Source organism: Gossypium arboreum, chromosome 2 (genome assembly GCF_025698485.1).
Source record: "Gossypium arboreum isolate Shixiya-1 chromosome 2, ASM2569848v2, whole genome shotgun sequence".
NCBI classification, from domain to species: domain Eukaryota; kingdom Viridiplantae; phylum Streptophyta; class Magnoliopsida; order Malvales; family Malvaceae; genus Gossypium; species Gossypium arboreum.
Window position 1 is genome coordinate 79988228 of NC_069071.1, and position 72089 is coordinate 80060316.

Genomic DNA, 72089 nt, shown 5'->3' on the forward strand with positions numbered 1-72089 from the left:
AGAGGGTTTGTATATTAAAGTTTGGGTAGAAACCTTAAGGGAATTTGTAAGGTTAAACCTTATCATTAAAGGTTATCAAATTAGTGAATTTGGAAAAAATCCTTAGTTGTAGAAAGTTCAGGTAGTGAAGTAGATAGTTGGGGCCAAACTACTATAAATTGAAGTGTTCATTGTCTCTATCATTTTCTTAGCAACAAATTTTTTTTTAAGAGGCCAATTCACTCCTCCTCTTGGTGATTTTAAGTTGAACTATCGAGCTAACAGATGCCAAAATAACCTTTTTTTTACTAAGTTGCTGTAATAACTAAATTTAAAATTCATATTGAATAATTTATTTTAAATAAAAAATTAGTTATTATAATAAATATTTAATATTTAAGAATATTTGATTTTCCAAATAGCCATTCACATATTGAAATTAAAAAATAATTAAATGGTAAATTGAATGCAGTAATTAAAGTAAGATTAATTAGTATTAATAACAATTTGAAATTTGAAATAAATTGAATAACATAATTTAATAGATATTTCAAAATAATTATTATTAAAAGGTCAAACACAACCATCTCACATTCGATCATTTATTCAAATAGACTTCCTTTTATCTTTAATTAGAAGCAAACAATCCAATTTCATATTTAAAAATTTAACACTAGGTTAATAGTAATTACTCTTCATATTTAGCTTTAAAATAAAAATCATTCACATCCATCTTAAGTTTTTATGTATCACATTAAAATGTTAAAAGAAATATAGTCAACATGACATTGACATAAAATAGTAAAGAGTTTTTACTGAAATATACAACAGCTATCATTGCACAAAAATATAATTATTTTACAAAAATTAAAATATAGAAATAATATTTCAAAAATGAGAAAACTTAATTAAAAGCAAGGCAAAGAACAATTATAAAAAAAAAAATGAATACACTTTCTCTAACTTAATATCTTTTGAAGCACATAATCTAATTCAAATATGAAGTAGAAAAAACCGTATATATATATATATATTTACCTTAGATCATAATCATAATAACACAATAACATATACTATTTGTAACCTCAACTTTGCCAATTGGTTTTATATTCTCATTGTACCATAATAATTTTTAAAGCTTTAATTAATTTATATTAGATAAAAAAGTTAGGTTTTAATTTATATCAAAAATAAGTTTTCAAGTCAGTTTCTCATAAGTAAATTCTAATCACAAGAATTTTAGAGAATTATATGTCACTTATTGATTGATGACACTTGGCAATAACCTAACTTAGTTAGAATTATGTTTTCCATGTTTGAATCATATATATATATATATATATATATATATATATATGATTAATTTGTATTCTTCTTGCGATACACAAGTTAATTATATGTATTTATAAAAATGCATTATCAAGGGAAACAAAATTAGTGTGAAACATAGTACAGAATTCCTAGCAATAAAATGTAGTAAGGAGCAAAGTAAAAAGGTTAAAAATGTGCAACCCCCAAGTCCATAAGTGATTTTAGATCCCCTTTTTGAAAGAAATACAATCTTTTAGACTTTTAAAATATATTAACCAAATTTCATAGAAAAATAATTAAAAACAATCAAAGCTTATGAAATTTTAATAAATAAAATAAAATAAAAAGTAAGGAAAATGGAGCACGTATCCCTAATGTGCCTACATGGGAGAAGAAACAAACCAATTCATTTAATATTAAATATAGAAACGTAACAGATCTTCCCCTAGGTTGGGCCTGCTGCATACATCTTTACATTGTCTTTCAATCATAATACAACTATTGCTACCCAAAGACATTTCCTTCTTCAACTAGTCAGAATGAAAATGACCCTGACACATGCCAGTTTGAGAGAGAGAGAGAGACAGAGTTGACTATGCATCACCTGGTTGACTCTCAAATCTACAAATTCATGGGCTCATTAAATAATAATTTTTAAAAAGAAGAAGAGTAATTTAAACATCATTTAGTCTATGATAATAACACATCTTTCTCGAAATCAAAATTGATTGAGGTATTAATCACCAACACAATTATTCATTTTTATTTCATGGTGAGTTTTGCCATTTAATAATTTGTATTTTCATATATATGTTTTCTTTTTAATTGTTATTAAGTTTATTATATGTAATGCGAGATTAACAAGTATTTTTTAATGTCAAATAAATATTTTAAAAAAAAAGACACATGTCAATTTTTTAATGTTGTTTGTGAAATAAAAAATATGCTACCAATATATCAAATTCTAATATTGTTATATTAGATTATGATTATATATGATTTCTAAAATGTTATATTTTTAATTTTTAATTTTTTATAATATTAATAATTCCTATTATATAAAATTTAAAAATACTGGTATATTCATAAGAAGAATTCATTAAGGAAAGAGAAATACAAAACCACCTAATAACAAAGGTGTAGGCGTCAAAGATAAGGTTGGGGATACCAGCCCAAAGGGCCCCATCAAGCTGTTTGGCTGTGCTTTCCTTGCAATTCTGAATTTATCTATTTACTACTTTATAAATTTTGTGCAAATGTAAGAATAAAAATTAAACTATTGTTTTGAAGCTTTAATTTTTTCAACTAAAAAAATTTCTCAAACCAAGAATAGCCTTTTGTTTTTCAAACAGGTTGAGAAATTTTCTAGTTCAACAGTTAAAAGTTTCACACTTCCCGAGCTGATCCGTCGTCGTTTTTCAAACAAATTTCCACTGGAAGTGTTTATTTTTTGGTGTATATTGATGATATTATAGTAACAGGTGATAATGGTGTTGAGTTAGATGATGTGATTTGTTGTCTTAATCAACAGTTCTCACTTGAAGACTTAGGCGAGCTGAATTATTTTCTTGGGCTTGAAAATTTGAGACATAAGGGTCGTATGCATATTTCTCAACAAAAATATGCTCAAGAGTTGTTGGAGCATGCCAATATGTCAAATGCTAAACCAGTAGACACTCCTATGGTGAATTCTCCCACTCTTACATCCTTAATCGGGTCTCCTCTTTCCGATGGAACTCTCTATCAACAAGTTGTGGGGAGTATGCAATATTTGTGTTTGACTAGGCCTGACTTGTCATTTGCTGTCAATAAAGTCAACCAATACATGCATCAACCACATGATGTGCACTGCGCAGCAGTAAAGCGTATTCTTCGGTATGTTAGGGGAACAATTGATTATGGGTTGTTGTTTCAAGAGTCGAGTTTGAGCTTAATTGGGTTTTGTGATGCTAAATGGGATAGCTTTCTAGAATATCGCAAGTCTACCTCCATGTTTTGTTTGTACCTTGGAGATAATCTTATTGGTTGGGTGTCGAAGAAACAAAGTGTTGTCTCCCGGCCTACTTTTGAGGCAGAATATCGGAGTTTAGCAAATGCCATATCTGAGTTGATGTGGTTTCGCTCGTTCATGGATGAGATCAGTGTCAAGCTGAGTGGTACCCAAGTCATTTGGTGTGATAATGCTAGCACTGTTTCCTTGGCTGCAAATCCGGTTCTACATGCTAAAGTCAAGCATGTTGAATTAGATTTGCATTTTGTTCGTGAAAAGGTTCTTGGTGATCAGCTTCATGTGTGTTTTGTACCTAGTTGTGATCAAGTTGCTTATATCTTAACTAAACCGTTAATGGTGGGTGCTTTTTCTCATTGTCGCCGACCCATGCGTGTTGTTGCTGCAGATGTTCTTTATCAACATGCTGAAGGGGGAATCTTAGAATAACAATCTAACTATCTTAGTTAGCTTCTGTATAATGCAATTACTAAGTTGTTGTAATTAGTTGCTGTATAAATATGTATAGTATGTATGAACAAGGTATGAATAAATTTCTCAATTCTTGAGATTCCTAACTAAAAATCAGTTAAATAGGATTTTATAAAATTTTAAAATTTTAAATATTTTTAAAATTTTAAATTTTTAATAATTTATTGCTCATAACCACTAACAGGATAAGAAATTATATCAATGGTCATTCGAAGGTGAATTTACCTAACATATCCCTTTATAATAAGATTCAATTCAAAATAGTTTTATTATTAAATAAATTAATTTAATCTTTGTGATATTAAAATAATCAAACTCATTTAAGTCTTCTTCCGCACACTACACCAACACCAGCATACTTATAAAAAAAATACCAAGTTGACTTACATATTTCAAGTTTAGATACCGATTTAGATACTAAGTAAGTGAAGTTGCCAACTTTAGGTTTCATGATATATATGAATCCTTTTAAAAATTGTTATTTACTATTTAACAGAGTCACATTTAAATTTTTTTTTATGATTTTGCAAATTTAAATTGATCCATTTAATAATAAATAATTAATTTAATCCAACCTTTCTTTTTTAGTATTTCACCTAAATACCAACATGCAAACACAATACATAAAAGAGAATTATTACAAGTTATTTTGGATTCTCATTCTTATTCATGAAGATCTAACATGAATAGTAACAATTTTTATTAACATATTTTGACAATCACAAACATACATAACTTGAAATTCAATTGGCAAGCCGTACAATCAGCCAATTATGGAAAGCAAATGAATTAAGTGATATATAAAGATGATATTAATACAACGATCTCATCATCATCATCATCTATTATTTTATTAAAAAATATAAAAAGACAAAAATATTTTATTGGGAGTAAATATGTGTAAGCAACGAGCAAGAAAAATAACAAAATAATTGAAAAGATCGAACACAAATTTTATGTGGAAAAATCCCTCCGAAAAGGATAAAAAACCACGGACAAAGATAATTTCACTAAATCAAAAAAAATGAAGAGTATAAAGATGGAGATAAAAACTAAACCCCGAACCCAAAAATAAGAACCCACAAAACTTTAACACAAAATTCCCTGAAAGCTTGTAAAAGCTAATTCTTAAATGTGTTATGAGTTAATCTTTCTAGTGTAGAAAAGGGCCTATTTATAGGATAAATTTGTAGGTAAAATAATATTAAAATAATCTACACTAATCATAGGTCAACTGAGACAAATAATCAGAATTTAATTGAAATAAAAAATCGAAAAAATTGCATCACACATTGCCATGCTGCCACATCGCGATGTCCCCTATCATGTTGCTGTGACATCGTTTTTGCTTTTCCTGATTTGCAACAATTCGTTGCAGCAGATTAAAATAGTTTCTATACTTAACAAGCTCGTAGGAAAGCAATTTTGTTATGCTTCCGTTTAGTTTTCACTTTTAGTACTTAGGCAATAAAATGAGAAAATTCAGTGATTTATATGACCTTGTGGGCCAAGGTAGGCCTAAAGGTAGACTAATATGTTTGGTGGTTGTGCAAGACATTATTCGAAGGCACAAAGACAGTGGATTGCCCACGATGTTGCAATATAGCAAGTAGAGTACCTAAGGAGCAATGTACCATCAGTGTTGCGACACAAACTTGAAAATACACCCTAACTAGTAAACTTCCATCAGTGTCACGACATAGGCCAAAGGGTGTCGCCACCCGACATGATGAGGTTACTTAATGGACCAAGGGTGTTTCCATCTACACAATGAAATTTAACGAGAAATAGTCAACAATTTTAGGTCAAGGATCAATTGCTGAACCTAGACTTATAAGTAAAATTGTTTTGAACAGTTTAGAGGATAATTTTTAATTAGTTTTAATTTTACTTTTAATTGTAATTTAGATTTCTTTCAACTGTAACTTTTACTTTAGTTTATTTTGTTCTTCACGAGATTTGGATTGTAGATCGATCAACTCTTCACGGATTACTAATTACGTTGTTATATTTAAATCAAGATTCTTATAATCTTTATTCTTGATCTGTTCATAATGTTTATCTTTCAAATAAATTATATTGCATGTGGTTGATCCATAGGGAACTAATCTTATAAGGGAGATTAATGAGTGGATCTGGATTAGTTAATACTTTTGTAGGATTTCTTAGTGGATCAATTGGTTGGGAAAGGAAGAACTTAAAACCCTAGGCTTGTCGACACTAGGAAGTTATGCAAGTAGGAATAAACTCGAAATCGGTATTACCTACCATGAAAACCTTACCTCAATCCGGTTTGATCTATGGCAGCGACAGATAAGTAGTTCTTGCCGACTCATTAGTTTAGCAGAAGGCCGAGAGGCCTTGCCAAGTTAATGACTAGTTGATTGAATAAAACCGGAGTAGGAGTTAATTATGAACATTGAAGCGAGATAGCCTTCTATCATTTAATTCGATAAATTCTAGAATCTATTTCTGCAATTATTTTTATTACTTTTATAAAATATATTTTATCACCACCTTAGGAATAGTCATAATATAATTTAATTTAAGTACTAGCTTGACCTATTACTGTAAAAGTTAATATTGGTTTAGTCTAGCCTCCTTTGGGTATGATCCTTGGAGTACTTCCAGTACTTCGTTGTACAAATCTATATTACAAGTCTAGCCTCCCTTGGGTAGGTCGAGAGGCGGTCAAGTTGTTAGTGTAGTTGTCGGGGAGGCTTCTCCATTTGATTAATTTTAATTTTTCCATTTAATAGGTTATTTAGGAAAATTTTCAAATTATAGATATGATTTTTAATTTTTACCAACTTATTTAACTTATTAACTTCTTTCTTTTTCTTTGTATATCTCAGTGTACGCCTCAGAGGAGAGAAACACTTGTCTAGCTAGTTAATGATCCATAGAGACTAATTTGGCAAAATCATTTAATCATGGATGAAATTGATTACATGTGGTTTAACAATGAGATGATTTTTGATGATAAAGTATATGATGAAGGAGTATATGAAGAATGGGAGATTATAGAGAATAAAAAAGTATTCATGATAGAGGTGAGTGAAAAATGATAAAACTAACATATTTTAATCCCATTCTTAATGTGTTTTTGGATGATTATTTATGTAAATTGGTGAATTTGATGCTTCTAATCCTTTCAATTCATGTTCTTATACTTAGGTGGGCATTTGGGAGCAGAATGAGCCAAAAACGAGTGAAAATTGGAGAAAAAGAGCAAATTTCAAGAGCCATACAGGTTGGGCACACACTCATATGAGCCACACAGGCTGGACATACGCCCATGTGCTAGCTCGTGTCAATTTTGCACCTTGCTTCCCAAACACACGAAAAAACATAATTTTTAGGCTTTCTAAGCATTCTGAAGTCTATAAATACCAAATAGAAGAAGAGATATGGGGACCATTAGAGAAGATCGAAGAAAACACTCAAAGAACACCATTGGAGCCACTTCCGAAGTAGATTTCCATCAAGATCGAATACCTCCTTTTAATTTCTTCTGAAGTTTTATGAGTTTTTTTGTTTCTTGTTCTCAATTATGTGTGCTTATTTCTTGTTTTAATATTTTCAAGATAATAATTTATATTTAATTTGCTTAATTCAGTGGAGCAAAAGTCTCTGTTTAAGAGTAGATCTAGCATTATTGAGTGGACTTGCATGCAATCCTAGAAATAGAATGACATAAATCTACCGGATTAAAGTCAAATCTAATAAGGAAATCCATAGATCGAGTTAATGCAACAATAGGGGTTTTAATTAGAAAGAGATTTTAATTAATCAACCTAAAGTCAGTTGCTTCTACTCTCGAAAGAGATATTAGCATAATTTAAGGATTTCTACAGATCAAGACACCAAGTGAATAAATCGTTTAAATCAAATTAATAATAATAGACGGATTCTAGGTGGATTCTTTCCTAAATATTGTCTCTCTCATTGGTTAACTTTCGATTATTTTCCTGATTCATTCTCTGTTGCGTTCTTAGTTAATTTAGTTTAGTAATTTTAGATTAAAACTCATCACTCCAAATTGTCGGCTAAATAATAAGAAAAGGGTAATTACTAATATTTTTAGTCCTCGTAGATACGATATCTCTACTCACCTTAGATATACTATTGTTCGATAGGTGAGCTTGCCTTTGTCATAAATTTTAGTTAGTACGGAAAACACACATCAAGTTTTTGGCGCCGTTGCCGGGGACTAAAATATTAGGAACACTCTATTTTTATTAATTTAGCCATTTTTATTTTTATTATATATATTTTGGTTTAATTTTTTACATTCTAATTTTTTACGATATGCCCAAACACTCTAATGACCTTATTGTGATTTTCATAAGGTACCTTTATATGAAACTATTTAGCTGTCCAACTTTGAAATATTATTGAACATGTTAGATATGATGGAATAGATTAGGAAAATGCTACAAGAAATATTTGAGGTATTACCTCAAAGGGAAAAGGTTGTATCTAGAGGACCCCCGTATTATCGTTGACTACCCTGAATTAAACATTAGTAGTCAACAAGAGTTTGGAACCAGAGATCATGGGGATGAATTAAATATGGTTGAAGCGATCTCTGATCTAATGGACGTATAGTCAAACATAATAGTTAATGTAGTCGCTGACGTAAAAGTAGAAGTAACCACTAACATAGAGCTTAAACCAATTCTGAATGAAACTGTAGAAGAGCCAATACACTTTCTAGCCATAGTAGAGAAGGTACCAACCGAAGAAATCAATAAGTTCTATTCATTCTCATCCAATAAGGGCAACAAAGCTCAAGTGACCTATACTTCATGCGACATAGAAGGGAGGAAGCTTAAGGTAATAATACCCTAGAAAATGATATAGGGTTGGCTCGAATTTGATACCAAATGGCTTGTAATGTGAATATCGTGATGGTCAAAAATTAGGAAACATCATTGGAATCAACCGAATGGGCTAATTCATATATCTCGATAGCGAAACAAATGTCAAATCAAAGTGTCAAGAACTAGCTGGAAGTTCTTCTATGGTGGTGACACGGGTCGTCCGAGTTTTTAAAGAACTTCTATTTCCTACTTTAAATTTTTTTTAGTTATTTTATTTTATTTTTATTCTTTTTTTATTAATTTTAGTTGTTTTTAGTTTTTTTTTCCAAATCAAGTGTAGATATCATGGAATGGCAAAATTGAAAAAAAAAAAATAAAGAAGCCAGAAATTGGGCTTGATGTAATGACATTGCACCCTAATCTTGCGACACCTAAGATAGAACCTCGTCTTGCAACATTGAAGAGCTAAGTTCATCCGAATATTTTTAGACGCTCTATTCTCCATTATCGACGCTTCTTTTTTTTTCTTTATATTATATTTCATACTTCTTGTTGTAGTATTTTTTAGGTGCCTTTTTGTCCGCTTGGAGCACACAAATCCCGAGATTATCATAACAACAAGGATACGACCTACTGAGGAAAGTTTTCTTGTTTACACTTTAATTATTTTTCGTTAAGGGCAATGTATGTTCAAAATTGTGTTGGAGAGTACATAAGATTGGTTTTTGTATGCTTTCACTTGTGTGTTTACTTTGATTTAGTTGATAATTATTTACCAAAAAAATATATTATTTTTTTGTTGCATGGTGCTTGGTGTATATTAATACTCTGAATAGTGGTTGAAAATAATAAAGCATGCATGTAATGATTTTTTTCAAGCATGAATTTTTTGATTGGTATGAGATACTTTTATTATTTTTAAGGGGAATTGATTAAGTTACTTAACTAAATTGCATAAGTTAAATTGCATAATAGATTAGAAGTATCTAAGTAAGAATATTTTATGATGCCATATGAGATATAAGTCTTATAGATAGTTGTAGAGACATGAATGCTTGAATTGATTATTATTCATTCAGTTTAATTCGAAGCACGAAAGAAATTGTGTATGGTGGGATCTTAAGGATGACCTAAGGAATTGTTTGAATAACCATTTCTTAAATGACCAAACCTTGATGCTATGAATCCCTAGTCTTCTTATTTGAGCTTGATAACTCTCTTTTTTATAAACCAAAAAAATTGAAACCTAAAGACCACACATAAAACTTGAACTCTTCCATGTCCTTCGTCCTTTAATACATTATGAAATAGACGTTGGGCCATAAACATTGAGGGCTTAGGTAGATACATCAAGGTGGTTTCAAAATAAAATAGGGAGAAAAAGGAAGAAACAATGTGATACAATAATTACAAGTCGGGCAAAAACGTGCAAAAAAGAAAAATCCAAAAAAAGTCAAAAGTAAAAATGAGAAGAAAAAGTATAGAACGGAAACAAAAGCATTGTGAGTGAGAAAAAAGTAAAAAGTCAAAGTGACGAAACGAAAAAGTCATGAAATTGAGAGAAAACTCAGTTATAAGTGCACCAAAACTCGTTAAGTCGACCATAGTTGCTAGTATTATATTGTATCTTCCTACATGCAGAGATAAGGAAGGTTATAGAGGGAGACAAAAGGTGGTGAGCTTGGAAGGGATGCTTAGGGGGAAGAGAGGGAATAATGTCATGTGCCTAAATATTTCTATTGTTTGAACCATTTTGAGCCATATCTTTCTTTAAAACCGTACCATTATACACCTCAGAACTTTACAAGCCTAGAAGACCAATGTGACTTAAGCATTCCTTATGCAAAATCTTTCGAGATTGCTAACAATTATATTTAATGAATATTTTTGATTCACATGATTGATTCTGCTATATATCTATTTGATTTATGTTAATGGTGATATTGTTAAAATTTTGGTCATGGGAATTGCTTCTAATTTTTTAATAATGTAACTTTGAAAACTAGTCCTAATTTACTTTAAAAAAATTTCAAGGCATCGAACTATCAAGATTAAGTTACATGTGTGATAATAATTTTTATACCTTCAATATTTGACAATCATGTTCGTAGTAGTAATAATATCCAAGGGACATCTTCTTATTACATGCTAAGTGTCTAGACTTGGTTTGCTTGAAGCAAGCAAAAAGTTAAGTGTGTGGGAGTTTAGATGTAAGGTTATTTAAAGAAAGAAAGCAAGTCATTTTCATATTATTTCTTTTCTTTTTTCCCATATACATGTTTTGGTTACTTGAGGACAAGCAACAAGTGTAAGGAGTGATCTACCATGAAATACACTATTATGTACATCCTTTTTACACTTAAATTTAGCTTGTTTAATAGTTAAATTAAAGCATCTTAGTATATATTTTGGTTTTCATGCATAAAGTAGTAATTTATGCTTTTTAGTAGTTTTTAGTACATTTTATATATCTAAATAAGGTTACATGGTATTGTAGGACAAATCGTGAGCTAAAGATGCATATTTGGGCCGAAACTGATGCATATGTCGTGACACAAAAACACCGTTGTCACAACATTGAAGACATAAGCAAAAATAAAATAAAATTCTAGAACGAAACTGCTTGCTATGTCACGGCATGCCCCCTGCTGTGTCACGACACATCCCTTATAGTTGCGTTTTGAGGAAATTGGATGTATTTGTCCTAGTCAAACTGTAAGGACTTCAAAGATAGTTTAGGCACTTTAATATTTCGAGTTTAGCCTATATAAAGGCCATTGTAATCAGTTTAAAAACACAATTTTAGGGACGCAACAATTGTTATTAGGGTTTTTATTTCATTCTTAGTTTTTACTTAGGTTATTTTATATACTTATAATCGAAAGATCCTATTCCGAAGTGAGACTTTCATGAGTGGAGATTTTTTCAGAACCACGCTTTTATCGATAAATCCATAAGGATCTTTTTTCCTTATTCTATTCTTTATATCTCTTTTTTTAACATTTTTAATTGAATGTTTGTGTAAAGATTAGAATCAATTTAGGCTTTATACATATTTCACATGTTTCAACTATTTTAATCTAATTAATTGATTGATAGATAGAGTTTAATTTAGATTGGTTAGATCTGATTGAGTGCAATTAAACCCTAGGATTGATGACCTTAGGAAGTCATTTATGTAATGGCCTAAATTCAAAGTTATCGAAACAGTGGTTTCGTAACCACAAATCCGATTTAAAGAGAAATTATTTTAAAAAATTATTACATGAATATTAATATAATAGGAAAATCGTATGAAAATATCGATAGAAAAATTTTACCGATTTAGTGGTTAGTTAGAAAAAGAAATTATTGAAGAAATTGGGTAAAAACAATGTATCGAGATATCGATCTCATAAAATCGAGTCAAAAATATTTTTTTAAATATTTATGAAATGTTAGTGGTGTGGTATTAAAATTTCGTTAAGAAATTTTAATGTTTGGGTAGTCAATTAAATGAAAAGGACTAAATTGGAAAAGGTGTAAAAGTTGCTAGAATGATTAAATAGCTTAAGTGTCTGATGAGAAAGGATTTAAAAGGCAATTAGATCCAAAATTTATTTGGGCTCGACGACAAGGGCATGAAATCAACAGGAAAATTGATGATTTAAGGGAAAAATTGGAATATTGCATAATTAACTAAATAAAAATAGAACTAAATAGGAAATATCTAGATTTCTCTTCATTTTCTTCATTCTCATCAACCAAAACGCCATAGGAGAGGTTCTTTAAGCTGGTATTCCATAATTTTTGCACCAAGTGAGTTATTCCTTACCTATTTCTTATAATTTTTGTGTTTCTAAGACTTTTACAACTAGGTCCTACTATTAAATTCATTAGTTTTTGATTTCATGGATGAAATTGAAAGTCACCATGGTTGAGTTCTATAAGTTTATGATGAAATAGAATGAAATTGAAGCTTTAATTTTTTTATGAGATGATTTTATTAGGTAATTTCAATAGAAATTGATTTTTAGGACCTAATTGTGAAAATGTTTGGAATTAAAGTCTAGTGCTGAAATTCTAATTCCCAAAGGTTATAAAGTAGTTTAAAGTGATAGAATAAAGTGTTAATTGAGAAAAATCAACTCAATTGAGAGGCTAATTGAGTAGGGATGAAATTATTATTTATTAAAAGCTTAGGGGAAAAATGGTAATAAACATCTTACACTAAAACAGTTTTAGATAGCAGTAGTAGGCTAATTTTGAAAAATCACCATAAATTTTAGAAATCGAACTAGAAGATGAAAAAAATACGTAATTAAAGCTCATTGAGTCTAGTTTCTTATAGGAGAAACTGTGTAAGCAATGAAATTGTAAATCATGAGATATAATAAATTTTGTGAGACAAGTTCAGAATGAATTCGGGTTCCCCTGTTCTGACTTTAAAAAATCATAAAAAATTTAATAAAAATAATTATGGATTAAATTTATTTTTTTAGAATCCTAAATGAGTCTATTTTCAATAAAAACAAACAGGAACATCATCCGAATCCTGTATGAAGAGATAATTAATTTTTAGTGAAGAACGGTTAGAACTATCAGACAGCAGAACAGGGGTGACTTTAAAGAATAAACTGTACTTATTGGATAAACTAAAAGTTTTGAAATTTTTATGGAAAGAATATATGTGAGTCTAGTTTTAGGGAAAATTAGCAGATTCTAATTTGGAGTTCTTTAGCTCAAGATAAAAATAATTTAGCGACTATGACTTAAGTAGGAAACTTTGAATGAACTATAAATAATAGTGGAATTATAGAGAATGTTGCATATGAACATGAAATGTATTAAATTGATAATTAAATTTATTTATTTAGATCCAGAAAATTCAAATACGAAGCTAGATTGAGGAAAGGAAAAAGTTCGACATTAGTAGATTTTTGTATACGAACAAGTATCCAGGTAAGTTCGTGTAACTTGAATTATATTCTTAAATGCTTGAAATGTATGTTATTGATGTGAATATAATTTGAATGTTCATTGTATGAAAATTGATAAAACATTGATATATTTGATAAAAAGGGGAAGAAATCCCAATTGAATGAAAGAAAAATTTGATGGATCTCTGAAAAGGAATTGACGGTAAAAAGGATCTAGTCCGGACAGGTGATCCTATCCTAATATAGCCCTCTTAAAGAATATGTGTAAAATGGATTTAGTCCGGACGGGTAATCCAAATTAGGGTCTGAATTTAGCTTGGACTTGTAATTCAGATCCAAGCTCATTAGAGTAATTGTTGTTGCAGGGGATTTAGCCTGGACTGGTAATCCCGACAATACTCAATGAGTTTATATTACAGGGGATTTAGCCTGGACTGGTAATCCTACTGTAAGAATGAGGTTCACAGAAGTGTGCTCTCTAAAATGAAAATGTGTGCACATGAAAATGAATTGACGGACCCGGAATTGTACACTAAAAGTGTACCTTTAAAAATCCATCGAAATTACGAGAAATTTAATGGGACAAATATGGAAAAATAAAAAGGGAATGGAAATCATAGTATTGATGAACTCATCAATCATGGTATATATTATTGATACATGGAAATTATTGGACTAACTTGAATGTTGAGTTTGTGCATGTTAAGGTAATAATGCATTGAATAGATATATGAATGTTTATTGCATTGTATTGAAAATATTAGGTGAGTATAATTCTTGTTACATGAGCTTACTAAGAATAAAGTGCTTACCCTGTTTCCTATTTCCCTGTTTTGTAGTGTTAAGAGCTCGGAGGTCGGATTTGGTCGGAGACACATCACACTATCAACATCAAGATTTCGGTATATAAAGAAACTTTATTTTGGAAATCAATGGCATGTATAAGCTAATAAAGTAAATGTTAATGTGAAATGAATGTAAGGTCAGCCATTGGTATGGCTAACAAATCTTGGTTTTGGTATGTGATGAGGTTATCTTATAAAAATGCATGAATCTATCTTGAAAATATGTTGAATTGGATTGGTTGATGTGGATTGGTCTTAGTTTAAAATTGCGGGGAAGGTTAGATATCTATAAAGGGGTTATATTGAGTTTTAAAAAAATTAATTTGTAAACTCCAGTAATGCCTCGTACCCTATTCCGGCAGCGAATACGGGTAGGGGGCGTTACAATTTAAGTAGGAATTAACTCGAAATCTGTATTGCTACCAAGCATCACTTATTAGATCTGCGGTTAGGGAATGAAGAACTTAAAGGATTGATGATCCATTGAAGTCATTTTGGTAGGAATTAACTTGAAATTAGTATTTCCTATACATGAAAATCTTACCCTACTAGACCTGAATTGTGTCATCGAGAGGTGAGTAGTTCTTGTCAACTAGTTAGGTTAGTAGAAGGTTGAGAAGCCCTGCTAGGTTAATTAGGAACCAACTATTTAGAATCCTACATAAATGGTTAATTACGTAAAACAATTGAATCTAGGCTAAAGGAACTCGAATAGTGGAAATAAGGAATAAGAGAAGCCGATACATGACCTTAGGAATAGATTTAGGTTTAATTCAATTTATTTGGTCATTATTATTATCATCCTAATTATTGATTAACATTACTAATTCGTGACTCAAGTAGATTAGTAATTATTTTCTTTAATTGGCCTAATAGAAGTTTTTTCCAAACTACTATCTCTTGGGTACGATCCTCGGAATGCTTATCACGTGTTTCGTTGTAAATAAACTATATTACAACCTGATCCATATACTTGCAGACACCGCTTCAATTTCATATCTTTAGTTGCAATATTGACACTCTAGACATTAGTAGGTCCGGAGGCGGCCATGGTGAATGATTTTAAATTATCAATTATTAGACTAATTTGTTCTACATATTACACTATGAATAGACATTAAGTAATTCAGTATACCAAATGATAGAGAAAATATAGGGAAACACACATGCTAGTATGGATAATACGTGACTAGAATTGTGATTATTTAGTCGGTTAAATTCATGAATATTGAAATACCTAGGGATGCCTTAAGGCATTTTTGGTATAAACATAAAGCTAGAAAGTGGAACGACGGCAATGTGCAAGTGTACACAATTGCAACAAGTAATAAAGTGACAAGTAATGTCAAGTTATTGTATCTACAGGGACTGTGCAAGAAAATAATTATGAAATGCCAAATTAAAGAATTTGATGTTGGAAAATATATTGGTCTGAAAAGGTTTTATAAAAAAACTAAAAATTAACTAACTAATTTAACTAAGAAAAAATTATAAGTAAAAATATTTCAATACACGATTTCTAAAACATGAGTTTTTTTTTTTTGAAACTATTCCACATTGGGCTCATATTAAAAAATAAACCAAACTACAAAGTCTAAATACAAGCTTATTATCCTAACTGGCGCACTAATTCAGCAGGCCCCTAAATAATTCAAAATTATTATAAAACTGATCCTAAAGAATTCAAATGGCCAGAAAAAAAATCTAGATATTATAATAGAATAGTCTAGAATAACATTTATTGCATCGAACCAATGCCCAATCAGGTTCTCTGAAATCTATCATCCCATTAGTCCATCATTTAATTTCTTTTTTTACGATTTCACTCCATCAGAAAGCTTTTTCCTCTCAGAACGTTTCATTTTCTTTTGTTTTAAAGCTTCCTTTTCTTCTCTCTGCTCCATTGAGAAACTCCTTAATCTAGTTAGGCTCCCATTCACGTCTCATCTGTTCTTCAGCGTACTCAGGGACTGTCTTTTCCAGGTATATTTCTTCCTTTCTTCTTAGAGTTACTGTTGCCAGAATGTGTACAAGAGTATTAACAGATCTCAATATGTGCTTGAATGTGATATTAATGGGTTCCTTTATTTGCTGTTTGATATCATATATATATGCTCCTATCAATGACCGATCTTGACCTTCTGTGTTGTATTTCTTTATTATTGTGAGTGAGTCTCCTTCGACTATGATTGACTGCCATCCCTTTTCGATTCCAAGTTGTACCGCTTTCCAACAGGCTATGGCTTCAGCAGCAAATGCAGAGGCAATACCTTGGTGGATTTCTAAGTAGGATAGAAGAACTGTCCCATCCGCATCTCGAGCCACGATACCCAAAGCCGAACAATTTTGACCTTCATTATAGGCACAATCGAAGTTAATCTTTATGAACTCGCCAGTTGGGTGTCTCCATCTACTGGGTTCTGTTGTTTTTGCTAACTTTCTTTTTTTGAAAACATTAAGTTCATTGATGAAACTATTGATTAACTTTGCAATGTCCTTCCCAGTACTAACTGTTTTCTCATGTATTCGTTTATTTCGGTCTCCCCATATGGCCCAGAGTGTGCAGCAGAAGAGGCAGCATTGACAAGGGGTTAGCTGATTAAACACCCAGGTAAGCCACTGTACAAAGTCCATGTTTTTTATTCTTACAATATGCTGTAATGACAATGCTGTCCATGCTTCCACTGTAACAGGGCATTCTCGAAATAAGTGGTCCATGGTTTCAGCGCTTGCACCACACCTGGGACAAATTGTATCGGTTGCTAGCTTCCTGTACTGCATATTTACTTTCGTAGGTAGATAATTCTATGAGAATCTCCAGATTGTAATCTTTATTTTTGTTGGTAAATGCAAAGTCCAAAGCTTTTTGTAAAAATTCCTGTAGATGGTTTGTAAAGCATAAGCTCTAGGGTTTTCATCAGAACTCTGTAATAGTTTATAGGCACTTCGGACCGAGAATTCACTCGACGATTCACTCCCCCAGATAAGGAAGTCATCATGAGGTGTTCGTGCCAAGGGGATCCGGAGAATTATTTCAGCGTCTTCTTCTGCGAAGGTATCCTTTATCAACTCATTTTTCCACAATCTATTACTATCAATCAGCTTATTAACTTTAACATTACGCATATAATTAATCATAGTAGATAATCTGAAATTAACCGTATTTGGAATCCACGCATCACCATTGATCGATGTATTCAGACCCGTACCAACCCTCCAGCATAGTCCCTTTGTCAACGTAGCTTTCACTGCCCATATACTTTTCCACATATAAGAACCAGAATTACTTAAACGAGATTCTAAAAAATGATTATTCGAAAAATACTTGGCTTTAAATACTTGCGTAACAATAGCATTCTGATTATTTATAATCCTCTATCATTGCTTGGCTAATAAAGAAATGTTAAATTGGGCCATATTTCTAAAACCCATACCACCCTCCTCTTTCGAGCTGCACATGACCTTCCATTGGCACTAGTGAATTCCTTTTCTTCCTTGGCCTTTTTGCCACCAGAATCGAGCAAAAGTATTTTCAAACTCTCCGCATAGTGATTTTGGTAAGAGAAAGCATGTCATCGCATAAGTTGGAATTGCTTGAAGTACTAATTTTATGAAAACCTCTTTCCCCCCTTAAGATAGCAGTCGTGCACTCCAGTTTTCAATTTTCTGTTTAATTCTGTCTTTCAGGTTTTGAAAAGATTTCTTCTTTCGTTTTCTTACCATATTAGGAAGGCCTAAATGTTTTTCCATGTTTGTTGATTGTCTCACTCCCATTTCATTGGAGATGTTTTCTTTGATTCCTGCTGTTATATTAGAGTTGAAGAAAATCATGGATTTAATAAAGTTCATACATTGGCCGAAACAATTCTCATACTCCTTCAAAATATTTTTAAGGTCTCTGTTCCTTTCTTTGTAGCTTCGCCAAACAAAATACAATCATCCGCAAATAATAAGTGTGAAATCATCAGACCTCTTCTGCTAGCCTTCACTCATTTTAGCTCGCCCTCTCTTATTGTCAGCCTGATTAGGGATGAAAGTCCCTCACTACAAATCAGAAAAAGAAAGGGACTAAGTGGATCACCTTGTCTGAGTCCTCTAGTAGGTTTGAAAACCCTGCCCCTACTTCCATTAATGGAGACTGTATAGGAGACTGTTGAAATACATCTCATGATTAGTGACACCCATTCCTCTATAAATCCCATACGAAACATTACTTCTTTCAAAAAATCCCATTCCACTCTATCATAGGCTTTACTCATGTCTAGTTTCACTGCCATAAATCCCTTTTTCCCCGTTCTCTTTCGACGTAAAGTATGTAGAATTTCATAGGCTATTAGCACATTATCAGATATTAGCCTTCCTGGAATAAACGCACTTTGAGCACTGTCAATATATTTTTCCATAAATACTTGAAGACGATTAGGAACTATTCTAAAACATGAGTTTTAATCAATATGACATAAATGTGTTAGATTAATTGTATTCTTTAACCTAGAATAATTAAAGTTGTAATAAAGTGCAAGTGTATACAATCACAACAAGTAATAAAGTGACAAGTAATGTCAAGTTATCGTACCCACAGGGATTGTGCAAGAAAATATTTATGAAATGCAAAATTAAACAATTTGGTGTTGGAAAATATATTGATTTGAAGAGGTTTTATAAAAACTAAAAATTAACTAAGTAATTTAACTAAGAAAAAATTAAAAGCAAAAATATTTCGATGAACGATTTTTAAAACATGAGTTTTAATCAACATGACATAAATGTGTTAGATTAATTGTATTATTTAACCTAGAATAATTAAAGTTGTGTTCATGTTGTTACGAATAATTTCACGGCAACTCGATAACTTGCTAACTAATACACATACTTACCTACTAAAACCCAATAACCTCTTGACCATATCTTTATGTAAATTCAAATGGTTAATCAAATTTTAATAAGAAAATAAAAGATTAAGTGAAGCAACAATATATCTCTATATTGAAACAATTTAATCACAATAATCTTGCAAGTTATGCAAGGCTAATGTATTGTTTAATACCGTTGCTAATTTAACCCTTAGCTACTTTAGAAGATTAAACATGCACCAATTAAATATTGTGTTAATTAATTACAATTTCAATTCATTTAAATAATTAATTCAATTGTTACCTTACAATTAAAATGCAAGCATAACATAAGTATGGTTTTATTTAATTGAACAATTTACTATGACATAATAACAACACCAAACACATTTTTCATAATTTAAGCAGATAGAATGCAATTAATCTAACACGAAAGGAATTTAAGTCATTTTAATTAATTGAAGAACAATATCAGAAATATTCATATTCATGATCAAAACAAAATTAAAACAAAGATTAAGAAAAGGGAACTAGAAGAACAAATCTCGGTGGTTTTCCAAAGCCAGACTAGTACGCTTCTCTCTTCTCTGCTTGTTCTACTGGTCCAGTGCCTTCACGAACACTCGATTGCTGCTACTCCAAGATGCATGCAAGCTCTTTTTCAAGAGGGGAAATCGACAAGGGAAGAAGGGAATTGAAAGGCAACTAGAAGGGAGAAAGGGAGAAAATGTGTGTGAGAGAGAGATGTGTGAAATGAGGATAAGAAATGAAGGAGTGAAGGGGTTTATAGTGGGAGATGACTGCTAAAATTAGCTAAAAATAGTAGCCAGTCCCCCTTCCCATGGTCGGCCATGCTAGGTGGTAGGTTTGATTGAATCAAACTTGTTATTTTTAGCTTGTGGCTAAAAATAGAAAGCATGAAAATAGGAGGGGTTGGAAAAAAATAATCGGCCATGTTCTTAGGTCGCTTGGTACAAAAATTGCCTTAACAGTTCAAGCTTTTCAAGGTGCCTATTGAGTCTATTTTTACCCTTTGTGCAAAAATTGTCGAAAATAAATCAAATTTGTGTCAATTCAATATAAAAATAAATAAATTTTAATATGTTCTTAATTTGAGTGGAATTTAATTATTTTATAATTAAAGTATAAATTTTGAAAAAAATTACTACAAAACTGCATGAATTAAAGCTAAAACAGAGCTGAAAAAGTCCATATATTTTTGTGTTTCCAGAAAGCCAACATTGTTCATTAACCTTTAGTACCTATATTTGAGCTAGAAACCACTTCTTGATGAACCTTCATACAAAACCCGAAGCCAAAATGTTAATTGTACTTATCATTTTTCTTTGGTTCTTGAATTGTACGAATTTAGATGTGGAGCCATACATATTGAAGGATAAGTAGAGACATAATGGTGGTTTTGAAAAATCATAGTGAAATAAAGAAGACATTTTGTGATATAGTAATTATAGGTTAAGCAAAAGTGTGCTAAAAAAGAAAAATTTAGAAAAAGACAAAACAGGATGAAAAAGAGCTAAATCAAGCAAAAAGTATTGTGAGTGAGAAATAGTGAAAAAGAGATAGTGACCCAAAAACAAAAGGTCACCAAAATAAATAAAAAAAACTTAGTTAGTAGTGCACCAAAACTTGTTAAGTTGAATGTAGTTGCTGAAGAAATAAGGAAGGTGAGAGAATGGAAAAGGCTGTGAATGGGAAAAGGGATGCTAGAAGAGGTGAATAGGGAACAATACGATGTGCCAAACTAATTTTGTGTTTGAAACCATTTTGATGTGCCTTGTTTTTGAATTTCGTACCAACCTTAAGTCTCAAAACATTACAAGTTGAAAAGTCCTATGTGACTTAGGTAAATCTATTTGTGGATGGATATTACATTAAGCGATCGCAATAATAGTTGTATGTCTTCTGCTAGTATAATTGAAATCCTATGTGATTTTCTTGATGGATTAATATATTTGATAATATTTTTTATTATATGCTTTATAATATACTGAACTTAGGTGTTGAAGTTGATAGTGGTAAGTCATTTACATATCATGTAGGAATTATTTGTATTTACAATTACCCATATCTGCTTCGCTCCTAAGTTAATCTTTGTATCATACTTGCTCAAGTCATTTACTTTATATTTTCCTTTTTATGTTTTCTTTCTTGAGGACAAGCAATGAATTAAGTGTGGGAGAGTTTGATCTGCTGCAATTCCTTGTAGCAGATTAAACTACTTTCTATACTTAACAAGCTCGTAGGAAAGTAATTTCGTTCTATTTTTGTTTAGTTTTCACTTTTAGTACTTAGGCAAAAAAAAAGAAGCAAATTCGGTGATTTATATGACCTTGTGGGCCAAGGTAGGCCTAAAGGTAGTCTAATATATTTCTTGAGTGTGTAGGACATTATTCGAAGGCACAAAGATAGTGGACTTCCCGCGATATTGCAACACAGAGCTTGGATGTCGCAACATAGCAAGAAGAGTACTTAAAGAGCAATTTGCCATCAATGTCGTGACACAGTTTTGAAAATACACCTAACTAGTAAACTATCATCAGTGTCGTGACACAGGCCAGAGGGTGTCACGACACCCGCGTGACAAGGTCACTTAATGGACCAAGGGTGTTTCTGTCTGCACAATGAACTTTAACGAGAAATAGTCAGTCATTTTAGGTGAACGACCAGTTTCCAAACCTAGGCTTATAAATAGAATTGCTCTGAACAATTTAGAGGACAATTTTTACTTAGTTTTAATTTTACTTTCAATTGCAATTTAGATTTTTTTTTTCAGTTGTAACTTTTACTTTAGTTTATTTTGTTCTTCGTGGGATCTGGATTATAGATTGATCAACTCTTCATGGATTACTATTTGTGCTATTATATTTACATCAGGATTCTTCTCATCTTTATTCTTGATTTGTTCTTAATGTTTATCTTTCAAATCAATTATATTGCATGTGTTAGATCCATGGGGAACTAATATTATAAGGGAGATTAATGAGTGGATGTGAAATTAATTAACACTTATGTAGTGTTTCTTAGCGGATCAATTGCCTGGAAAAAGAAGAACCTAAAACCCTAGGTTTGATGACCTTAAGAAGTCATGTAGGTAGTTATGAACCTAAAATCGATATTGTCTACCATGAAAACCTTACTCCAATCCGAGCTGACTTGTGACATCGAGAGATAAGTAGTTCATTAGGTTAGTGGAAGGCCGAGAGGCCCTACTAGGTTAATGGCTAGTTGATTGAATAGAACCTGAAGTAGGAGTTAATTATGAACACTGAAACGAGTTAGTCTTCTATCATTTAATTCGATAAATTCTACAACTTCTTTTTGCAATTGTTTTTGTTTTTATTACTTTTATAAAATATCTTTTATCACCACCTTAGGAATAGTCATAATATAATATAATTAAAGTACTAACTAGACCTATTAACGTAGAAGTTGATATTAGTTTAGTCTAGCCTCTTTTTGGTACAATCTTCAGAATCTATATTACAGCATGATCCGTATACTTGTGGACACTGTCTTAATGCCTATCTTCAGTTGCAACATTCTAATGCCTATCTTCAGTTGCAACATTCTCACATCGATGTTGGTATGTCAAGAGGCGATTATCTTCAGTTGCATCGTCGTGATGTCGCTCTCTGTTTGTGTCTTAATTTGACTCAAATGCGAGACATACTCTACATAGTTTCATATTGATATTTATTACTTTATAAAAATAAGATATTTTTAATTATTTTTAAATTAAATTTATTATTATTTAATTTATGACATCAATTTAATCAAATGTTTAATATATAATATAGATATAAAAACTAATTTGTTTGGTTAACTAAAACTTGTATGCATCACGTGGTTGACTCTTAATGTATAGAGTCATAGGCTCATTAAATAATAATTTTTAAAAAGGAAACAAAATCCTTTTCAAGAAGATTAAAGCAATATAGAAAGAATATTTTAAACATCATCTTGGCGACAGATTTGTATGTAAGCATTTAGTCTATGAAAATAAGACACACGACTTTGATTTAATTGTTTGTCTTTGTCGAACTCGAAACTGTTATCCATCCAAATTCATCTGTAGAATATTGAGACAAATACTTTAATCACCAACACAAGTATTAATTTTTGTTTGAATCTTTACATTTAGGCGAGGTTTGCCATTTAATAATTTGTATTTTGATACTTTGCATGTTGTTTTTGAAATTTATTATAATTCCACAAATAAGATTAAGAGATTAATAATTATTTTATAAATGTGTAGTAATTAAAAATACACTATAAATATATTAAATATTTTTATTATTATATTAGATTAATTATAAAGAAATTATATTTGAAATTTTTAAATTTTTTATAATATTAATAATTTATATTATATAAAATTTAAAAAATACTAGTATATTCATAAGAAAGGAAAGAGAAATACAAAACCACCAAATAGTTAAGGTGTAGTTGTCAAAGATAAGGTTGGGGATACCAACCCAAATGGCCACCATCAAGCTGTTTCGCAGTGCTTTCCTTGCAATTCTGAATTTATCTATTTACCACTTCATATATTTTGTGCAAATGTAAAATAAAAAATAAAAATATTGTTTTCTTTTATTAAAAGCGTTTATTCTTTTATATTTATAAACGGGTTAAGATTCATTAACTATTATTTCCAAATTACTTTTACTTAGCTTAAAAGTATTCATAATTTAGTTATATTAATAGTAATTTTATAGTTAGTGTTGTTTGAAATAAATCAGATTAGATTTATTAGTCAGATTGAGGAATAGTCGAGGTACCAATCCGGAGAGCAAAAATCTTATTGACTTGAGAATCAATACAGGCTAGTTGAATCGGACAAAATTAAATAGGATTTTATTAAAAATATAATTTAATTTTTTATAATTTTAAAGCTCATAACCACTATCGTGATAAGAAATTATATCAATAGTAATTTTAAAGGTGAATTTACTTGATGTATCCCTTTATATTAAGATTTAGTTCAAAATAATTTTACTATTAAATGAATCAATTTAATTCTTATATTATTAAAAATAATCAAACCCATTCAAGTCTTCTTTCTCACACTACACCAACATCATCATACTTATAAAAATACCAAGTTGACTTACAATTTTCAAGTTTTTGTACCGATTTAGATACTAAGTAGAAGTTGCCAACTTTAGGTATCATGATATATATGAACCCTTTTAAAAATGTTATTTACTATTTACCAGAGTCACCTTTTAAAAGTTTTTAATGGTTTTGTTATAATTTATTTAGAGTTGAACTATAAAAATAATAATTTGATGTTAATTTCTAAAACAATAAATATTAACTTTATTTAATTTTTTATTAATATAAAAATTAAAACTATCCATTTAATAATAAAAATTAATTTAATCCAACCTCTCTTTCTAAATATTCCACCTAAAGAGAAATATTACCAAGTTATTTTGGATTTTCATTCTTATTCATGAAGATCTAACATGAATAGCAACAGTTTTTATTAATATATTTTGACAATCACAAACATACATAACTTGAAAATTCAATTGGCAAGCCGTACAATCATCCAATTATGGAAAGCAAAGGAATTAAGTGTTACATATAAAGATGATATTAATGCATCATCATCATCTATTTGCTCATGCCTTTTTCTACCGCTGGAGCCATCGCCAGCCCGGGGTTCTTCTCCACATTTGCATGCCAACCTGCATATATATAAATATACCCCACAAAATTAATGACCTCAAACAATAATTTTTTTCATCATTACCATCGTATTTATTCGGAAATATTTGTTTACAGCTACTCAATTAATAAACTTGAAGTTATATTAAGAATAATTAAAAGGGGTATAATATTGGTATGTAGACATACCGATAGACATGTCGAATCCACGGTTCTGGAGCTCACGATACTCTTGTGTCAAAGCACAAGGCTCGCAGCAGAAATGACGCATGCAATCGCCACAATTGCCTCCTTTCAAGTTATACTGCTTTCTCAGTTTGGATCGGTAGCAGCAAGAAATAAGCACCCACATCCGGTGACGAACATTATTAATGTGTATAGTGCCCCACTTGCCCCACATGCTGCACCATCCAACAGTGTTTTTCAACATTATTATTAATTACATAATATCTCTTTAAATATATATATATATATATGTCTGCAAATCTAAGATGATAAGATTTCATTTTACAAATTAATAACTTACAAGTCGACCCTTTATCAACAATCTCAGCAATCTGGCCAAAGGTGATGCATGGGCACCAGTATGAAATGCAACCTGAAATGTCCATATATTTAATTGATAAACTAATTCATATATGTGAAAGGACACAACTGATATTGAAGAAAGAAGAAAGGGTTACAAGTTTTCAGGTCAGAGCAGCAATCGCAGAATCCGGCGGACCAAGGAAGTTCATTTTGAGGCTGTCCTGATGGGTGGTTCATGGTTGAGGAATTTAGGAAGGATAAAGTTGCAATTCAAAATGAAAGAGATGAATATGAAAAGAAGGAATTTGAACTTGTTAATTTTCTATGCATTTATGAAACTGAAGAAGACCTTATTTATAGATGGATGAAGCAAAGTGGTGATTTAAGTTGTTAGAGAGAAATACAAGTCAACAGCCACCAGCATTGAGTGCGTCTATTCCCCTGTTACAGAAAGCCTCGGTGTCCCACCTCGTCTTGGAACCGTTTGCCATTGCCATTAATATCTAGCTTTCCATCAATTAATGCAGTTAAAAGTTGCACAATCTGCCACTCACACTTGTCGACTGCTAGAGTCACCAAATGGTTAGATCTATTGGTTCCGCCTGTTGAACAGGTCAATGCTATCTTGATAATAATCATAGTAATTTATATATTTAATATTTGTTTACCTCGTATTATATTTTAGTGCCTAATGACAGTTCAAATAGGTTTTAAATGCCAACTTAAATGTCTAATTATTGGGATGAAAATAAATTTTTAATTAAATAAATTTAATTTGGATAGTCACGTAAGATATTTAAGTTGGCATTTAAAACCCATTTAGGTTACTACGTAGGATCGTTGTTAGGGAGGTAATAGAGTTTAACAGTAGAGTGACCATTTCGTACCAAAACGATAATGTAAGTGACTAAAACGTAGCATTTCAAACATAAGTGACTAAAATATAATCTGAGGTAAATAAAAGTGATTATTTTTATAATTTACCCTATATTTAATGTAATTATATATGCTTTAATTAATGATAATAATTACACATGCGTCCTTTAATTAATGATAATAATTATACATGCGTCCTTACTTCCTGTCTCTGTAGGTAATTGGGATACCTCAAACAGTGTTGGTTTTCATCACTTCTAAATACAAAAAAGAAAAGAAAAGAAAAGAAAGATACAATTAAAGAACCAAAGGTTTAAACCATTAATCACGTGGCAGATTAATTAGGCTGCGCTGCCGCGTTTGGTATTGGGTCTCTTGACTATAAGACGTGTGATTTTTAAGGAGGCTTGAAATATCTAAAAATTAAAATAGGTTTAGGTTAACAAAATTAAACAAATTTAAAATAGGACTCCAAAATTTAAGACTTTGGCTCCAATTGTTTTTTATATTATGAGATGATATTATATATTTTATAACACATTTATATTAAACATACAATAATAGCAAATATTTTAAAAAATATGTTAAGTACATATAAAATTATTAAATCTTAGATAAAAAATAGTATACATCAATTTTATTTTTATAACATTAGTAAGGTTTCTATTAGCATTATTTTTCAAGAGTATTTTTGGTGTTAAAACTACTTTTGGAACCAAAAACAATACTACTCAAACAACTTTTAGAATCAGTATTGCTTTTGAACCTAAAAGCAAAAGCAGTTTTTAGTTTTGCTATTGACAAAAGTGCTTTTAGACTAAATGACAGTTTTAACTCTTATAATATATTTTATATAATATTTAAATTTTGTATGTAATTATTTTCTTATTAAAATTTATTTTAAATATATAATATATATTTAATTTTTTATTAGTTATATTTTATTATTTAAAATATAGTTTATATATTCAAATTAAATTTTATGACTAATTACTATTAATTGTTTAAATAAATTTAAAATTTATATTTTATATATTAAATATTATCAACAAATTATAATAAATTATTTTTATATTGTTCCTAATATATCATAATATTAACTAATTTGAAAATTATTTAAATGTATATTTATTACTTTATAAAGCAATATCTAAAATGAATAAATTATTTCTCCAAGCACTTTTTACCATAATACTAAAAACTTTTAAACCAAACTTTTCAAAATCACTTTTTCACAACATTTTTTAAAAGCACTTCTCAAAAATAATGTTAAACTAGCCTTAAAGCTTAAACGAGTTTAATTTAATCATTTATAAATATGAGTAAACTTGAATAAAAATTGAGTATTTTGGGCTAGGCTAGTATTTTAAGTAGCATAGGTTATGTTAATATCTTACATAGCTCAATTTGAATCCGACTTGACCTATAAATACCTCTACTAATCATATTCTTTTTCCAACCAATAAATATATGTTTAAACAATAGGAGGGTTACCTTCCGATTTCTTAAGTTGTTTAAGTTAAACTTAATTTCTAACCATTTTCTTATAAAGTTGAGAAAAAAGATAGAACTAATGATCCTTGTTAATTAGGTTGTCAATTTGGTTGGTTTGGTAAAGAAAGCAAGCCACTTTAGATTGTTTCGACAGCATAATCGGTGTGCAATCGTTCCTAGACAGATAGTGATTTAACTGATAATTATACATATCCATTTTGGCGTTTTCATGTTCACACTATTCAGTTGGAATGACTGTAGATTAAATAAGACACTCGTTATAACTTAATTATTCGCTGCAAACCTCTTTTATACATATACATATATATATATATATATATGTTTATATATTCTGAATGAACAAAGTAAATCTCAAAGAAGACAACTTTGCCTTGGTCATCGCAGCAAACGTGAATTGCAAGTATCTCAATCCATTTTATCACTCAGATCAATAGCTTTCCGCAATTTTATTTTCCAAGCAGTAGGTAATCTGCATGTACTCGTCATCACCTCTTGACATTGGGCAACAGGCTCCGGTCACTGGGATTCCCCTTGCCCCAACAAACCAACAATATCCTACCCACAGATACACGCCAACAGCCGTGAAGGTCCCTTGGTCCACCGTACTCTATGACTGCACCGCCGATGTTCCAAACTGTAATTAACCTTTTCTTTTCAAATAAAATAAATCGCATCATTAAAATGTTTTTAGTTTCATAATGAAATAAAGTTTTCATAGGTTGCCTCACATGTTGGTGTCCTTGCATTACCTTTGGGCATATTGCTGACATCGTCAGCCAAGGATCAATCTGTAAGTTTCTTTCACGAGGAGAACAACGTGTGCATAGATTCTTTACTTGCGTCGTCCAAAATTTATAATGGATTAACATAAACATATGTCTGGGGCGGTGCAGCTTGCAGAGCAAGTGGGGCATTCTTCGTATTGTTTAGTATTTTGACGGTGTGTATTTCCAATCGCATTTACTCTTACACCTATCGAGCTAGACTGAGGAGTCAATACATCTTGGAAGAGAGCCCTTGCAGGGATTGCTACCTTCATTTTTGGTGCGAGGCTTGCGCCTTGTGTCAAGAATACCGCGAGCTCAAAAACCGTGGCTTTGATGTTTCCCTTGGTATACACATTTGACGACTTTATGCTTTTGTTCTCAAGTTTTTTTTTAGTTAAAGAAACAAACCGGTGACGCAAATCTTACCCTCTACTTGGTAGATATTGTATTTAACCGGATTTTAGTCATTCAATTTTATCGAGAATTTATGTGTCTAAAGAGCTAATAGGCACCTAAGAAGGTGAATTATGGGCATGGATTTGAGTCCATGTCGTATAGTTTATATTGTCTCTTCAATCACTCAGCTCTAGTAATATTTAATGTTTCGAGGGTCCAACTAAAACAAACCTATAATTTAAGATTTTTATGACCAAAAAGCTTTTTCATTTTATTTTTTTGGGAATATGTAGGATGGCATGGAAACTGGGAGAGGCAGAAAATTTTGGGGGTGCCAATGCCAATGGCTCCTGCAGAGACGGAAACCGGCATGAGAAGATAAAAAGGATGACGGTTTTGACGATCCCTCCTTATATTGTCATCTAAAGGGATTGGAATGGAACAACGTAATTTACTTCATTTGTAATTTTGATGATTATAAATGTGAAGCTGTTGCTAGTTGGGAAAAGAAAATTATATTAACCCTAGTCATTAGAGTATTAATATATATTTTAAGATAGTTAGTAACAAAGATATAAATTTGATTGCCCTTACACACATATATAATATCTTTTGATTTAAAATCGAAGGAATTATGAGTAATTTAGAAATTCTATAAAAATATATTTAATTATATATTTATGCTTTCTTGGAGTAAAAAATTATTTATTATATATGTATTACAATAGTTAAATATAAAATAAAGAATAATCTCTTTATTAAAAATAAGTCATAAGAGCGGCTACATATTATCAATTAAATTAGTTTATTACTAACTTATATAATAAAATATGTGTAAAAATAATACTCCTACGTAGCATTAAATATTTAATCTATATTATAATATTCGTTGCTATAAATTACAATATGACCTAGCTATTCTTTACACTATAGATCCGGTGCAATTTGCCAAAATTTCAGAATGTTTTTGTTAAAATTCTTGATTAAACAATTTCATATTTTTGAGACTGAAACATTTGAAAAATTGAGGATGCTTTTCAAGAGTTCTATTATCCACTTGCTATATTTGAAGATATATCGTTTTTATACAAGTTCAAGCGTTAAACATCTCTTCCTTTTTTTTATATCTTATCAAAGATCAATTAGAGTGCAATCCTAGATGCATATTGTTGTTCCAATAGGGTCGGAAGCGTGTAAATTATTGTACTAAAAAATTACACAAAGTTCAATTCTCAGGAAAGAGAGGTGGATCACAAGGATCTCTTAAGTACCAAGTCTTTGCTTAGTCAGAATATCCCTTCTATCGTAATTTAATAGCACAATTGAATACTACTATTATACCCTCAAATATTGAAAGAAAAATAGGACAAGAAAAAACACAAGAGTTTTAACGAGGTTCGGTAAATTATACCTATGTCCTCGGGCACTAACATCAGATGATAACTTTACTATCTCCAAAATATTACAAACAAATAGAATTCCTTAAGAATTCTCAAATGGGAGAAGAGAGAAAACTAAGAGAGAAAGATTGGTTGGGATGGTTGAAATGAAAAATGATTAGGCCTATTTATAGTTGAGGTTCAGGGACCAACTTGCAAATGGCCTAAAAAATTAGGGACCAAAATTGTAATTATCCCATTCAACTTTAAACAACTTGCCTATCACTTTTTCTTTCGGTGCCAATTGCACCTCCCATTTTTGACTTTTCAACACCCCCTTAATTGACTTTTCAACAATCTCCACCTTGAAGATTTGATTAGGATAATCACAGCTTCACACACTTCCTTCAACTCCCCATATTCGATAAAGTTATCTTTTGTAGTGCCTCCAAATGCGCTCTTGAGCACCATACACCTGAAGGTGCTCAAATTCTCAGGATGTTAATCAAGTTCAAACAATGATTAAACTTGATTGTTGTTACCACCTTGGTCATCATATTTGCGGGATTATCTGCTGTCAGAATCTTCTGAAGTAGAATTTTTCCTTTTTCAAAGACTTCCCGCACAAAGTGATATCTTACGTCGATATGCTTGGTTCTTGAATGATAAACTTGATTTTTCGCTAAATGAATAGCGCTCTGACTGTCACAATATAAACTAATGTGACTTTGAACAACTCCCAAGTCTTTCAACAATCCATTAAGCCAAATAGCCTCCTTAACAACTTTTGTAACTGCCATATATTCTGCCACTGTAGTAGACACTGCTACTGTAGACTGTAAGGTAGACTTCCAACTCACTGGGGCTTTCGCAAGAGTAAACAGATACCCCGTAGTTGAACGACGTTTATCTAAATCACCAGCAAAGTCGGAATCAACATATCCAACTACAAACTGACCAAGTACTTCATCCTGTACAAAAATTAAACCAACATTTATGGTTTTTCGAAGATACCGTAGAATCCATTTCACAGCTTGCCAATGTCCTTTTCCAAGATCATGCATATACCTGCTCACAACTCCAACAGCTTGTGAAATGTCAGGTCGCGTACACACCATCGCATACATCAAACTCCCAACTACATTAGCATATGGGACTTTTGCCATATATTCTCTTTCTTCTTTAGTTTTCGGAGATAATTGAGCACTAACTTTCAAATGAGAAGCAAGTGGGGTACTTACATGTTTTGTGTTTTCATTTACACCAAAACATTGTAATACCTTTTTCAGATATTGCTTCTGATTCAAACAAAGCTTGCCTCTCTGTCTATCTCTACTTATCTCCATGCCGAGAATCTTCTTGGCTTCACCTAGATCTTTCATCTCGAACTCTTGATTCAACTGAGCCTTCAGCTCATCTATCTCTTTTTGGCTCTTCGAAACGATTAACATATCATCAACATACAAGAGTAGATAAATGAAAGATCCGTCATGCAGCTTCTACAAATACACATAATTGTCATATTTACTTCTTGTGTACTTCTGTCTTCTCATAAAGCTATCAAATCGCTTGTACCACTGCCTCGGGGATTGCTTCAATCCATATAGCGATTTGTTCAGCTTACAAACCCAATTTCTACCACCAGCATCATGTATCCTTGAATTTGAGTCATATAGATCTCCTCTTCTAACTCACCATGCAAGAAAGCCGTCTTAACATCAAGTTGAGCTAGCTCCAAATTCAACTGTGCTACCAAGGCTAACAAAATTCTAATGGAGGAATGCTTCACAACAGGGGAAAATACATCATTGTAGTCAATTCCCTCCTTCTGAGTGTAGCCTTTAGCTACCAATCTTGCCTTGTAGCGAACATCTTTCTTGCTAGGAGATCCATCTTTCTTTGCGAATACCCATTTGCATCCGATTGCCCTTTTACCTTTCGGTAATTGCGCCAACTCCCAAGTATTGTTCTTCCGGAGAAACTGTATTTCTTCATCCATGGTGCTTTTCCATTTGTCACTTTCTAAGCTTTGGATTGCTTCTTGATAAGTGACAGGAATATCATCATCAACAACGGGAAGGGCGTAGGCCACCATATCAGTAAATCGAGCAGGTCTACGAATTTCTCTCCGTGACCTTGCAACTGCAACTGGTTCTGGTGTACTTAACGGTTCTTGGGTCAGAACCTCTTCAACCTCTAATTCCTCCATTGTGGCTGGAGAATTAGACTTATGAACTGGGCAAATCCCCATCTGCTCAAACTCCACCTGTTTTGGAGTATACTCCACCTGCTGTAGAGTATCGCTTGTCTGAATATCTTCATTTGCTACCTTTTTCAATGTGGCAAATTCATCAAAGGTAACATCTCTGCTACAGATCATTTTCTTTGTGTCTAAGCACCAAAGACGAAATCCCTTCACTCCAGAAGTGATTCCCATAAAGAGAGCTTTCTTTGCCCTCAGATCTAATTTTGACTCCTTCACATGGTAATATGCAGTGGATCCAAACACATGTAAGGAATCATAATCTGTAGCCGGTTTTCCAGACCATACCTCCATAGGAGTTTTACTTTCTAATGTAGATGATGGCTAACGATTAACAAGATGGCCAGCGTATGTCACAGCCTCAGCCCAAAATTGCTTGCCCAACCCAGCATTGGACAACATACATCGAACTTTCTCCAGCAATGTTCGATTCATACGCTCTACCACTCCATTCTGCTGTGGTGTATCCCTAACTGTGAGTGTCGAACAATACCATACTCTTGGCACACATCGAAGAACGGATCACTTCTATATTCCCCTCCATTGTCCGTCCTAAGCCGCTTGATTTTCTTGCCGGTCGGTTTTCGATCATATTTTTCCATTTAAGAAATACTCAAGCACTTCATCCTTAGTTCTCATGGTATACACCCAAACTCTTACGGAAAAGTCATCAACAAAAGTAACAAAGTAGTGTTTTCCTCCCAACGAAGGTATTTTGGAAGGCCCCACACATCGAGTGAACATATTCCAAAATACCTTTTGTATTATGGATAGCAGTCTTGAATTTCACTCTCTTTTCTTTCCCGAACACAATGCTCGCAAAATTTTAATTTGCAAGCCTTTGCACCTTTCAACAATCCTTGCTTTGCGAATTTGCAAGGATTTTTCATTGCATGTCCCAACTTCATATGACACAACCGCATTGAGTCCAATTCTTTGTTACCGGAAGCTGCAGCGACTGCTCCAATAATTGTACTACCTTGGTAGTAATACAAGTTATTTTTTCTGATGCCCTTCAATATCACAAGTTCGACAGATGTCACTTTCAAAACCCCATCTCTCATAGTAACAACTGAACCATTGGATTCCAAGGCTCCCAATGAGATGGGATTTTTCTTCAAACTGGGCACGTACCGAACATCAGTCAGAACTCTAGTTGATCTATCTTGATTCTTTAATTGGATTGAACCTATCCCAATAATTTTACAGGCATTGTCATTGCCCATATAAACAACTCCTCCATTTAGCTCAACTAAATCAGAGAACCACTCACGGTTAGGGGACATATGATAGGTACAACCCGAATCCAATATCCACTCATCTGAATGGAATGACGATGATGATGCAACCAGTGATAGTTCAGAGTCACTAGTATCATGCTTTACAACACAAGCATATACAGCAGCTTTTTCCTTATTCTTCAGCTTTGGACAATGTTTCTTCCAGTGGCCTTTCTCATGACAAAAGGCACATTCATCTTTCCCAAGTCTGGACTTTGACTTTGATCTCCCCTTCTGAGTTTTCTTCCGAGTGTATGAACGACCTCGGACTACTAAAGATTCTGTATCTCTGATTGAGTTTTTCTGTTTGTCCTTCTTTCTCTATTCATAACTGTATAAGGCCGCACAGACTTCGCTCAGAGATATATCACTCCTGCCATGAAGTAGAGTAGTTTCTAGGAACTCAAACTCCTCAGGAAGTGATCCTAACAGCATCAAAGCCAAATCTTCATCTTTGAATGTCTCATCCATATTTAGTAAATCAGTGACTAACTGATTAAATTTGGTGATGTGATCATTCATTGTGGTACTTGGGACGTAAGTGAAGCGAGACAGTTTTTTCTTCAAGTGGAGCTTATTTTGACTGTTTTTCTTCAAAAATTTTTCTTCAAGTGCCACCCACAACTTATTTGCAGAAGTCTCCTTTGAAAAAGCATACCTCTGCTCTCGAGAAAGGCATGATCGAATTGTGCCACATGCCAACCGATTGATCGCCTTCCAATCTTTCTCCTGTACATTATTTGGTTTCTCTTCATCAATGGCAATGTCTAGACCCTGCTGAAAAAGGGCATCTAGAACCTCACTTTTCCACATACCAAAATGGTCCGTGCCATCAAAGATCTTCACGGCCAATCTTGCATTTGCAATTGTCGGTCTTGTCCACATGGACGATGTTGAAGCTCCTACACCGACCGTTTTCTCCATAATCTTTCAATATACCAAAGGAAATCTTTTCTGATGTGGAAGATCAGTTTAAACTGCAACCACAGAGCATACTACGATTAACCTTCAGCTCTGATACCACTTATTGTTCCAATAGGGTCAGAAGCATGTAAATTATTGTACTAAAAAATCACACAAAGTTCAATTCCCAGGAAAGAGAGGTGGATCACAAGGATCTCTTAAGTACCAAGTCTTTCCTTAGTTAGAATATCCCTTCTATCGTAATTTAATAGCACAATTAAATACTACTATTATACCCTTAAATATTGAAAGAAAAATAGGACAAGAAAAAACACAAGAGTTTTAACGAGGTTCGGTAAATTATACCTATGTCCTCGGGCACTAACACCAGATGATAACTTTACTATCTCCAAAATATTACAAACAAATAGAATTCCTTAAGAATTCTCAAATGGGAGAAGAGAGAAAACTAAAAGAGAAAGATTGGTTGGGATGGTTGAAATGAAAAATGATTAGGCCTATTTATAGTTGAGGTTCAGGAACTAACTTGCAAATGGCCTAAAAAATTCGGGACCAAAATTGCAATTATCTCATTCAACTTTAAACAACTTGCCTATCACTTTTTCTTTCGGTGCCAATTGCACCTCCTATTTTTGACTTTTCAACACCCCCTTAATTGACGTTTCAACACATATTTTGATCACATTAGTTAAAAGATTACAAGTCTACAAAAGCATATATATTGAAGACTTGTTATTGGTATTATGTATGAGTTAATAACAACACAATTTCTTTCATTATAGGAGCTTGTTTTGAACTAAGTTTTTAAGAGGAAAAATTTAGTGGAAGAATGATTTTAATTTAATGTATAAGAGTGAGGTTATAGTTTGATGAGTGACGGAACTTAATATACTACTTGTACTATCGATTCATAGATTATTTTCTAGACAAATGCATAACCAATTCTCGTGTGTTGTTGTTGTTACTTTCCTCTTTCAATTGCTTTTTTGTTTCTCAACCGAAATATAATTTTGTTAAGTCCAAAAAGGATACTAACCAAAAAGTTACTAATACAAAAGTCAAAACAAGACCAATACCCATCTACAAACGCCACATCATAGGCTCAAACACTCTAAAAAAACACACCAAAATTCCTTGGCACTCTTTCACAAAAAATCAAGCACCAAAAAACGAGTCAACACCTTCACATAACAACAAAAATACTTAGAATGATAGCGAGTTGGAAATCTGTAATTTTTGGATTATCTAAATCGGCAAATACAACTAAAAATATGAATTCATAAATTATTCGCAAATTACAAATCCAAATCTAAATTAAATTTCATTATTTGTCGGATATTCAAATCTGTAAAAAAAAAATTCAAATTTAACATTTTCAATCATATGTGGATATCTAAATTAAAAAATTGAATCGAATCGTGAAATAATGTATAAAATAAAAATTAAATAAAAATTATAAATAATAAATAAATGTAACTTAGCCAAAATAATTGAATAACAATCCAAACAAATTAAAAGTTTCATAGTGATACAAAAAACCCAAATTTAACATTTTCAATAATAACATGTGGGATATCTTAATCCACAAAAATTCAAATTTGAATTTGTAAAATAATATAAAATCAAACAAAAAATAATTTTAAATAAAATTTATTCATAATTATCAATAAATAAAAGTAGTGTCACATCCCGAAAATCGGGATAGGAGAATCAGGTTTTTAAAATGAAGGTTTGTGTCAGATATAATAAATTAGGGTCGTAAATGAGTAATTAAATTATTGGAGTAACATAATCATGTTTTTATTTTATTAACTAGCCTAAAACGAAATTTAATTTTGAGGTCTAATTTGAAAAAAAAAAAGATTTTAATTGAACTAGGACCTAATTGGGATTGGGAAGAAATAGAGAGTGGCCAAAAAGGAAATTGCCCAATTTTTTAAATTAATCTCCTGTAAGGAGAACACCCACCGTCTTCCCCTTCTTTTCAAAACCCCAAATCATTCAAAAATTTTCCAAAACCTAAAATCAAAGAGTTTCTTCAAAATTGATCTATTCCTTAATATTTATAACCTTCCAAACACCAAAATAACCCTCAATTTCAAACGAAAATAGTGTTTTCTTCCCCAAATCTGTAATTATTTTTCTTCAGTTCAAACTCAAATTAGAGTTGTAGATCATTGTTTTCATCAAATCAAGGTAGTATTTTGACTTTTTAGGATTAAATGAAGAGTGTTGTTAATTTAATCGAGTTTTAAACAATTATATTTGGATTTGATGTTTTTAAAATGAGCTTGGATTCAAAAATGACGAATCACATAAGCTTGAGTAAACCCATGTATTCAAAGTTCTTTTTTATTCGCTCTAACCTAATTAGAAAGTATTTCACTTCAATTTGATAGTTCATAACTGAATTTTTAAGAAGAAAACATTTTCCCTTTTTATATGTTCTTGAAAGCTTGAATCTTTTGGAAATTTTAGAACCACAGATTTAGGAAAAAGTAATGGTTTAGATATGAAATTAAATTATATTTAAGATGTTTGAAATCAAATTATAGGGTTAGAAACAAGATTAGAAGGTCGAAACTTTAATTTCGGCAAAATTAGCTAATTTTCGGTAGTGAGAAAAAAGATGCTTGAATTGTGATTTCCTTATTGTTTGGTTGTGTTCAAGGTTGTTTTTGATAAGTTTGGAATGTCTTTTTCATGTGTGTAAACTGTCGGATCAGTCAAGAGCCACTACGAGCAAGTCTAAAGGCAAGGAAAAGCTTGTTTGAGCTTTTGGCTAGTAAGCGGAAACTTGATCGGTGAGTATTCTGGAGTTGTTGCTGATATACGCAATTTGTAGTGTTAATTGGGAGCTTAAGAATAGTCTAAGCCCATATCCTAAGTTTCAAGTGTAGCCTTCTTTATACATTTTACCTTGTTGTGAAATTTTTCCTAATATATGTCGAGTTGTGGAATGTGAGGCTATTATGACAAGCAATGTGTGTGAATATTTGGATGTGATAAACTGATTTTAATGCACACGTATGTTGTCTGATATGTGATTGCTCAATGAGCATTATTGAACTTAAAGTGCAATTAAACGTGAATTCGATAAACATGCATTGTGTATAAGTTTGTGATGTAAATTGATGAATATGAACATAAATGATGTGCATTAAATCAGTAATTAAAAATGTGTAATTGTGGATATTTTGGCTTTGTGATCTCTTGAAACCGTTGGATACAGTTGGGCATGCCATAGGATTGTGAGTACTCACCCTTGTGTTTGTAATCTGGGCATTAAAGCCCCGAGATAGATTAGAGAGATAAGGGAATGTCGAGCTAAGCTCCATTCATCGGGACATGTTGATGTGTTGGAGAGTGTTTAGTTTTATGCTACATTTATGAGACATGTTAGACTCTTTGAATGATTGGTGTGATGGAGATTCATTTATCCAATGTGTGGTGATAGAGTCCACTTTTACGTTTCATAATCTCAAGCTGCCAAATTATCATTGTAATACCTCAAAATAGGGCCTAGGAGTTTTAGGGGTATTTAAGAAATTTTAGCTCTAGAGTGCTTGAAATTTGGTAGCATGGTAAACTGGAGTTATATTCAACTGTGGCATTATACCTGTTAAAACAATTTTTGAAAATGATGTCTAGGAACCCTTAATTTTAGAAAAAAGGACTAAATTGCAACATAGTCAAAATAGTAAGCATTTATGCTACAGTTTTACCAGTTTTTGAAATTGAACCTAAAAATCACCCTCGCCTACAATTTTCACGTTATTTTCCTCCCCCTTCAAGTTTGACCTTCCCCTTGCCATTCCCCTTGATCTTTCAATTGGTTTTGATTCCCAAACCATAATACTTTGATTTGCTATCAATCCCAAGTTGATACCATCATAAATCTCCAAGAAAAACACCCAAAAACTCAATAGATTTCATCATCTTCTCTAAACGTAGGTTTTTTGGATTTATGTCAAAACTCATTTAATCTTCTGTCAAAGCTAACATTTCAAATTCCTATGAGTTTTTCATGATATCTAGTCTTTAAAACTAAATTATTAGCCCCCAAATCACATGTTTTAAATAAAAGCTGAAAATCGAGACCTTAATGGTGGATTTCGGGATTTCGAGTCAAAACACGGCTTCAAAGTGTTTTTTCAATTTGTTTTAGCATGATTAGAAGGTTTTTAAACTTGCATTGATGTTTCATTAATGATTCCTCATGTTTTAGTGAATTTTGTGAAAATTGCCTAAAAGATGTCGAAAAATGTTGATACCATGAACTGTACATTTTAGTGTAATTTAAAGGTTTGGAATTAGGCATGATGATTAATAAGATGAAACAAAATTTTTTTAGTTACCCTATAATGCCCCTAACCCGAATCCGTCATCGAAATAGGGTTACGGAGCATTACTGGAGTTACCGATTTATTTATTAGATATTTTATTTCATCTAACGTTCATATTTGGAACCAATTAAAATCAATCATATTGTCCTTTAAACATACTTATTTTTCTCGACATGTTTTACTTGAATTTATTACTCGTCTCAATATACTTAATTTCCTTGCATCAACGTATCAAAGATAATCACATATTGACATATCATGATAAATATCATTCTCTTGCCATTTCTTCATAAACATAAATCAGGTAATTCATTATATCGATATTTCATGCATTTAAAAATAAAATTCTTGCAATTTAATCCTTATTTCCAGCCATTATTGTCATACAAATTGATAACAACCCATGTATTCTATAAAATATCGATTTTTCATAATTTCAACACTTTTCAATTTATTCATTAAAACATATTTTTCCTTGATCTTGAACTAAATTAATAATTTTATTCAATTTTGCAATTTTAAATAATAAAATAATCCACTTCATGCAAATTGGTCATTTCTAACTTTTTACAAATTTGCCCATAAAGTTTTACTTTTATTCAATTTAGTCCCTGAGCCTAAAACATGCAAATTAGCTATGCTAGCTGAATATTCATACATATTTTCCTCCTCCTCCTCTCCATTCCACATCCTTAATTTATATAATATGCTTATAAGTAGCATTATCTATAATTTCACTATTTACTTATATGTATATTCAAAGTTGTCCATTTGAGTCATAGTCACTAAATTATTTATATCTTGAGCTAAAGAACTCCAAATTAAGATCCATTAATTTTACCTGAAACTAGACTCAGATTTATTCTAAAAATAAAATTTTTAGAATTTTTGGTTTATCCAATTAGTACAGTTTATTCATTAAATTCTCCCCTGTTTTGCTATTTGATAGTTCTGACCACTCTTCACTAAAGTTTAATTATCTCTTCAAACAGAATTAAAATGATGTTAAAATTTCTTTCTTATAAAAATAGACTCATTAATGAATCTAACCATATAAATTATGTCCCAAAATTATTTTTTATAAATTTTAATGATTTTTCCAAGTCAGAATAGGGGATCTCGAAATCATTCTGAACCATTCTCACAAAATTAAATTCCTCAAAATAAATAATTCCTTTACTTTCTATATTTATTTTATATGAAAACAGACTCAATAAGCTTTAATTTCATATCTTACTTAGCTTCTAATTCAATTTCTACCATTTTTGGTGATTTTTCAAAGTTAGCCTATTGCTGCTGTCCTAAACTACTTTAGTGCAACATATTGATTACCAAGTTTATAACACTCTTATTTCCATTCTCTACCATATTTCCCATTATTTTCTCTCATTTCCCTTCACTAATATATCAAGAACATGGATCTTTATATAAGAAAACTCTACCTTAACATCATTTTCATGCTTTTGATATTACCTTACATGAGAAACTCTACTTAAAATATATTGAAATATTAAAATTCTTACCTTGTCCCATTGATTTTAATCTTTAACTTGATTTTTCTCTCTTCTTCAGCTTCTATTTCTTGAATCCAACTTGATATTCCAACACCCCTTAGTCTCCTTAACATTTTTCTCTCTTGTTAGCTATGAAAATTCTTTTGATTTTCGTTGAAAAAGGGTGAATTTTTGGTGGAAGGACTAAATTGTAAAGAGATGAAAGTTTACTCTTCTCTTTCTTTCTAACGTGAGATGCATGAAAATGATGGTGTTATTTCCCCCTTTTTTTTTTCTTTCCATACACACATATATATATACTAAATAAAATAATAAAATAATAAAATAATAATAAATATCTTATTAAAATATTAAATAAATAATAATTATTTAATTAAATAACTATAAAATATCACCAACATCATCCTTACTTTCTAGATTTCTCTCTCTTCTAATTAACCATTTTGCCCTTTGTGGTCTTTTAAAATTCCATTCTTGAGTCATCACTTAATTTGTTAAAATTACAATTTAGTCCCTCATAATTCTTCACCTATTTAATTTGGTCCTTATTCATCAATTTTCCTTGGTTTCTAGATCATTCCACCCTTAAAATATTTTCACTATTAGTCCTTCAACTTTTTCATATTTACACTTTAATCCTTCAAATTTTTAGTATTTACTCTTGAGCCACAAAACTTTTCTCACTTTTACAATTTAGTCCTTTCTTGAATCAATATGCCATAATTTACTTCCCAGTGACATAACTCAATTTTCCTCTTCTTGTCACTTTATTTCCTTATTTTATTGTATTAAAGATAATATCTTACTGTAGAAATTTTTGGGGTGTTACATACCCGTTCGTGTTAAACCTACACGGTAAATGGCTGATCAAGGTTTAGTGTACATGTATTCTCGAGTTTGCAATACATGTTAGAGTTTAGAACCTTCGAGCATTAACCCGTAATCTCGTATACGAGACTTTTAATAAGCTCATTGGAATTTAACCTCAAATTATAACAAAATTCATAATCACCAAGAAATCACTATTTCATAATCAAGTATAACATATCAGCAATAGAAATTTAGTTATATTGTATGAACTTACCTGACAAAACCATAGCAATTTAGTTAACAATGACTAGTCTACAATTTCCTTTTTCTACGTATGTCCTTCGGTTATTGTAATTCTTTATCTAAATTATAATTTGACTCAATTAGCTACTCCAATTATCATTTAATAGCATATTGAAGTCATATAATAGCTCAATTTCATCTATACAACAATTCTTAAAATTTAACATTTATCTCAATTTAGTCCCTAAAATCGAGAATACTATAACTTTCAAATTTGAGTTTTGATTTTGAAGTGGATCTCAATTCCATCCACCTACGTTCCCTTAGAACTCATAATTTCAAAATTTTCATGTATATTTTGAATTTATTGCATTTTAGCCCTTAAGTTCAAAATTAGCAACTTCTATTTTACAAACTAGTTCATTAACATATCTAAGCATCAAAACTAACCAAATAGCCACAAAAGTTTCAAGAAAACATCAGTGAAATATTTTCAAAACTTTAAAATTTTCGCAAAATAGTCTATGGGTTAGTTAAATCAATCTCCTTGGATTCCAAGAACATAAAAGTTACTAGAAAAAGGGCTTGAAAAACTTACCAAATTGAAGACTTGAAGTTCAAGCCCTAAAACTGATTATTCCTCAAGAAAAAAAATGTTGTTTTCATGAGATAAAGAAGAAATGAGAAGTGCTCTTTCTTCCATGGTTTTCTTATATTTTATTACTGAATGTTTTAATTAATTAATTTTTTTAATAATAAACTAATGTTTTATGATTTTAATCACTCATCAACCGTCCTTTAAAATGTGCAATGGTCTAATTGATGTTTAGACTTTAATTTAATTACTAAATAAATCCTTACGCTAATAAAAATCTATAGTAATTAAATAAATCCTTACGCTAATAAAAATCTATAGCGATTAACTTGTAACATTTTTACGATTTATCCTTTTTCCTCAATTAGTATTTGTTAACTAAAATTAAAGCGCCAAAACTCAACATACTACCATAATATACATGCAAACCTTAATGTTTAGTACTTATTAACTAAATTACTGAAATACAGGGTTCCAAAACTGCCATTTCCAGTACCACTGGAAATAGGTTGTTACAACTCTCCCCTAAAAGAAATTTCGTCCTAGAAATTCTTACTAGTAAATAGATTAGGGAATTAAGTTCGCATAGGTTCCTCTGTTTCCCGTGTAGCTTCCTCAATATCATGTCGGTGCCACATAAGTTTCACTAACGACACTATTTGGTTACGAATTTATTTTACTTCTTAAGCTAAAACTCTCGCCAGTTCTTCACTGTACGATAAATCCGACTATAACTCAATTTCATCAGTAGATATCACATGTGACAAATCTAAACAATAATGACGTAACATCAATATGTGGAAAACATTATGTATCTTTTCCAATTCTGGTGATAAAACCAGACAATATGCTATAGGTCCAATTCTCTCAAGAATTTCATAAGGCTCTATAAATCTCAGGCTGAGCTTCCCTTTTCTTCCAAATAGCAACACCTTTTTCCAAGGAAAAAATTTCAAGAAAACTTCATCCCCAACCTAAAACTCAATATCTTTTTGTTTCAAATCGGCATATGATTTCTATTGATCAAAGGCAACTTTCAAACTATCACAAATAACTCTAACTTTATCCTCTATTTCATGAATCAGATCAGTATTGGAGATATTTATTTCTAGAGCTCTATATTTATGCCCGTATAAATCCTCATATGAAGTCATTTTAATACTCGTTTGTTAGTTGTTATTATAAGCAAACTCAGCTAACAGTAAAAATTCCTCCCAGCTATGTTGTGTTTATAGAAACAATTGTTTATTGAGTTGCTTTGCCTTTAAATTTGCATAATGAAACATGTTTGAATATGTAAATGATATGTTTTGGATATGGATAGTAGATATGGAATTGCATATGCCAAATGTTGGATGGTTGAATTGTACAATGTTGAATGGTTGATTTGGATGCTTTCATGCTTGAATTGGTTTAGATTGGCATGGTTTAATAACATTATACTTGTGAAAGGTTGAATGAAATCATTTTGATGTTGGTTTCAAAGAAAATGAATAGATACCAAAGTGTTAAGTAGCCAAAACAAGGGCAACGTCACGACCTCGAGACTCTAACGTCACAACGTTGAGTTGTCGGAAGTTGTGATGTGACTCACTATTGGATGATTTCCTAATGTGGAGATCATGATGTCGCAATGTTGATCCAAAGCTTTGAAAACTTCCTAATTTGGTCCTTATCCATTTTTGAGTTAGCAAAAGACCTTTTGTAAGGTCATATAAGACCTGCAAGTAATTATGTAACATAATAAGAATGGGTACTATTCAAAATTGCGTGTATAAATGATTATATGATGTTTATGTGACGTTATTTTCACCAGTAATGGTCGTGAAATTCCATAACTCAAGCCCGACAATCGGGTCGGGTGTGAGGTGTAACACTTAATGCTTTAATCAAGTAATACTTGAGACCATCACTTAGTTACTAAATTGTTTTCAAAAAATGATTTCAATGTTATTATTAGATTTTCAATTTCTTTGCATAACCAAGATGACCAACTTATATGGCAAGAGGTGACAACAAGAATCAAATTGCTGCTTTGGAGAGCGAGTGACAACAACCTATGACTAACACATTCGTTTAAAGAGGAATCTATCTTGCATGTGTTCTACTCTTGTTCTGAATCAATTAAATTTTGGAAACTCTTAGCCTTCTCTTCTAAAGTCTAAGATGTCGAAGCTGATTTATTTTTTAATTGGATGATCAACTTTTTTCGAAAGCTTGGTACAATGGAATTTCGAAGGTGGTGTGTTACAATTTGGACAATTTGGAATAATTAGAACAAATTGAGAGCTAAAGGGAAGATTTGATTACACTAACGTGGTGGTAAATTTCATTCGACGATACATGAGTGAGCTCAATGCTTCATGCTTGGCCAACTGATCCTTTCCAATCCATGTTCCTTACAATTGGAAGCTGCCACCAAGAGATTTCCTTAAAATAAATGTTGATGTTGCCTTAACTGATGATAAAACACGTTAACGAAAAAAATATAAATATAAGTAGACCAAAAATTATATTTATAAAATAAGATAAATTGAATAATTTATATTTAAATTACCGGATATGAAAAACCAATCAATAATGTAACAAAAATCAGAAATCAAAAAGAAGAAACGGTTTTACGAGATGTTGAGGCATGTTTTACACAGTTTCCTTAAGACAGATTTGGTTGCTCTTACGGTACTTGGAGAAACATTTGCTGACTGTCTCCCAGGATACAACAACACGATGATCAAAGCAGTAGCACCTTTACAACAATCAACAAACTAACGTTGTCTTTTTCTATCACCGAAACGTTGGAAAATATGGAAAGGAAAAGAAGAATTTTGAGAGAAAATAATGTCGATTTGAGAGAGTTAAACTTTTGAGAAATAATTCAAAAGAAGCCTTATCCTTTTATAGGCATTCAAAGAGGAGGAATTTTTTGAAATATCCATGTATAAGGAGACAAAATCTGCATTAAAGGGGTAATTAAATTAATTTGATTAAAATTAAATAAAGTTGATTAGAATAAAATAAGATCAGGATATATGTCCTTTTATATAGGATTTTGTATATATTTGCGGAGGAAAAAAATAAATTTCGTGTTGGGCTAAAATATTCACAGGCCCATTTTGAGCCTGATCGATTTGGACATTTCGCGTCGCCTACGTCGTGTAGGTGCGCCTCAACCCCAACGGGTTTGGACTTGCACCCCCTTGCGCCCTTGCGTGCGAGGCAAGGTTCCAAGTTTAGTCATTCAATCACCCTTCAAGTGGGTTCTCATATATATACACATCTCACACTTGGTCTTTAACCAATGTGAGATCTACGTTTTTCTTTTTCTTAACAAGTATTCACATGTAGCTTACTTTGAACATCAATTTCTCATTCATCAGTCAACCATTTTAAGCATATGATATATAGTTGTAAAGGTTTCATAGAGTAGAATATGAAATCATAATTTTATGATTCAACTCTCCATCTTTACCAATTGAGAATATGCCTCAAAGTTCCCATAAATATTATTTTTCCAACAATCCCCCACATGAATGAAAATTGATAGTTTTATCGAAAAAAATAGTAACTCGATGTGGTGATAGAATCTATGATCGATAGTTGCATAGGATAGGTAGGTATCCACCGTTGAAACTTCCCTTATGAAAGTATATTTACTTTACTAGTTGACCAGTAGACATGATGTCCTTAGACTGTTTTGTTTTTTGTGTAAATGATGATATACCTCACACAACTACCTCCCTGGCAAGGTTTTAGTTCTCATGGTTATGTTCATATAGTCGTGAACATCTCCTGGTTTTGCAAGAGTTTGAGAGAACTATTCCTCAATAGTTTTCTCGAAGTGACCCCATTTCACTCTCACATAAGTGACTTATGTTGCTTAGCTCACCGAAACACACAATGGTCATTAAAAGCATTGCTTAACCTATCACATTTTTAGTCACAGTTTAAATCATAGGAACGAACTTGGGATAAGTACCCCCATAGTGACCTCACAAGGTCTATGCAATTGGGCTATCCCTTTAAACCTAGATCTTTAGATCTTCAGTCAACTAGGTAGGGTTTTTCTTCACATAACACTTTTATTTTCATATGCTTTAGTCTCATTCCTTTTGATGTTTTGTCAACATGATCTCGATTTTAGTCTTTAATTAGCAGATCCGCAATGTTATCTTTTGATTTTACAAAATCAATAGAGATAACTCCGTTTGAGATTTAACAGTATTGTGACGACGACGCAGATGTCTTGACTTACCATTATACGTTACGTTGGTAAGACATCCTCCACACTTTCAAAGAATTGTGTCGACGACACATATGCTTCGACTTCTAATTCATCAGTCAACCATTTTCAGCATATGATATACTGTTGTAAAGGTCTTATGGAGTAGAATATGAAACCATAATTTTATTATTCAATTCTCTACCTTTACCAATTGAGAATATGCCTTAAAGTTCTCATAAATTATAATTTTTCCAACAAGTCTTACCTTTGAATTTTTCCCATGCCATGGAGATGATTGCTGTACGGGCCCAAATTTATCTAGCCCTTCAAAAAAACCCAAACACATACATAAATTAAACCCAAAATTACAAACCCAAAACCAATGACCCAAAATTAACAAAAAACCTAGAAGCCCAAAAGCCCACTACCAAACCTATTTTTAGAAAATGACAAAACCCTAGCCCCCTAACAACAAGTGGCGCCGCAACCTACCATTGTCAGAGCCTGAAGCCGCCGCCGGCCACCATCACTCTGCCACCGTCGCCTCCTAGAAGGAAAAGAAAGAAAAGATAGGAGCAGTTGAAATAGTAAAAATAAGATTTGTAAATCGGCTTTAAAAAGCCCAAATCATGAATGTAAAAGGGATTTTTTTTGAATAGAAAAAAAAAGGCAGATTCAAACAAAGAACCAAGCAAGCAGATAAAAAAACAAATTCATTGTGCAAAGGTTTTTTTAGTTTACTTTTCTCTTCATTTTTTTCTTCGAATATATATATTTCTTTTACTTTTCTTTTTAAAAAAGATAGCATATATATACAGAGATATATAAAAAAAATAAAAGAAAATATAAAAAAATAAAAAAAATTCCTTTTTGATTTTTCGACCACAGGTAATGCAGTGACCAATGACAATGACCGACAGCGGTGGTGGTGGCCGTAAGGCGTCTTGTAGAGAAAAAAGGGAGCCCTCCTTTTGTTTTTTTGAAGAGAATGAAGTAAAAATGATTTTTTTTAAAAAAAATGGCTTTTATACCCACATAAAACGGCATCGTTTTGAGCTTGAAGTTCAGATGCCAAAACGTTGTCGTTTTATCCCTTTCTCCATGCACCGAACCGATTCGACCCTACCCGCCAGTAGGATCCACGTGTTTTTGGAAAGGGGAGAATTTGCGCACGTGGTCCTTCCTCCTTTTTATTACTTTGTAATCAAGTTTTTTGATTTTTTCAATTTTGGCCCCGAATTTTGCTTGGATTCTAGTTCGGTCCCTTCTAAAACTGTGTGTTTTGGGGGGAAGGGGATTATTTCCCTTTTGGTCCCCCCATGTTATGCGCGTGTTCGGATAGGTCCTCCCCTTTCTTTTTATTCTGAATTTCCCCCCAAACTTTCAGTTTTAAATTCAATTTAATCCTTTTTCGTTATTTTGATATTTTATTATTAAAACTAAGTGATTTTATCATTTACTTTATTATTATTATTATTATTATTATTATCATCATTATACTTGTACTTATATTTATTTTATTCTAATGCCATTTTTATTACTATTTCCATTATTATTATTATTATTATTATTATTATTATTATTATTATTATTATTATATATACATATCCTTTTTACTATCGTTTTTTTTCATACATATATTATTTATATTATTACTATTATTATTACTATTATTACTATTTCTTTTATGTCTATTTTTTGATATTATTATTATAATCTCGTTTCATTATTATCATTCTTATTAATACATTATTACTATTATTTTTATTTTTATTTTTATTACTATTACTTTTTTATTATTACTACTACTGTTATTTTTATTAACATATTATTTTTATCATATTATTATTTCCTATTTTTTGTATATTATTATTATTAATGTACTATTATTTTCTATTTATTTCTATTATATTTATTACTATTATTAATACTTTTTTTCTTTAGTACTATCACTATTATTATATTATGTGTCTTATTAATGTACTGTTATTATTTCCTACTTAGCTATTATTATTATTATTATTATTATTATTATTATTATTACATTATACTTGTACTATTATTTATTTTATTCTAATGCCATTTTATTGCTATTTCCATTATTATTATTATTATATATATACATATCCTTTTTACTATCGTTTTTTTCATACATATATTATTTATATTATTACTATTATTACTATTTCTTTTATGTCTATTTTTTTGATATTATTATTATAATCTCGTTTCATTATTATCATTCTTATTAATACATTATTACTATTATTTTTATTTTTATTTTATTACTATTACTTTTTATTATTACTACTACTATTATTTTTATTAACATATTATTTTTATCATATTATTATTTCCTATTTTTTATATATTATTATTAATGTACTATTATTTTCTATTTATTACTATTATTTTTATTACTATTATTAATACTTTTTTCTTTAGTACTATCACTATTATTATATTATTTGTCTTATTAATGTCTTGTTATTATTTCCTACTTAGCTATTATTACTATTATTATTTTTACTATTATAATTATTATTAATCTTTTATTATTCTCTTACATTGCTTGTTCGTTTTATTCCTCCATTTCTGTTCTCATCATTCTTATTATGCGTTTATTTTTATTCTGTTATGTTCGTTGATATCGAAATTCATATTTGTTTGTTCATTCTTCGCTATTCCATTTTACCATGAATTTATTCTCAACAAAAATAATTCTTTCATAAAAGCGATATTTCGTATTTGGAAATTCGAGAATCGTGCCCTAACTTACTGGGTTTCGATTTTTCTCATTTAACCTAAATAACAGAATATTCTTTTAAAATCACTACGAGTTTTGAATAAAATGCTTATTCTCAGAGATACGAGGTGTTATGCCCTGACTTACTAGATATGGCATCTTGCTACCTCGAGATAAGGTTTTTTACAAATAAAGGCAATATTCAGTGTTTGAGAATTCGAGAAAACGTGCCCTAACTTACTGGGTTTTGATTTTTCTCGTTTACTCTAAATAATCGAATACCCGGGTTTTGATTTTTCTCGTTTACTCTAAATAATCAAATGCCCTTTTAAAAAGTTAAAATACACGGATTTTAAATAAAAGGCAAGCTCATTCTCAAAAGTTCAAGATGTCGTGTCCTAACTTATTGGAAGTGACATTTTATCACTTTGAGACGAGAAGGTCTTTAACATTCAAGTGTTTCTACAAAAAGAGGGATCGTATTTTAAAGTCTTTGGAGTTTTCAAAGTTTCGACACTAAGACACTAATTAATCAACTAGGTACCAATTTCTGGGCGTCATGAGGGTGCTAATCTTTCCTCGTACGTAATCGACTCTCGAACTCATTTTCTGATTCTCGTAGACAAAAAATTATCGTTTTAGTAAATCTTAACTTTTATTGAAATGATTAATTTAAGGTGACCCAATCACACCTCATCAAAAAGGATTGGTGGCGACTCCCGTTTTTTTGTTTTCATTTCCAAATTCAAAGTCGACCCTGTTTTTCAAAAAAATGGTTTCGACAGCGTGGCAACTCCACTGGGGAAGTTGAGAGTCGAGCCATAAGTTGATTAATTTTTATCTTTTGTCGAAAATTGAAAATTTGTTTTAAACTTATGATCCTTTCATTGCATTTCATCCGTTCTCCTTACGGTTTTCATCATTTTATTTCTGTTTTCTTTATTTCTTCAAGTTTTTTATGCATATATCCTTGTACATTGCATTGCATGACCGTTGTGGTCACACCCTTTAAGTGAAACTGAGAAACTATTCCTTCGTGAGGTTTTCACCTCCGTGCAGGATAGCGGATCGCTTTCGAGATACATCCGTACCTGTCTTCGTGAGATTTTCATCTCCGTGCAGCCATAGGGAAATGTATTCCCCTAAATTAAACTCATTCTGTATTAGCCTATAATGGGTGAAGATCGAGGAATCTGCTGGTTTGGGTACCTTTACTTTAGAACCGAGCTGCATATAGCGAGCTGTAGGAACCCACCTTAGGTAGAGCTACACCAAACTCTAGTGGTTACCTGAGCAAGTGCTATGCTTGTTATTCCTTATTTTCTTTAAATTGCGTATGAAATACTGACTTGCTTTGTTTTACTTTGATTGTATTTGCATGGCATTTTCATCACAAAAGGTGTTGATCCACATTCAGTTGCTAAGTAGATAACTTATCATGGAAAAGGGGTTTTTTGATAAAGTAAAGGACAATGCAGTTCTCCGGATATGGGCTGAGACGACATAGCAAGAGAAAGGTGATAGTCTTACCGAGGGGTACGTGTCAGAGTTGTGGGATTTTACTCGGATCAGCGTAGCTCAGAATAATTTCTAAGAGATGAAAGAAATTTGGGGTCCGTGGGATGACGAGATCAAACAGCTATTCTATTGTCATTATGGTGATTTACCTTATTTGCTCGATGTCAAGGTAGACGAACACCTGTTTCGAGTCTTCGCCCAATATTGGAATTTTGCTTACAGTTGCTTCATTTTCGGGAAGGTAGATTTGGTACCTACTATAGAAGAGTACACGGCCTTACTCCATTGCCCAAAGATTCAGGTTGACAGAATTATTCCAAAGCTGCCAACGTCCCAGCATTCTCAAAAAGGCTGATGAATATCACAGGGATGAGCGAACAGTTGGTTACAACCTGGATCAAACAAAAAGGAGATTGTAAGTGCATTACTTAGAGGAACTTAAGGGATATAATCTTAGCGCATCTTGATGTGAAGAAGAGGGTAGATGTGTTCGTTTTGAGCATTTATGGACCGGTTATCTTCCCCAAAACTTTGGGGCATATAGACGATGTGGTTTTCGATCTTTTTGATAGGCTTAGTAAAGGGGCCACACCTGTACCCGCGATCTTGGCTGAAACTTTCAGATCATTGAATACTTGTCGAAGAACGGGTGAAGGGAGATTTATTGGGTGTGCACAGCTCTTGCTAGCTTGGTTCTATAGCCATTTTTGGAAAGTGGAAAAGGTCTCGTATCACATATTCTCTAAAAACTACTCTCCACTGAAAGAGTTAGTTGCTACGCCGAGACGAGATGATATTACAGAAGAAAATTGGATGACAGTTCTTCAGAATTTGCAAGAGGAAGATGTTGAATGAGAGCCCCGTGGATGGTTCCTGATGAAATATTATATCGATGCAGAGATTTCGATTGGGTTCCCTTGTCAGGAATATGGGGAGCCGTCGGGTATGCTCCTCTGCTTGTATTAAGACAGTACAGATCCAGATAGTTTACGCCACCAACACATGGGTTAGCTCAGTGCGAGTTCGTATGCATGGGGAACAACTACAAAAAGAAAGTTTGCGAGATATTAAATACCTGGAACCAGACTCGTAGAATGAAAAAGTTTGCATCCAATCCTATGACTACCCTTGAGTATGACCGGTGGTGGGATCAGAGGATCAACGACAACATTCCTATGTCAGATCAAGAAAACACCCAATCGATGGAAGAACTTTTGAAAGTGATCCCATCTGAGCTAAAAATCATCAGGCAAGATTTCGAGAGAAAGAGTCTGGAACTAGAAAAAAGGATAGAGAAATTGGAGGAAAAAAAATGTAGCTGGGTTTAGATGTTGATGTCCAGAAACTAGAAGCTGAAAGACTCAGAAAAGGAAAAAACAAGGCTGAAGAGGATTTGGACAGTTTGAATACAGATTACAAGAAGCTGTGAAGGTCAATGAGAACCGCTGGGTTAGGAAAAACATCTAAACAGTGGCGACAGGAAGTTAAAGAAGAGAAAAATAAAGCTAGCTAATAGGAAGAAAAATTTCGAGATGCTCAAGCTTGAGAAAGTGCTCTGAAAAAAAATTTGGTAAAAAGCCAAAACAAGAAGGAGGGATTAAAGATTCAGGTGTCAGAGTTAGAAAAGTCTTTATATCAGTATCGTACGCGTAACTCTATAATCGAGTTAAAGGCTAGTCAGAGTAGAATTAAAGAATTAAAAGAGAAGATAGAAGAACTTAAAGCAACGCTGCAAAATCGTGAACTTCAGATTGAACTCCTTGAGGTAAATAATGAGCGATGGAAGGAGCAACTTCATCAATCTCAACACCAGGTCAGGAACAGGGATTACGTCATAGGTGAAGCTTTGACTCAAGTACGAGAAGTGGCTGATCGCTTACAAACATTAGCAGTATAGGCTGATGTACTGAGTTTAAAATACGAGTCAGAATCGGACTGAGGCCGAGAGCTAGCTTGGCTTCTTAGGAAGGTCAAGGCTTTAAGTATCAGGGACAAGCCTTATATGTAATCTGTTTTATGTAAAGAAACTTGTTCTTTAGAAAAGTTACTCTAATGAAATCGAATTAGAATCAACGCCTTTTTTTTGCATTAATTGCATTAATTGCATTCATGCATCAGCATTACATCATAAGCACTAAAACTCACAAAAAAATCTAAAAATCATGGCAGTTACCATGGAACATCGTTATGGTACAAGAGGAAAATAAAAGCAATGGGTCAAAGGTTAGAGAGATTGGAACAAATCCAAAAAGAGATGCAGGATCAACTACAAACACGTATGCAAGAATAGCTAGCCAAAATCCAGCAAGATGTGAGGGACTAGATGCTGGAGTCCTAAAAAAGTATGATAGATCAATTAACGTGACTATTGGCCGGCGGATTAGAAAAAGGGAAAAGTCCCATGATCAATGCGGGAGATGATAATGAAGATCCTATCTACCCTTCAGGTTTTGCCCCAACGAATATTCAAACACAACCTGATATGTACCCAAGAAGGCCATCCGTCACAATTAGGCCCCAGCCATTTCAAGCTGGTGTTTCGGTGCTGATGAACTATCAGGCTGGCTCGGGCTCTAATCCGGGGGATAACCCGACTAACCCTGTTATCCCCGATCTCGATAAAGTGATAGAAACAGAAAAGACAAAGGTAAAGCTCCCGAAAGAACTCGAAGAACGGTGTAGATTGTTAGAAGAAAAATTTAAAGAAATGGAAAACGCCGACTATCGTGGTGGAATTGATGCTAAAGAATTAAGTTTGGTTCCGGACTTGGTACTTCCTCCCAAGTTTAAAAATCCAGAATTTGAGAAGTACAATAGAACTAGCTGTCCCGAAGCTCACATCAATATGTTTTGCAGACGAATGGCAGGCCATGTCAATAATGACCAAATATTGATTCACTGCTTCCAAGAAAGCCTGGTTGGGGCAGGCCATGTCAATAATGACCAAATATTGATTCACTGCTTCCAAGAAAGCCTGGTTGGGGCAGGCCATGTCAATAATGATCAATTCATGTAAGGATCTAGCACAAGCTTTCATGAAGCAGTACGGTCATGTGGCGGACATAGTCCCTGATAGAATCACTTTATAGAGCATGGAGAAAAAACATAATGAAAGCTTTAGACAATATGCCCAACGATGGAGAGAGGTGGCCACATAAGTTCAACTACCTCTGCTAGAAAAAGAAACCACCATGCTCTTCATTAATACACTGAAAGTATTTTTCATTAATCACATGCTGGGTAGTGCAACCAAGAGTTTTTCAGACATAGTGATGTCTGGAGAAATGATAGAAAATGCGATAAGGTGTGGGAAAATAGAGGCTGGAGAAAAGGCCAAAAGGTCAACACCGAAAAAAAAAGAGCACGAGGTAAATAATGTGAGCACATATTCGAAATCGATCACTGTAAGCCAACCATGGTCGACAACCACTGGTCAGCAGGGCCCACCCAGACAAGAGCCCAACACAAAGTAAAATAGGGAGAAACTCCAATTTACGCCCATCCCAATGACGTATAAGGAGTTATATCAAAGTTTATTTGATGCACATGTTGTGTCCCCCTTCTATCTAAAGCCAATGCAACCCCCATACCCCAAATGGCATGATGCAAATGCCCAATGCGAATACCATGTGGGAGCCACAAGACACTCGATAGAAAACTGCTCCACATTTAAGAAATTGGTTGAAAAACTTATTAAAATGGGCATCGTGAAATTTGATGATACATCTAGTGTAGAGAATCGATTACCTAACCATAGGGATAAGGGGATAAATGCGATAACCGAGAGTTCGAGGAAAGAAATTAAGATGAATATCGTAGAAGTGAATACCCCGCTGAAAGAAGTATGGAAGAAAATGGTGGAAAGAGGGTTGATAACACAGAATTCAAGAGTCAAACCCCGAGAAGCAAAGAATTATTGCAAGTTCCATAATCAAGAGGATCACGAGATTTAGAAAAACAGCGAATTCAGGGCTTTAGTACAAGGATTGATGGATAATAAGGAGCTAGAACTCTTCAAGTATGTCGAGAGCCCAGAAGGAACAAATGTGTATGCCTCAGAAGAGGGGTCGATGAAGAATATTTACAAAGTCAGCCACCCAGTGGTTATCATATCATGTCTGAGAATTAATGAAGCCGGAGCACAAGTTGCCCCAAAGGTCGTAATCCAGAAACCCATTGCTTTCCCTTATAAAGATAGCAAAAGGGTACCGTGGAACTATAACTGCAAGGTGACGATCCCGGGAGAAGAGATCCCGGTTAATGCATCAGAGGAAGGTCAAGACGAGGGTTTTTATACGCATAGTGGAAGGCGTTATGATACCTCAAATACAAAAGTCGAGCATGTTAAAGGAAAATCATTTGCGATTGAGCAAAAGAAAGAGAAGCTGGCTAGACTTGAACCGACTATTAATAAATCAGTGACAGAAAAAGAAGCAAAGGAATTATTAAAATTTCTAAAGCACAGCGAATATAGTGTAGTGTAACAGTTGCACAAATAGTCAGCTCGTATATCGGTACTGGCCTTACTCTTAAGCTCAGAAACCCATCGCAACGCATTGATGAAGGTGCTGAATGAAACTTATGTTGCCAACGATATTTCTGTAAACAAACTGGACCGATTAGTCAACAACATAAATGCCGACAACTTTATATTCTTCAATGATGATAAAGTACCGCCAGGAGGCAGGGGATCGACTAAGGCTTTGCACAACAAAACCCGCTGTAAAGGGTATACATTGCCGGGGGTATTGATTGACAACGAATCAGCCTTAAATGTTCTACCATTATCTACGCTGAACAGACTGCCTGTAGATAGTTCTCACATAAAAGCCTGCCAAAACATAGTAAGGGCATTAGATGGAACAGAAAGGAAGGTAATAGGCAGAATCAAAATACCCCTTCTAATCGGTCCGAGCACATACAAGGTAAATTTCCTAGTCATGGACATCAAGCCTTCGTATAATTGCCTATTGGGGAGGCCATGGATACACTCAGCAGGGGCATTCCCTTCATCGCTACACCAAAAGTTGAAATTGGTGACCGAAGGTCGGCTGGTAACGATAAATGCTGAAGAAGACATCATCGCAGTGGTGACCAGTGACACTCCATATCTAGAAGAAAACGATGAAGTAATCAAATGATCTTTTCGGTCTTTAGAGTTTGTGAATGCGACATTCATTATCAAAGGAAATAGGATTCCAATGCCCAGGTTATCTGAGACTACAAGAATGGGACTATGGCTAACTGTTGGGAAAGGGGCCCTACCGGGAAGAGGACTCGGGAGATACCTCCAGGGAAGGATTAATGCACCAATAATGAAGGACAAACGAGACCGTTTTGGGTTAGGATTTAAGCCAGACATGAAACAAAGAAAGAAGGAACTGGAGAAGAAGCAAGAAAGAAGGAGAGCACGATTGAGCGGGAGAGAAATCGAATGGGAACCAATGATCTTTCCCCATATATCGAAGACTTTTGGGTCTGGAGGAGTCATTCACACTGAGCGGGGGATGTTGGGAAAGGAAATCATGGAAGGAATGTTGGAAAATTTGTTCATCAATGCCACATACAAAGAAGGAACTGGAGTAGAGAATTTGTCGGGCATTCGCCCTTATGAGCCGGAAAGTGTTCTGAATAATTGGACTGTGGAAGAGATTCCTGTAGTCTTTAGAACTAACACAGAGGAATGTTCAAAACACACTTATTGCTCTAGGCCTAGGAGTAATAAGAGTCCCTTTTATGAAATAGGCTTATGTTCAAAATCGTTATTTCAATGAAATGCATACTTTTGTTTTATTCCGTGTAAATATTCTTTTATTCTTTCATTCATGATCATACCATACATATCATTGTTCTTAGATTCTCTTGTTCTTTGTATCTTCCTTCGCACCTACAACAGGTCTCCAGATATCAACAATATGAGTGACGTTGCTACTAACTCAGAGTCTCCTTTTGAGCGGGATATATGTCTAGAGGGATCTTAGGACTTTGAAGATGAAAGAGACTGTAACTTATCCCCTGATTTGTTAAGGATGGTAGAAAAAGAGGAGAAATAGATTCTCCCTCACAAAGAGTCAGTAGAAGTCGTGAACTTGGAAGATGAACTAGAAAAGAAAGAAGTAAAGATCGGAGCTTGCATTACCACAGAGACAAAGCGGGACCTTATTGAGTTACTCCAAGAGTTCAAGGATGTCTTTGCATGGTCGTATCAAGATATGCCTGGGCTAAGTACCGACATTGTGGTACACAGGCTCCCCATTAAAGAAGAATGCAAGCCAGTTCAACAAAAGCTCCGAAGGATGAGGCCCGATGTTTTGTTGAAAATAAAAGAGGAGGTCAAGAAGCAATTTGATGCTGGTTTCTTACAAGTAGTTAAGTACTCGGAATGGGTAGCCAATATCTTCCTCGTCCCTAAGAAAGATGGAAAAGTACAGATGTGTGTAGACTATAGGGATTTGAACAAAGCTAGCCTGAAAGATAATTTTCCGTTGCCTCATATCGACACCTTAGTAGACAACACGACAGGTTATTCACTGTTCTCCGTCATGGATGGTTTCTCAGGGTACAATCAGATAAAGATGCATCCTGAGGACATGAATAAGACCACATTTGTAACCATGTGGGGAACCTTTTGCTATAATGTGATGCCGTTTGGACTGAAAAATACGGGAGCACCATATCAGAGAGCCATGGTAACACTGTTCCATGATATGATGCACAAAGAAATTGAAGTCTATGTTGATGACATGATCACGAAATCCCGAACAGAAGAGGAGCATGTGCAAGTCTTGAGGAAATTATTTTTGAGGTTAGGGAAATTCCAGCTGAAACTCAATCCAGCAAAATGTACCTTCGGGGCCAGGTCAGGAAAATTGCTAGGATTCGTAGTTAGTGAAAAAGGGATTGAGATTGACCCAGATAAAGTCAAAGCCATACAAGAGTTACCTCCACCTTGTATTGAAAAGGAAGTTCGAGGATTCCTAGGAAGACTAACTTACATCGCTCAGTTTATTTCACAACTAATCGAGAAATGTAACCCTATATTCCGTCTCCTTAAGAAACACAACCTTGATGTTTGGGACGAGGAGTGCCAGAAGACTTTTGACAAGGTTAAGCAATATTTGTCAAATGCCCCAGCGTTGACACCACCTAGTCCAGATAAGCCATTGATATTATATTTAGCAGTAGTTGAAAATTCTATGGGATGTGTGCTTGGCTAGCACGATGAGTCAGGAAGGAAGGAAAGAGCGATATATTACCTCAGTAAGAAGTTCACTGAGTGTAAAATGAGATACTCGTCAATTGAAAAGTTGTGTTGTGCCTTAATCTAGACAACTCGAAGAATGAGATAATACATGTTATACCCCACAACTTGGCTTATCTTTAAAATGGATCCTCTGAAGTACTTGATGGAGTCGACTGCTTTGAATAGGATAATAGTCGAATGGCAAATTCTACTTTTTGAATTCGATATAGTCTATGTGAACCAGAAGGCTGTAAAGGGGAGTGTAATAGCAGATTTTCTAGCCAATAGAGCTCTAGAGGACTACGAGCCTCTGAACTTTGATTTCCCAAATGAAGATGTAATGTACGTAGCAACCACTAAAGAAGACCCTCAAGAAGGTCATCCTTGGAAGCTAAACTTTGACGAAGCATCAAATGCTGTGGGTAAAGGAATCGGGGTAGTCCTGGTATCCCCAAACGGAGAACATTATCCCTTCACTAGTAAATTGGATTTTGACTGCACGAACAATATGGTAGAATACGAAGGATGCATCATGGGAATTCGGGTGGCCATAGAACGTAAAATCAAGTTGTTAGAGGTATATGGAAATTCTGCCTTAGTGATTTATCAACTCAAATGTGAATGGAAGACGAGAGACCTCAAGTTAATCAATTATCGAATTCTGATCCTTGAATTAATTAAAGAGTTTGATGATATTTTCTTCTGCTACCTCCCGCGAGAAGAAAATCAGATGGTTGATTCCCTAGCAACTTTAGCTTCTATGATCAAGGTGAACGAGCAAGAGGATGTGAAACCAATCCAAATGAGTATTTACGAGGCTCTGGCTTATTGTTACAACCTCGAAGAAGAAGAAGAAAGTGATGATCACCTTTGGTACCACGATATCCTACGGTATGTGAAGAATCGTGAGTACCCCGACCAAGCTACTGAGAATGACAAAAGAACATTGAGAAGATTGGCCAATGACTATGTCTTGGATGGGGAGATCCTATACAAAAGAAGGAATGATCAAGTATTGTTAAGATGTGTAGACGCTATAGAGGCTAAGAAAATCTTAGAAGAAGTCCATGAGGGCGTCTGTGAGACACACGCTAATGGCTTTACAATGGCCAGACAAATTATGAGGTTTGGTTATTATTGGTCCACCATGGAAGGAGATGTATTAACTACGCCAAAAGATGTCATAAGTGCCAAATCTATGGAGACAAAATTCATGTACCTCCTTCACCTCTGCATGTTATGACTTCTCCATGACCTTTCTTGATGTGGGGCATGGATGTAATTGGGCCAATTTCGCCAAAAGCTTCAAATGGGCATCGATTCATCTTTGTGGTCATTGACTATTTCACTAAGTGGGTAGAGGCCGCTTCATATGCCAACGTTACAAAATCGACAGTTAGCAAGTTCCTAAAAAAGGAAATCATTTGTCGATATGGAATGCCAGAAAGGATCATATCTGACAATGCATTGAATTTGAACAACAACACGATAGCGGAGGTCTGCAGTCAGTTCAAGATCAGACACCACAACTTGTCACCGTATCGCCCAAAAATGAACGGTGTAGTTGAGGCAGCTAATAAAAACATTAAGAAGATTGTGGGGAAAATGACTGAGACTTATAAATACTGGCATGAAAAGTTACCATTCGCCCTCTATGCTTATCGAATGTCTATCAGGACTTCCACCGGGGCAACGCGTTTCTCATTGGTCTATGGAATGGAGGCGGTTTTACCTATCGAGGTCAAGATTCCTTCCCTCAGAGTTTTTTTAGAAGTAAAGTTGGATGAAGCAGAATAGATCCAGTTCCGATACGATTAGTTGAATTTGATTGAAGAAAATAAGCTAACAACTATCTGTCATGCTCAGATGTACCAAAGGCGAATGATGCGAGCTTACAACAAAAAGATTCATCCTAGAGATTTCCACGAGGGAGACCTAATATTGAAAAAGATCTTGCCCATACAAAAGGATTTCAAAGGAAAATGGATGCCGAATTGGGAAGGACCTTATGTGGTAAAGAAGGTCTTTTCTAGAGGAGCGTTGATATTGACCGAAAAGGATGGCAAGACTTTACCCAATTCTGTGAATTCAGATTCGATTAAGAAATACTTCGCCTAAAAAAAAAAGGGAGGAGAGGCCAAGGTGAAAAGTCGTAAAGGGCACTTATAAACCAAAGGGATTTTGAATTGAAAACCCGTAAAGGGCGATTCAAATTTTGATCGAAGGTGGGGTATGTGGTAGTCTTACGATACCTAAATTAACAAGGAGGAGAGATGTTATATCTTGGGGCATCTACAAGGGTACTCTAGATCCCCTAAACACATATTGGGCAAAAAAGGAGTCCTCAAGAAGTTTGTACAGAAAAGCTCACGCTGCGATATCTGGGAAACCTATTTTCTTTTTTTTTTATTCCAGCAATGTTTGTTATCTGTGATTAATCTATTCCCTTCAAATTTTGTTTCTGATAAATTTCAGTTCTGTCCATTATTACGATCTTTCTCAAGCATTCTACATTAAAAAAAATGATTAATGGACTAATGACACTTTCGCAAAAGGAGTTCTGCATATTACTCTGAAAGTTTCTAAATAGTACAGAACACGAAAGCAGATCATTATTTAGAACTAACCAAACTTAAGGATTGGAAACATTTGAGAAGGAAGAGTTTAAATTGGGACTACATCTTCGGGTTTTCTGTTCAAAGATCTAAGCTGAACAAAAAAACAGGGACCCTAAACCCTAAACCATAAACCATAAACCCTAAACTCTAAACCCTAAACACTAAACCTTAAAACCCTAAAACCCTAAAACCATAAACCCTAAACCCCAAACCCTAAAACCCTAAAACCTAAAACCTTGATGAACAAAGAGCAATGACAACATAAACAATAAAAAGGGATTCATTCTCACAACATGCTGCACTTGTGCATTTATAGATCATTCATAGCACATCTAGTTAGGAACATTTGATTCATTTCGATCATAACATCCTAATTATTTGGCATAAGCATAAATACATGGAACTGATTCTACAAGTCATGTCCCTAGATTGGTGAATTCACAAGCCTTAACCCCCTAAGCAGTAAGGTAACAGGTTGGAAATTTATAGATCTTATCACCCTAAGCAGTAGGGGAACAGATCGAAGACGGTTAGCCTTAACCCCCTAAGAAGTAGGGTAATAGGCTGAAGATGACAGATCTTATCACCCTAAGCAGTAGGAGAATAGATCGAAGACGGTGAGCCTTAACCCCATAAGAAGTAGGGTAACAGGCCGAACTACAGATCTTGTCTCCCTAAACACTAGCGGAGTAGATCGAAGACGGTGATCCTTAACCCCCTAAGCAGTAGGGTAACAAGCTGAATTAAAGATCTTATCTCCTTAAGCAGTAGTGGAGCAGATCAAAGACGGTGAGCTTTAACCCCCTAAGCAATAGTGGAGCAGATCGAAGACGATGGACCTTAACCCCCTAAGCAGTAGGTTAACAGGCTGAAGATTATATATCTTGTCTCCCTAAGCAGTAGTGGAGCAGATCGAAGATGATGGACCTTAACCCCCTAAGCAGTAGGGTAACAAGCTGAATTACAGTTCTTGTCTCCCTAAGCAGTAATGGAACAGATCGAAGATGAAGGGCCTTAACCCCCTAAGTAGTAGGGTAACAGGCTAAAAATTATAGATCTTGTTTCCCTAAGCAGTAGTAGAGCAGGTTGAAATCATCAGTTCGTATCTCCTTGAAGTTTCAGCTGAACAGATCGAAGACGACGAATCTTGTCTCCTTAACCAGTAGTGGAGCAGATTTAAGTTACCATCCTATCTCCCTAAGCAGTAGTGGAGTAGGCTGAAGATTGCAGATCTTATCACCCTAAGCAGTAGGGGAACAGATCGAAGACGATGAGCCTTAACCCTCTAAGCAGTAGGGTAACAGGCTGGAAATTCACAGATTTTATCTCCCTGAAGTTGCAGTGGAGCAGATTGAAGATAGCGAATCTTATTCCCCTGAAGTTGCAGTAGAACAGATTGAAGCTATAAATAAACAGATCTTCTCTCTCTGAAGTTGCAGTAGAGCAGATCAAAACAAACTTTATCTCCCCAAAGTTGCAGTAGAGCAGTGGAGTGGATCAAAGCAACAGTTCCTATACCCCTGAGGATGCAGTGGATTGAAATGAAGCTATTTGAAAGAAGAGAAGCACCGAAGAAGTCAAGATTTTACAAGACCTAGCAAATTTGGCCCTCCTAAAGTCTTTGCTCAATTCTCGTTACACGATAATGAGCAAAGAGGGGCAGCTGTACGGGCCCAAATTTGTCCAGCCCTTCAAAGAAACCCAAACACATACATAAATTAAACCCAAAATTACAAACCCAAAACCAATGACCCAAAATTAACAAAAAAACCTAGCAGCCCAAAAGCCCACTACCTAAACCTATATTCAGAAAAGGACAAAACCCTAGCACCCTAACAACAAGTGGTGCCGCAACCTACCATTGTCAGAGCCTGAAGCCGCCGTCGGCCACCATCACTCTGCCACCGTCGCCTCCTAGAAGGAAAAGAAAGAAAAGATAGGAGCAGTTGAAATAGTAAAAATAAGATTTGTAAATCGGCTTTAAAAAGCCTGAATCATGAATGTAAAAGGGGATTTTTTTTAATAGAAAAAAAAAAGGCAGATTCAAACAAAGAACCAAGGAAGTAGAACAAAAAACAAATTCATTGTGCAAAGGTTTTTTTAGTTTACTTTTCTCTTCATTTTTTTCTTCAAATATATATATTTCTTTTACTTTTCTTTTTAAAAAAGATAGCATATATATAGAGACATATATAAAAAAAATAAAAGAAAATATAAAAAATAAAAAATTCCTTTTGATTTTTACCACAGGTAATGCGGTGGCCGCGATGATGACCGACAGCGGTGGTGATTGGCCGTAAGGGCGTGCTGTAGAGAAAAAAGGGAGCCCTCCTTTTGTTTTTTTTTGAAGAGAATGAAGTAAAAATGATTTTTTTTAAAAAAAATTGGCTTTTATACCCACATAAAACGGCATCGTTTTGAGCTTGAAGTTCAGATGCCAAAACGATGTCGTTTTATCCCTTTGCCCATGCACCGAACCGATTCGACCCTACCCGCCAGCAGGATCCACGTGTTTTTGGAAAGGGGGGAATTTGCGCACGTGGTCCTTCCTCCTTTTTATTACTTTGTAATCAAGTTTTTTGATTTTTTCAATTTTGGCCCCGAATTTTGCCTGGATTCTAGTTCGGTCCCTTCTGAAACTGTGTGTTTTGGGGGGAAAGGGATTATTTCCCTTTTGGTCCCCCCATGTTATGAGCGTGTTCGGATAGGTCCTCCCCTTTCTTTTTATTCTGAATTTCCCCCCAAACTTTCAGTTTTAAATTCAATTTAATCCTTTTTCGTTATTTTGATATTTTATTATTAAAACTAAGTGATTTTATCATTTACTTTATTATTATTATTATTATTATTATTATTATTATTATTATTATCATCATTATACTTGTACTTATATTTATTTTATTCTAATGCCATTTTATTACTATTTCCATTATTATTATTATTATTATTATTATTATTATTATTATTATTATTATTATATATACATATCCTTTTTACTATCGTTTTTTTCATACATATATTATTTATATTATTACTATTATTATTACTATTATTACTATTTCTTTTATGTCTATTTTTTGATATTATTATTATAATCCCGTTTCATTATTATCATTCTTATTAATACATTATTACTATTATTTTTATTTTTATTTTTATTACTATTACTTTTTATTATTACTACTACTGTTATTTTTATTAACATATTATTTTTATCATATTATTATTTCCTATTTTTTGTATATTATTATTATTAATGTACTATTATTTTCTATTTATTTCTATTATATTTGTTACTATTATTAATACTTTTTTTCTTTAGTACTATCACTATTATTATATTATGTGTCTTATTAATGTCTTGTTATTATTTCCTACTTAGCTATTATTATTATTATTATTTTACTATTATAATTATTATTAATCTTTTATTATTCTCTTACATTGCTTGTTCGTTTTATTCCTCCATTTACATTCTCATCATTCTTATTATGTGTTTATTTTATTCTTTTATGTTCGTTGATATCGAAATTCATATTTGTTTGTTCATTTTTCGCTATTCCATTTTACCACGAATTTATACCCGACAAAAATAATTCTTTCATAAAAGCGATATTCCGTATTTGGAAATTTGAGAAAATCGTGCCCTAACTTACTAGGTTTCGATTTTTCTCATTTAACCTAAATAACGGAATATTCTTTTAAAATCATTACGAGTTTTGAATAAAATGCTTATTCTCGGAGATACGAGGTGTTATGCCCTAACTTACTAGATATGACATCTTGCTACCTCGAGATAAGATTTTTTGCAAATAAAGGCAATATTCGGTGTTTGAGAATTCGAGAAAACGTGCCCTAACTTACTGGGTTTCAATTTTTCTCGTTTACTCTAAATAATTGAATACCCTTTTAAAAAGTTAAAATACATGAATTTTAAATAAAAGGCAAGCTCATTCTCAAAAGTTCGAGATGTCATGTCCTAACTTACTGGATGTGACATTTTATCACTTTGAGACAAGAAGATCTTTAACATTCAAGTGTTCTACAAAAAGAGGGATCGTATTTTAAAGTCTTTGAAGTTTTCAAAGTTTCGACACTAAGACACTAATTAATCAACTAGGTACCAATTTTTGGGCATCACGAGGGTGCTAATCTTTCCTCGTACATAACCGACTCCCGAACTCATTTTCTGATTCTCGTAGACCAAAAATTATCATTTTAGTAAATCTTAACTTTTATTAAAATGATTAGTTTAAGGCGACCCGATCACACCTCATCAAAAAGGATTGGTGGCGACTCCTGTTTTATCGTTTTCATTTCCAAATTCAAAGTCGACCCCGTTTTTCAAAAAAATGGTTTCGACAATTTCCATTAGAGAGGGCACTGGCTTTTCTTTGAATCTTGTTTTTTTCTTTTAATCTTATTGTTGAAACAAATTTCCTCCATGCTTTTACTGATTTAACTAAGGGTGGTGGCTCTTTTTCAACTAATGAAAATATTCTTAAGAAAATTTTATTTGTCTGGTAACTTTAGAGAAATTTCTTGATTTTTTGTTAAAAGGGATGAGAATATTGCTGCCCATAAACTCGCTAAGTTCGCACAAAGTATTATGGACAATGTTGTATAGAACGAAGAGAGCCTTTCTTTCTTGGAGGGCTATTCGGAATCCAACTCTTCCTAATGAATGAATTCGGTTTTTCTATAAAAAAATTTATTGCATACTAATATAAACTCCATTACATTTTTTTTTCTTTACAACCACAGTCATACATCTTCATTGTTCAAGTGAAACCAATTATGGATATAAACACAATTATGAAACCAATTATGAAAGGAAAATGAAATTAAGTTTAAGAAACATAAATAATGTAAATTATGGATATAAACACAATGATGAGAGCAAATAAATTAATTAATTGAATAAAAAAAGATGGTATTAAAATAGCAATCCGTCATCTATTTGCTCATCCTTTTCTCTACCACCGGAGCCATCGCCAGACCTTGGTTCTTCTCCACGCTTGCATGCCATCCGGGATATATATATATATATACCCCACAAAAGTAATAACAATAAAGAGTGTGCAATTTGTATGTAGCTATACTTAGATATTTGAAGTTGAAGGAAGGTTTAACAATGTATCATATATAAAATAACAATTAAGAGGGGGTAATATAGATATACTGATAGACATGTCGAATCTGCGGTTCTGTAGCTCACGATACTCTTGTGTCAAGGCACAAGTCTTGCAGTAAAAATGAAGCATGCAATAGCCACAATGGCCACCCTTCAACTTATACTACTTTCTCAGTTTGGATCGGTAGAAGCAGGAATAGAAGCATGGAAACCCAGTGATAAAAATTATTAATGTGTATAGCGCCCCATTTGCCCCACAAGCTGCACCATCCAACAGTGATTTTCAACATTAATTATATACATATGCAAGCTTAATATCATAAAATTTGAGTTTAGAAATTAACTTACAAGTTGACCCTTTGTCAACAATCTCTGCAATCTAGCCAAAAGTGATGCATGGACACCAACATGCAATACAACTTGAATTTCAAATGTTTATATATATGGTTAAATGCTAAAAACACGAATGCGAATTGCATTACCTTGAAGTGGAATTACTTTATTGTGAAAAAATAAAATAAAATGAAATAAAGAACACATAAATTTTTACGTGGAAACCCTTTCGGAAAAAAACCACGGGCAGAGGAGAAGAAAATTCACTATGTCCAATTTGAATAATTACAATAGGAATAGACTATGACTATTTATAGGCTTGTAAAGCCATATTCTAGTAAGACTGAAACACTTTATTCTAATCAATATCAAATAGATGGAATTTAATAAGGTTTAAAAAACCTTATTCTAAAATAAAATAAAAGAAGTGCAATTCTAAATGGATTCTTCTTTTATTTTATTTTACCACTGTATTTTATTTAAATAAGGATTTGGGTCACTTAATTCTAACAATCTCCACCTTGACACCAATTCTCAATGAACAAGTTCTTCATCGCGAACTCTCAACGAACAAGTTCTCCACCTCTTCCATAAAACCCCTTAAGGGTTTAACTTCAATAATGGACACCAACCAAGTCTAAGCAATGCTCAAACTTGGTTATAGGAACGTCTTAGTCATCATATTTGCAGGATTTTCATGAGTACTAATTTTTCTCACAACAATATCACCATGAGCAATAATATCACGAACAAAATGATACCGAATATCAATGTGTTTTATTTTCTCATGAAACATTTGATCTTTTGTAAGGAAGATTGCACTCTGACTGTCACAAAATACAGTACTAAAGAGTCCCTTGAACCAGATAGCTTCTTTACAAGCCTCAGTAATTGCCATGTACTCAGCTTCAGTGGTAGACAAAGCGACTGTAGTTTGCAAAGTGGCTTTCCAACTGATTGCACAACCTTCGATTGTAAATACATTACCTGTAAGAGATCTTCTTCTATCAAGGTCTCCAGCAAAATTAGTATCAACATACCCAATGACTCCATCTCTAATTCTTTCAAACTATAAGCAAACATCAGTAGTACCTCGTAAGTATCTTAAAATCTACTAAACTGCTTTCCAGTGTTCTTTACCGAGATTCACCATGTATCTGCTAACTGCACTGACTGCATATGATAAATCTGACGTGAATAAACCATAGCATACATGAGAGATCCTACTGCACTAGAGTATGGAACATGTGACATGTATTCAACTCATCATTTGATTGTGGAGACAAAGTCGATGAAAGTCTAAAATGGGCTGCTAAAAGAGTACCAACAAGCTTAGCACTCTGCATATTGAACCTGCAAAGAACTTTCTCAATGTACCCCTTCTGACTTAGGTACAATTTACTTGCTTTTCTATCTCTGAAAATCTCTATACCAAGTATCTTCTTTGCTGGTCCTAAATATTTCATCTCAAATTCTTCACTTAGTTGGGCTTTAACCTTTCTTATCTCTCATTTATCTTTTGCTGCTATCAACATGTCATCAACATAAAGAAGTAGATACACAAAAGAACCATCACTGCTTTTCTTAAAGTAAACACAACTGTCAAAACTACTTCTTTTAAAATCATAAGAAGTCATAAATGAATCAAACCTCTTGTACCACTATCTTGGTGACTGTTTCAAACCATAAAGGGACTTTTTTAGCAAGCAAACATAGTCCTCTTTTTCTAAGACTGTAAAACCCTCTGGTTGTTGCATGTAAATATCCTCCTCAAGTTCTCCATGCAAAAATGTAGTTTTTACATCTAATTGCTCAAGCTCCAAAATCATGTATGGCCACAATACCAAGCAAAGCTCGAATCGAACTATGCTTAACAACTGGGGAGAACACATCTGTGAAGTCCACTCCTAGAATTTGACTATAACCCTTTACAACAAGTCTTGCTTTATATTTAGGTTCTTCAACTCCTGGAGTCTCTTCTTTCTTTTTAAACACCCATTTACAACGAACAACCTTTTTACCTTTAGGAAGCTTCACAAGATCTCATGTTCTGTTTTTGTGGAGTGATTCCATCTCCTCTTGCATAGCAAACATCCACTTTTCTGAGTCTTCACAGCTAACCCCCTCAGAATAATTAGATGGCTCTTGATTCGCATCTATATCTTCAGCCACATTTAAAGCATAAGCAACTAGATCAGCCTCAGCATACTTTTTTGGAGGTTTAATTTCTCTTCTAGTTCTATTTTTGGTGATAGAGTATTGCGGTGAAGAAGCAACTCTATCCTCAATTTTTGTACTGGCTTGAGGAGTCGACTCTGTATTAATCTGATGCTCCACCTGCTTTTGATTTTTTTATTGGAAGAGTCTTTAAGAGATAAGTTAGGCAGCATAGCAGTTTCATCAAAAACAACATCTCTGCTAATCACAACTCTTCTATTTTCAGGACACCATAACTTATACCCCTTTGCACCAGCTTTATAACCAAGAAAAACACATTTAATGGATCTCGGTTCCAATTTTCCATTATCAATATGAGCTACGTAGGACACCCAAAACTCATTAAATCAGAATAATTTGCAGGATTACCAGATCATACCTCTTGCGGAGTCTTTTTCTCAATGGCAACGGATGGGGATCGATTGATCAAAAAAATGCAGTAGAGGCTGCTTCGGCCCAAAACGACTTTCGTAGGTTAGCATTTGACAACATACATTGAACCTTCTCCATGATCATTTTGTTCATTCGTTCTGCAATGCCATTTTACTGTGGAGTATGACGAATTGTCAAGTGTCTCACGATCCCTTCTAACTTGCACAATCTATTAAACTCATCAGAACAGAACTTTAAGGCATTGTCTGTGTGGAGGTATTTTATTTGTTTTCCTGTTTGTTTTTCAATCATAATTTTCCAAGACTTAAATGCAGAAAACACATCGCTTTTCTGCTTCAAAAAGAAGGCCCAAACTTTTCTGGAAAAATCATCAATAAAGGTTAGCATATAATTAGGTCCACCTCTCGAAGGCATTCTAGATGGCCCCCATAGATCAGAATGAATATACTCCAACGTTCCCTTCATGTTAAGGATTCCTCTAGTGAATCGAACTCTCTTTTGCTTCCCAAAAATACAATGCTCACAGAAATTCAGTTTGCAAATTCCTTGCCCATCAAGAAGTCCTCTTTTGCTCAATTCTGCCATACTATTCTCACTCATATGCCCTAGCTGCATATGCCAAAGTTTAGTAATATCATCATCTGAGAAAGAAGAGGAAGCGATAGCTGCATCACTAATAACAGTAGAACTCTGCAAAATATATAACTTGGCAGTCTTTCTTTGCCCTTTCATCACAATAAGGGAACCTTTGGAAATCTTTAAAACCCCACTTTCAGCTGTGTATCTGTGCCCTTTTGAATCAAGAGTACTCAACGAAATTAAATTTTTTTTCAATTCTGGAACATGTCGTATGTCACTAAGTGTTTTGACAACTCCATCAAACATCTTAACTTTAATTGTTCCAACACCTGCGATTTTACACGAAGCATTATTTCCCATCAAAACTACACCTTCAGAACTATTTCGTAAGTTTTAAACCAATCCTAATTGGGACTCATGTGGAAGGTGCAGCCTGAATCAAGTATCCACTCCTTGCTCACTTTAGAATTGTTGAACAAAGCGACTAGAAGTTCAACATCGTGTAGTCTTCTACAACATCAGCTTCACCAAAATTTTCTGGTTGTTTTCCCTTTTGATCCGCAGCCTCCCTTTTAATCTTGTTCTGTAGCTTATAGCACTTAGAGAATTTCTTTAAACACTGTTAAGTGTTCGTGTACAGATGCACCTTCCTTCAAACAATGAGCATAAAGATGATGCTTCATATGCAACTTGCTTGTTAGAGTTTTCGACATACATATTTGTTCTAGCCTCTTCCATAATGCAGCGGCGGTCTTATCTTTCATCACATCTTGCAAAATTTTGTTGGACAAATGCAGATGTAATTGTGTTAATGCCTTTTGATCCTTACACTTTTTCTCTTCATCTGTTAATGTTGAAGGCATCTTATCTATCCCTAGCAGGGCATCCTCTAGATCCATCTGCGTAAAAACTTCTTGCATCTTAATCTGCCACAACGCACAAAATTTTATACTTCAAAGATGCCATTACCGTGATCGAGATGAACAATCTGGAAGCTCGGATACCACTTTGTAAAAAAAATAAAATAAAATAAAATAAAGAACACACAAATTTTTACATGGAAACCCTTTCGGGAAAAAACCACGCGTAGAGGAGAAGAAAATTCACTATGTCGAATTCGAATAATTACAAGAGGAATTGACTATGTCTACTTATAGGCTAGTAAAGCCATATTCTAGTAAAACTGAAATACCTTATTCTAATCAATATCAAATAGATGGAATTTAATAAGGTTTAAAAAACCTTGTTCTAAAATAAAATAAAAGAAGTGCAATTCTATATGGATTCTTCTTTTGTTTTATTTTACCACTGTATTTTATTTAAATAAGGATTCGAGTCACTTAATTCTAACATTTATCACTGATTTTAAAATGAAAAAATGTTTACAAGTTTTAATGTCGGAGAAACAATCATAGAATCCGATGGGCCAATGAGCTTCATCATGAGGTTACCCTGATGATTGCATGATTGATTAATATGATATGGAGTTATGTGATTAAGTAAAGTTGTCTAGAGGATAGGCTAGGTGAGAGAGAGCAATGTCAAATGGAGGAATATGACTTGTTTCTATGGTTTTTTAACAACTGAGGAAGCCCTTTATTTATAGATATGGATAAAGAAGAAATAAGTTGCTGATATGAAGAAAAACTTGAGAAATTCTGATATTATATTCAAAAGGTGGACAATACAAGTTAATGGTTGCCAAAATTGAGTATGCGTAATAGCTATTTATGCAAATCTAGGCTTCATGGCACCCATCGAAACTACTACATTAATTAATAACAAGTGTGCCATGTTCCATGGCTTATCTTTGAGCATCAACTTTTAAAATATGAATTCTTATATACTTTTAATATATTTTAAGGATAAATATTAAATTTATATATAAATTTTAATTTAATTTATAATTTGATATATAAACTTTAATTTTATGTAATTATTTTATTATATCATGTAGAAAAATAAACAAACTAGATACGAAAAATAATATTTATGAATTGCAAATAATTGTTTAGGTTAGGTGAGGTTAGACACTTATTAAATCTATTTAGTTTAAGTCTAAACTATGAAAAACCCTAAAAAACATATTTAGGTATGTGCTATAAATTATGTGTTAGTTGGATTAAATTTTAGAAGTTAATTATTTATTGAATAATTAAAATTCTTAATTTGTCAAAAGGCAAAAGTTAATTTCACTGAAATAATCAACATTAACTTTTGCCTTAATGGTAGTATCCTGGATTCAAATATGCTTACACCAAGCGCCTACAGTGTTAGAGATCTCTGGATGGCTAATGGTAGGTGCTGGAATAATGATAGAGTTAATTTGCTGTATGGTAAAGAATGGGGAGATAGAATTTGTAATTTACCAATTGGAAACGAAGACAATAAAGATTGCATGGTGTGGTTTCACAACCCTCATGGCTACTACTCTTCGAAAACAACTTATTCGTGGCTGTTGTTAAAAGAATTGAGGTATGGCCCGCATAGAGTCTATTGGAAAACCATCTGGAAACTTGATATTCTCCCTAAAATTAGAGTTTTGCCTAGAGAGTTAGTTATGAGATTATTCCCACTAATGCGAAATATCATCTATCAGTAACCGGTATAATCAAAGTTGTCCCAGGTGTGGTGCCAATACCGAAACTCTTTTGCATGCCCTTATAGACTGCACAACATTCCACAAAGTCCTTTCTATGGGTGGCTGGTATATAAGCAGGATTATGAAGAAGCACGATAGC

The 72089-nt window shown here is 33.0% G+C and overlaps 2 protein-coding genes and 1 pseudogene across 3 annotated transcripts; 1 reads left to right on the top strand and 2 right to left on the bottom strand.

Moving 5' to 3' along the window:
- Positions 1-16279: 16279 nt before the first annotated feature.
- Positions 16280-17140, bottom strand: LOC108471944 (uncharacterized). The gene has a single exon (XM_017773483.1). The coding sequence runs from the start codon at positions 17138-17140 to the stop codon at positions 16280-16282; it is 861 nt and encodes a 286-aa protein (XP_017628972.1).
- A 7560-nt stretch (positions 17141-24700) lies between these two features.
- LOC108473021 (protein PLANT CADMIUM RESISTANCE 2-like) lies at positions 24701-25925 on the bottom strand (annotated as a pseudogene). Its single transcript, XR_001869629.2, has 4 exons — positions 25593-25925; positions 25436-25507; positions 25099-25310; positions 24701-24929 (listed from the first exon to the last, which is right to left on the bottom strand). The product of XR_001869629.2 is annotated as a protein PLANT CADMIUM RESISTANCE 2-like (transcript).
- A 2242-nt stretch (positions 25926-28167) lies between these two features.
- LOC108471945 (protein PLANT CADMIUM RESISTANCE 11-like) lies at positions 28168-29373 on the top strand. The gene is made up of 4 exons (XM_017773484.2): positions 28168-28464; positions 28547-28618; positions 28722-28940; positions 29285-29373. The coding sequence occupies exons 1-4, from the start codon at positions 28302-28304 to the stop codon at positions 29371-29373; spliced, it is 543 nt and encodes a 180-aa protein (XP_017628973.1). The 5' UTR covers positions 28168-28301.
- The last annotated feature ends 42716 nt before the right edge of the window (positions 29374-72089 follow it).

Coding starts and splice junctions, on each gene's coding strand:
- LOC108471944 (XM_017773483.1), bottom strand. CDS start 17,140: ATGCAGTACAGGAAGCTAGCAACCGATACAATTTGTCCCAGGTGTGGT.
- LOC108471945 (XM_017773484.2), top strand. CDS start 28,302: ATGTACTCGTCATCACCTCTTGACATTGGGCAACAGGCTCCGGTCACT. Junction 28,619..28,721: donor CGTCAGCCAAGGATCAATCT/GTAAGTTTCTTT, acceptor GGGGCGGTGCAG/CTTGCAGAGCAAGTGGGGCA. Junction 28,941..29,284: donor TGGCTTTGATGTTTCCCTTG/GTATACACATTT, acceptor GGGAATATGTAG/GATGGCATGGAAACTGGGAG.